Below are 71,757 nucleotides of genomic sequence, written 5' to 3'. Positions count from 1 at the left end.
AATATTTTCTTTTGTTTGGTCAATGCTACTCAGTTGAATGGGTATACCAAAGTTTGTTTATCCACTTCCTGACTTCTGGACCTTAAAGTTGTTTTTAACGTCTCAACTAGGATGGAAGGTGTTGTCATGAACAACCATTTAGCAGTTGCTATGTGGACATATGTTCCCATCTTTGGGGGTAAATACCCTTGGGCCGGACATGTGATAGTTCTATATTTAACTTTCTGACAAACTGTTGTTTTGCCATCATGACATTCCTATCTACATGGAAAGGAGTGGTGGGGTTTAGGGCTGGTCAAGGGGGTCCTCAGCCAGCAAAGAGATGTTACCGAGGAAGGGGGTCAGGCTTCACTGAGTAGCAGAGGGACCCAGGGCTAGTGGAAGGCAGAACTGGCCTTTCATTTCAGAGCAGAACATGGATGTTGCAAATGTTAGTGTGTTGTTTGTTACTCTCTGAGTTCACCTCATGGTTGTTCATTTAGGAGACCTTGCAGTATTAGATCAATATAGGATGTATTAAATCAATATAGGATGCGAGTTTCCTCCGCCCCTTTCCTCCCTCATCCTATTTCCTCTTCCTGGTTATTCATTGGTGAGCACGCAGCATCTGAGGCTGCTGAACCAGACCAGGCATGCTACTTCATAGCCTGGCTGGAGCGAGGGACAGTCTGTTCTCTGGGGTTAGTCTCCTCTTCCCTCCAAAGTGAGATGGTTGTGAGTGTGCTTTGTGCGCAATAATTTTGTAATAATCACAATTGTAAGCCAAGTTACTTGTTGCTTTTTAAAAAATATTTATTTATTTAAGTACACTGTAGCTGTCTTCAGACACTCCAGAAGAGGGCATCAGATTTCATTACGGATGGTTGTGAGCCACCATGTGGTTGCTGAGATTTGAACTCAGGACCTTAGGAAGAGCAGTCAGAGCTCTTAACCGCTGAGCCATCTCACCAGGCCCCTGCTTGTTGCTTCTTTAAAAGGCACAGATTGGAGGAGTACTAGTGGTGGGAAATACTGGGGCTGGGACACACACTAGAGAGCAGGGATGGATGTGACCTGCTGCTATGAACTTCACTGCAGCCCAGACCCTAGTGACTCTTGTCTACTTGGACTTCTTTCTAAAAGGCCTTTGAGACCCTGCTGCCCTACATCCTTGTTTTACAAGGGAGAAAGCTAAGGCTCAGGAAGGGAGTTATCCAGACCTGTCAAACACCACTGGGGTCTTGTTTTTTTCAACTCTTCGGTGACTTAATGAGGACTAAAGGCCTGTAGGGGGCAGCACAAGGCCAGCACTTCACCCATGAGCACTCACTGGCTTACCGCTTCTCGGGCGGGCTTCGCTTGGAAACCAGAGCTTTCCCAGGCCTAGGGACTGGTGGCTTCAGGAAGGAGCTCGGGATGCTGAGATGCGATGTGGGATGGAGATGCTGGAGAAATGGGGGGATCTTGGACTTCATGGTCTCCTAGCCTCTGTAGACCAGCCAGCCTCTTTCCTCAGCCCCAGGACCACTGCTAAAATCTCCTTCTTCAAAGCCAAGGGTGACCTAAGTGAGATGGAATTCTTAGGTCCCATTTGACTAACACAGGGGGCAAGCTGCTGAGAGGCGGGTGTTTCCACAATTTACAGAAAGGTAATCAAAAGCCAGCCAGGTCAAGTTCTGCAGAAAAGATGCGACATATTAGCTAAAGGCTACCTGAAGGCCCCTGAAGATGCCTAGCTATGTGGACAGGGATGTGGCTCAGCTGGTAGAGTGCTTGCTTAGCATGCATAAAGTCCTGGGTTCAATTCTCAGCGACACATAATCAGGGGTGTGGTGATACACACCTCTGTAATCCCTCCACTTGAAAGAAGGAAGCAAGGTAGACCTTGTTTGCTCCTCATCGAGTTGGAGGCTAGCCGGGGATACATGAGATCCTGGCTCAAAATAAGTAAGTGGATAAATAAACGAATGAATAAGAAGCCTGCAAAGGAGAGGACCCTGGTTGCCATAGCACCCCATAGAATGGAGAATTGATTAGCCTGATGGTGAGAGGCAGAGAGCCTGAGGCAGCTCAGGGACTTCAGCCATAGTCCCTGACTGTCTTTCTTCCTGTTGCTTGCCTAAGGGAGTCCAAGCCTTAGTGGTCAGATCTTGGTATCTCTCTCAGGCCAAAGACTCAGGTTCCAGGGGGAGGGTGGGGGGCTGCGGTGGAGTAAGGATGGGCATCTTGGATTCCTCAGCGATGTGGGGACTCTAGTACAGATGTGGGGAATCCTTCGAGGTGCTGCCCTGAAGCTCCTGACTCCGCATCCTTTGCCCCTACAGGAAGTGCCCCCTGGTAGCTGCAGGCTCCTCCCAACTCGGGAGCCAGCCAGCAGAGGGAAGGTACTATTTGCATTTTAATAAAGAATGCAAGAGACCAAAGGCCTCTAGGGCCTCAAGCACTGATCATCACCCCTCCCCCAAATGGCAGAAAGCCAGGCGCTGTAGCTGATGGGACACCCGGGCTCGGGCGCCCCTGCTGGTCCCTCGGATCGCCACATCATCTGACGTGCTTCAGGCTTCTGAAGTTCACCTGTTTGGATCCTGCATTCCCCCAGCTCCTTTCCGGGTCCCTCTCCAAGGACTTGGTAATATGTTGTCTAGACGCCGCCGCCGTTGTTTCCCCTCCATTAATCCATTTTAATTGGAAAGTTATCGTAATGCAAACTCTCTTTGGTATTATTTGCGGCTCCGTGTTATTAGAACTTCCCCAACTCGCTTTCCCACCAAATTAAACTTGCAATGGAAGCAGAGAGATCAGCTGCTCACATTAAATCAAGCGCAGGTCGTTAAGTGGGGCTGGGGACCGCTTCCTCAGCTGGGTGGGGCACTGTTGCCCTGGGCACTGGCAGTGAGGCTCTGTCTCTAGGCTGGGGATTGGGCCTCTGGGCTCTGTTCTATTGACGGCTCAGTTGGTAGAGCGATTGCCTAGCTTGCACAAAGACTTAGGTTTCTATCCCTAGCACCACATAAACCAAGCATGGCAGCACTTGCCTGTAATTCCAGCCCCGGAAGGTGGAGGCAGGAGGCTCAGGAGTTCAAGCCATCCTCACCTATATAGATGAGAAAAAACATTAAAACCAGAGCTGGTTCTGTGTCCTGCTGCAACCCCTGCTTACACATTCGTGAGTCCCACTGCGGATTTCTGCTGGCAGATGGTCCCCTGACAATGCCCATCACCATCTGCAGCTCTTGCCCTTTCCCTTTGCCAGCACAGGTGGAGGATGTGGCGCCTGCAGAAAACGGCCAGAGAGGCTGGGGTTCTCTAGGGGGCTCCCCACCTCAGATATCTGGGGGACTGAGTCACTGGGGGCATTGGGCAAGGGAACCACATTTTCCCATCAGACTTCCGGTTGTCTCTACTAGGTGGCACATTTAAGAGCACTTGGTGGTGAGCCAGCCTAGATGATCTACTTTGGATAGCTAAAAACGCTGAGGCCATCTTTCCACTAGGTGACCTGAAGAAGGATGGAAGCTGGGACTGAATTCCACACTTTCTATTAGCTATTCTGAAGGCTGTTGCCCTTCTAGAAGTGGGGGAGTGGGTGGGGAAGGGGGTGGATGAAAGAAAACCCAGATTTAGGAGGTGCTAGCATTGGGTAGGTGTTAAGTTTTGTTGTTGTTGTTGCTGCTGCTGGTACTGTGATAAAACTGTGGCCAAAAACAACTTGGGAAGAAAAGGCCTTCTTCCAGCTTCCAGTTGTCATCCATCATGAGGGGAAGCCAAGCAAGAACTTAGAGGTAGGAACTGAGGCAGAGACCATGTGTACTGGTTTATTTTCTGTATCTATTTTTTTTTTTTTCCGAGACAGGGTTTCTCTGTGTAGCCCTGGCTGTCCTGGAACTCACTCTGTAGACCAGGCTGGCCTCAAACTCAGAAATTCACCTGCCTCTGTCTCCCAAGGGCTGGGATTAAAGGCATGCGCCACCACTGCCTGGCTATTTTCTATATCTTGCTAAGCCTGTTTTCTTACTGGACCTAGAACCACTGCCCAGGTGTGGCACCACCCATAATGGGCTGGGCCCTCCCATATCAAACATCAATCAAGTGTTTGCCTATGGGACAGTCTGATGGAGGTAGTTCATTAGTTGAGAGTCTCTCTTCCCAGGTATATCTAGGTTTCTGTCAGGTTGATAAAAATTGACTATGATGGTAGGCACAGCCGCCTAGCCATCCTAAGTCTCTAGTTGGGTCCCTGTCAACTTTACTTCAAAATATTTTATTTATTTTTTAAAGTGTGTGTGTGTGCTTGAGGGTATTAGATGGGTGAAGTTGTACATAGATTGTAAACCGCCTAATGTGGTAACTAAACCCTGTGCAAGAGCTCTGTGTATTCTCAACTGCTGAGCTACCCGGTCAGTCTCCAGGTAGGGAGGATGGGGATTTATGTGACACTCTCTGCTGACTTAAGCTCTTACAGCACGCTTAATTAATGCTCAGCCCACAGCACTCAGCTCACTGATAGGCACTGTTGTTATCTCTGGTTTAAAGATGAAGAATTCAAGGCCCCTCCTAGTACCATCTGCCCCTAATGCTGTCCTATGGATGTCCCCAGGGCGCTGCGGGCTCAGTCTTTCATCTTGCAAAGAAAAACAGCCCAAAGGAAGGGTCCTTTGGAGGTACATGGTGTCCTTAGCTGCACTAGGGCCAGGCCCAGGGCTCTGCCTGTTCCCAGGCCTCTCTGCTTCCCTTACAACAGTGCTTCTGGGCTGCAATGGCCACAGGGCTCATTATAGATGCTACAAATTGAAAGAAATAGCTGCTCAGTTACAAATTAATAACAGATTTGTTTGTCATTAAGGCAGCACTATTTAATAAAATTAGTTCAGTGGAGCATAATTACTTTCATATAAAATTCCCCCTTAAAAATTACTTTGATAAATCCAAGCCTATTAGGCGGGTGTAGAGACTCTGGGTGGTGGGGGTGGCTCTGAGCTTTGGTTGGGTCCCTGCTGGGACACCCCTAGGTCAGGAGTCCAGCTCCTGAAGCATTTGATTTACAGACTTGACCACTGGAAGGCCCTGTGGGTAGCAGGAAGCCTAGTTTCTACAGAGAGAAGTATAGAGTCTTGTACTCTGTGGCTAGACTCAGAATCAGGTTCACCCTGGCTAGGCTGTCCCAGCCTCTGATGCGAACACTCTCAGAGCAGGGTTTCCAGTTCATCCCTTTGCTTAGAGACATATGTGGGTGTGTACATGCTTGTGTGTGTGTGTACACGTGTATGTGCTTGTGTATGTTGACATTCATGCCTTTGTTGATAGCGGTCCACCTTACCTTTTGAGATAGATTCTCTCATTGAGCCTGGATCTCACCAGTTCAGCCAGGCTAATGTATTCCAAGGATCTTCTTGTCCCTGCCTCCCCAGGACTGGGATTACAGGCAAGCACCATCATGGCTGACCTTTAATTGTGTGGTTTCTGGGGATGTAAACTCAGGACTTCATGTTTTGGGGACAAGCACGTTGATGACTGACTAAGCCACCTCCCCAGCCCTCGATTATTTGAGACACAGTCTTTCTGGGTGGCTCAGTTACTTTGACATCCTAACGTTCCCGCTTCTGCTTCCTGACTGCTGGAATTACAGGCATGTTCCACCATGCCCAGCTCTCCAGGGCACATCTTAATCTTCTTAGAGCTCAAAGTCCTGCATCTCTAGCCTGTGGTAACTTGGTGAAAGCAGTAACCAAATGGGAAGGGGTGGTGGGGTTAGGCAGATGGTAGGCTCGAGTTAGCCTTAGACCAGCATTCCTGCTTCCCAGTGACCTCCTCACATAGTGGGAGGTGTTTCCTCTTAGGTAGCAGCAAGGCTTCTAGGCCATTCATTGCAAGCGCCACGGAAACCTTGCTTCCGCAGAGTCTGACCGCGCCACAGCCTGTGCCTTTCTGCCTCAGTCTTCCCCGTGCTTCTGGGACCCAGCCCTGGCTGAAACCTCCTTGTTCCTCTCTGCTCAGTGACTTGGTTTAAAGATCCACCCACTTTTCCTCTACTGAACCAGCCTTCCCTGGCAGTTCTGCAGCTAGGAGGTAGACATGGAGAGTGCACCCCCAATAGGGGTGGATAGAATCATGCCCTAGGTGGCTTATTTATAAAGGTTTTTTTTTTTTTTTTTCTAAAAATTAGTGTGTGTGTGTGTGTGTGTGTGTGTGTGTGTGTGTGTGCTCAAGCAGGTCAAAGGGCTGGTACCAAGCATCCTGCGCATCCTGTTTTTCTGTTTGTTTTGTTTTGTTTGTTTTTACAGCTTGACTCTCGCTTTGAGGTGTAGCTTCTTTCCTCTGCTCTTCTGTGCAAAGCCTTCCTAGAAATGGAAGACGTCTGCATAGAGTGATCTGTGGGTACAGGCTCCTCATCTGCAGACGGGAAAGGCGAGGAGGCATGAAATCTCAGAGTTGGACTCCCCCTCTCTTCACCTCTGGGCTAGAGGCTGCCCTGCCCCCAACTCCCAGCCTATGCTTGCCGGGGTTTCTGCTTTGCTGGTCTTCTGGCCTCCCCAGCCTGTCTGTCATTTCCGGAACAGCATTCTGTTACTCGGCTCCTGGAGTTTGGCCCCGAGGATGTGGTTAAGGGGAGTTGTTCAAGCAGAAATGCGCAGGTTGGGCCCATAAATCTTTCCCGGACAACTTTCAGGCCTATGATCCTCAAATGGCCCCACAGGAAGCTAGCAGGGGCAAAGTCTGCTGAGTTGGGCATAGTGCTGCTGCAGGACTTCAGAGACCACATCAGGGTGGGTAGAGGGTACAGCCTGCACCGTGTACAGCCTGCACAGCTGTGCCCTGTGTGCGTTTGGGGGGGGGGTCTGGGTATAAGCAGGAATGTAAGCAAAGGACCCAGCTTAAACTGCAGGAAGTCGCCTGAGACACAGAAGGAGGCAGGGTGGTCATTTAGGCTCGTCTTGGAGAACACCTAGGGCCTGCAGGTTGTTTCATTGGCCCCTTTTCCTCACGTGTAAAGTAGTGAGGGCAACCTGACCTTCAGCAGGCCGTGGTGAGCAGGCAGAGACAGGCTTCCACAGCAGACAGTGTCTCTGGAGTTAGCTAGCACCAGGTCCAGCCCGCGAGAGGACATCAAAACTCCAGGTGGGGGTTGGGACAAGGGCCTTGGGCTTCGCCACCCTTTGATACACTTTAACCTGAAGCCCTTGGCTGATAGCCTGCTAGGAAAAGGTCCCTTTCTAAATGTCACTCCAGTGACTGCTAGGGAGCCAGAGCTTCAAGTTCTGTGGTAGATGGTGCGGCTTCTCTTACCCTGCAGAGGAGGGAGGATATTCGTTTTGCCCCTCAGTTTCCCTGATCTCCTCATTCCCAGACTACCAGGGTGGCCCTCCTGGAGGCCTCCTGGTCACCCAGACAGAGGGCTCAGGAAGGGGGCTGGGGCACTGTGCCTCAGCCCCCTTTGCATCCCTTGGTTCCTCTAAAGCCCCCTCTGAAGGGGACCTCAGAGCTCTAATGAGTTGAGGGCCTTTAGAGCAGCCCAGGCAAACCAATTAGGTTTGCTTAAAAATATTGTATTCATTAGCATGAAAATAAAGCTGAACTTTTTAGAGATAATTGCATCTTTTAAAATGCGGTAGTCTTTGTCTGGGCTTGTCTCATAAATATGCATGCTGCATAATTCTTTTGGAACCGTGGTTGCAATCATGAGTGACACACAAATGCACCCAGGGTGTTAATATTCTGACAAGAGCGGAGCCTCTTGGGCAGGCGGTGCCACTGGCGGGGCCTCCGGAGGCGTCCCTGTGGTCCCCAGCTGCAGTCTGTGCCATTCTCAGGGACAGAGCACAGTCCAGGGTCCCCATACCAGGCATCAGCTCTAGTTCTCAATGGCTTTCTTTTGTGCGACTGCCCCATGGAAAATTCTAGGGCTCTCCTCAAAAGGCAGGCAAGAAGGGAATCAAAGGTTGAGCTCAATTTACAGCCCAGGAATTGAAGCCTGAGGGGTGGGGAAGAGTTGGGGGAGCAGTGGAGGTTGCCAAGGTCACCGGGAGGGAATGGGACCAAGGTGAATTTTGTCTATGACTGATGCTCTTTATCCCTGTAGGGCTAGGGCCCCCATTCTCATGTAGTGGAGAAGGGGTATTTTCCATATTGGATAGTCTGGGTGTCTGGGGGAGGGGCCAGCATGTCTTGCCCCATTCACTCCTGTGTTCCCAATTGCCAAACCCTTACACTGGTTTCTTCTGAGAAACATCTCGGTTGCCGTGGGTTCCTGTCCTGCTGGACAATTTTTTATTTCGTGGGGTGGGGAGGCTTGTGCGTGTCTTAGCACAGGCCTGGAGGTCAGAGGGCAACCCACAGAAATTTGGTTTCTCCTCCCATCAAGGGTGTTCTCAATTGCAAGTTCCATGCCTTTTGGGCTTCTCTCTCTCTGTCTCTACTACCCCCCACCTCAACACTGCTCTAAGATCAATACTGGTCCCTCAGCCCAGTGCCCAGGCAAACCACGGGAGTGCAGGGAAGTTTCTCAAAGCCCTTACTGCAAGTCCTGGTCCTTCCCCTCATCCCCCAGTGTGCCCAGAGTGGGGCTGGTGCCCTGAGGTCAGCAGGAGAGGCAGTTCTTCCTCTGGGACACACTGTCCCCTGGAGAAGGCAAACTGGTTACAGAAATGCAATACAAGAAAGAAGGCTGTGTGGGGTCAAGCACCCCTGCTGCTGTGGGGGCAGGGGAGACAGGGATAGCTTGTCTGGGGGCACTGAGGAGAGACCTGGAGGTGGGGCAGCAGAGTAGCCTGCCTAACCTCGTCTCGATGACCCTTGAGGGCATCTGGCTGTTGCTTTTCCCATGTAGACAGCTGGAAGTCAACTCTCCACCTATTTGTCTGTAGCTACTCTTACCTGCAGATAAAAGATATGTGGCCACCTGTCCCATGTCTCACATAGGCAGGCGTACATCTGGCCATTGTACATCATTGGTACATTTGGTCCGATCCATCTATCCATCTGTCTGATGTGCCTTCTTCCAGGATTAACAATTTTAATTGATGATGTTTATGAACATACTTTGATATTGAGCAGAGCAACTATTAATATTTTTGCTATCTATCTATCTATCTATCTATCTATCTATCTATCTATCCTATTGTCGTTATTGTGATAAAACCCTGACTCAAAACAAACTTGGGAAGGAAAGGGTTTATTTAGTTTACAGTCCATTATTGAAGGAAGCCAAGACAGGAACCTGGAGGCAGGACCTGATGCAGAAGCCATGGAGGGCTGCTACTTACTGGCTTGCTCTCTATGGCTTGCTCAGCCTGCTTCTTTATAGACCCATGGCACCACCCACATAGGGCTGGGTCTCCCCATCAGTCATCAACCAAGAAAATGCCTTACAGGTTTGTCTAAGGGCAATCTGATGGAGGCACTTCATCAACTGAGGCTCTCTCTTCTTGGGGACTCTAGTTTGTGTCAAGTTGACAAAAAAATGAATTAGCATCCTTTGCTTGTTCATTTCATGAATTTACATTTCAAAATTAGGCAGCCTACAAGTTAGAAACTTTTAAAGTTTCATAAAAATATCCCACTGGAATCTGGATAGGAATTTATTTTACTTTTCTATTATATGACGAAACACCATGACTAAGGCAACTTATTAAAGGAAGGATTTACTTGGGAATTTATGGTTTCAGAGGGTTAGAATCCGTGACCATCAGGGCGGGAAGCATTGCAGCAGACAGGCAAGCATGGGGCTGGGGCAATAGCTGAGGACTCACATTTAATCCACAAGCAGGAGAGAGGGAGAGGGAGGGAGGGATGGAAGGAAAGAGGGAGGGGGAGGGGGAGGGGGAGGGGCGGGGAGAGGGAGAGGTGGGAAGGATATGGGGTTTTGAAACCTCATCCCCCCTGCCTGCCACCCAGTGACACACCTCCTATTCCTTCCCAAATAGTTCCACCAAATGTGGACCAGAACATTCAAATACATGAGCCGATGGGGGCGTTCTCATTCAAACCACCACAGACTCACATATATGTAAACGTAGCTGAGTTTCTGTGTTTACATATTGAATCTCTCCCTCTTACTTTTTTCTCATATACAATCACCATTTCATGTTCCCCCTCTTGTCCTGAGACAGGGTTTCTTGTAGCCCAGGATGGCCTCAAACTTACCATATAGACAAGGATGAGCCTGAACTTCTGATCCTCTTGCCTGCCTCGACCTCCGGAGGGATGGGATTACAGGCAGGAGCCACCGGGTTTATATGATGTTGCAGATTGAGCCCAGGGCCTCATGCATGCTAGGCAAACACTCTGTCAGGTGAGGTGTATTTGAGAGTCCTGTTCTTTACCTCCACTATGCCTTTAAAAGGAGTATGTCCCTGAACTCCTCCAACATTCATACATGTGTGTGCCTAACCCTACAGGTAACACTGTACAAGTATAGTAACACTACAGAGACATTTCAGACAGACAAGGGTTAGACAAGACGGGCTGGATAGCCCTCAGGCAGAAGCACCAGGTAGGGGGAGCACAAAGACAGCAGGCACAGAAAAGGCTTCTTAGGGTGAAGAGGAGCCACCAGGTTGCAGGTAGGAAGTTGCTTTTGCCACAGCACACTTGGGGGTGTGACAGGAGAAGAGGACAGAAGGAGAGGATGCTGGGAGCTGGAGTGTGCTGGCTGCCTGGAGTGTCACTGTTACTGTGCTTGCTTTTATCGCAGGGGATTGAATCCCGAACCGGAAGCACGTTCGGCCAGCGCTCTGTGGCTGAGCCTCACCTCTCCCTGTGTGGCTGTCTGGAGTCTGGACACTCTTCTTAGGAAGACTGCTAAAGGCCTCAGTGGAGGTCATCCACACGGTCATGGTGTCACCTGCATTTGAGGCATGGTCTGTCAAGTTAAGTAGGAAGTTATTTTGTGGAGTCATTTAAGATCAGACAACAAGCCAGTCCCAAATGCCTCTCTTTGATGACCATCCTGATGGTCTTGTCTAGCCCTTGTCTTATTTAATAGTGAAGGAAAAAGAGACCGGGGCTGGAGGGAGGGCTCAGTCTGGAAAGTGCCTGCCATGCAGATGAAGACATTGGGTCAGGTCTGCAGCACCCTTGGAAAAGCTGGGTGTAGCAGTGTGTCTGTCACCCCAGTGCTGGGGCAGGGGAAAGAGGAAGACCCCTAGAGCTCACTGGACACACAGCCTAGCAACCAATGAGCTCCAAGTTCAGTGTGAGACTTGCCCCCCCCCCCAAAAAAAAATCAGGCACCAAGTGCTAGAGAAAGACACCAACATTGAACTTTGGTCTTCACATGTACACGTGCATACGTGCACACACATGAACATGGACAAATAGCACCCATGAGGAAAAAAAGGAGTAGAAATAATTGACCTAGCATATGCTGGGGCTTTTGAAAATACTCAAGTTATTGTATGTCTTAAAGTTCATAAACCTTACTGGCCAGGTGTAGTTCCAAGTCACAGGTAAGAAGACACCATTCAGAGCTCAGGTGACATGCAACCCTCTCCACCTCCGCCCCAGGAGCACTGGTTGCAGGAGCTGGGACTGCACTGTGACCCTTGGTTTCCATGTCTGAGCATCCTTCTGCCTCTCTACAGCTGGGTAGCTCTATAAAAACGAGCTAGACCCCAGCCTGGGAAGGAGAGGGAAGGCTTGTTCTTGGCCAAGTTTCATTTAATTTTCCATCAGTAGGTGTCAACTGTGAAGTAGTCAGAAATGCTAAAATAACAGCTTAAAAACATAGGCACCGAAATGGAAATGTAATTTTAGCGCACGCCTCACCAGCCCCTCCTGAAGATAAGTGCAGCTTGCGGGGTATCTGTTACAGACATGTAACACTTAAGGACCGAGCTCGCAGGAGTAGCTGGCGATGTGCAATTTAGCAACTTGGGCTGTGAAAGAAGAAGGGAACGGGGAGGGAAAGAGCACCGTGGGCAGAACACGGGGAAACAAAGGAAAATGGAGGGGGGAGAGAAGGTACAGAGCATCCCTGCCTCTACTTGGAGTTTTCGCTAATAGCCTGGGAAATGGCTTGTTAGATAAAAGAAGCTGGCCCGGGAGACATTATCACAGAGACTCCTGTTAGAGGGGAAAAGAGGAGGGTTAGGCAGTCACACATTGAGGCTCTGCTTTGAAGTCTAGGGAGCCCCCTTGCTCCCTTGCAGTGTGCCCAGACTGCGGCTGGTCCCCTGAGTCAGGGAGAGCATGAGCTCTGCTGTGGCCCTCCTTTGGGACACAGCGGATGATCTGCTTACAGAAATCTGACACAAGAAATGGCGGATTGGGCGCAAGGCACTCAGTCTTCTGTTATGGGAAGGAAGGGACGGCTATTATCTTGGGATGCTACGGAGAGAGATGAAGGGTGAGGACGTGGGCTGTGGTCCAGATGTACTGTGTGAATAGGAATAAGCCATTTTACCTTTCTTGGTCTCAAAGTCTACACAGCAACCAGTGAAAGCTTATTTATTCATTTGTGTACGTAATTGTGTGTATACAGGTACAATGTGTGTGTGTGTGTGTGTGTGTGTAGGTGTGTGTGCACCTGTATTTGTACACATGTAGAGGTAAGAGAACAGCCTTAGCTGCCCTTTGCAGCAAGGTTAATCTTTAAAGAGGACATGTATTTATTTGTGTGTTTTATGGTGAATGTGAAAAAGTCAGAAGACAGCCTACCGGAGTTGATTCTCTCCTTCCGCCACAGGGATCAAACTCAGGTCATCGGGCATACGGCGAGCACCTTCACCTGCTGGATCATCTTGCTGGCCCCACAGACTTTCCCACTGGGGCATTCTGATTTGTCTAGACTGGCTGACCAGCAAACCTCAGAGATCCTCCCGCCTCTGCCTCCCTGTGCTGCAATTGCAGGTGTGTGCCACTATGCTGGATTTCCTAAAGGGCTTATTTATTTTTATCTTACCCTCATCAGTATTTTGCCTGCACCTATGCCTATGTGGCAGTGTTGGGTCTCCTAAAACTGGAGTGACAGACAGTTGTAAGCTGCCATGTGGGTGCTGGGAATTGAACCTGGGTCCTCTGGAATAGCAGCCAGTGCTCTTGTCTGCTGAACCATCTCTCCAGCCCCTGCATGGTTTTTTTAAACATAGGCTTCAATTTGGGTCCTCAAGAGTGTTTGCAAGGCTAACAGTTAGCATTTTTTATATGTATGGATGTTTCATCTGCATGGGTATCAGATGCCTGGTGCCTATGGAGGCCATTGGAAGGCATCAGATGCCCTAGGACTGGAGTTACAGATGATTGCAAGCTGACTAGTGTATCCTGGAAACTGAGCCTGGGTCCTACGGAAGAGCAGCAAGTGCTCTTAACCACTGAGCCATCTCTCCAGTCCTACTGAAGTTTTAATGAAGGTTTCTGAAGTCCCCTCAGGCTCTGAAACCTACATATTCTATGAATCAGAGATGCTATTAGAAATTCAACTCTAGCTAGTAACTAACTGGTTTGGGGAATTGTGAAGCTCAGAGGCAGAAGAGGTTCTGATGTGGCTGGGTCCAGAGGCTCGTGCAGAATTCTTTTGGGGGGGGACTTTCTCCCTCCTTGTCCATGACTGGTCTGCGTTCCTCCTCCTGTGCTGGGGTATCTTTTGTGACATTTCCAACAGACTGGCCATTAGGAGCTCAGTCATACCAAACCACAAATGAGTCTCTTCCAGAAAAATGAAGCTTCAGGCAGCAGCTGAAAGGATCAGTGCAGGCAGCACGCTGATGGTCTCTGTGGGTCTTGAATGGATTTCAGATCCTATGGAGCCAGGAGAGGGGCAGTGTATTCCACAGAAGGTCAGAGTAGTGCCATTAGCCTGGCCGGAACATCTGTGAGGCCCAAGGTGAAAGTGCAAACAGAGGCCACAGATGTCTAAATCCACTAAAGCAGGACTCATGAGCAGTCTGACCTGAGAAATAGGCTTATCCGCTCATCTGAACACTTAGATCTGCCAAATTATCTGGAGGGCGGGCCTCAGTGGAGGATCTTCACAACGACTGGCATCTTGTGTTAGGACGCCACAGACCTATGGCCATTGCTCCTCTTCCCACCATAGCTTTGATCCTCTCTTTGTAAACACTTTAGTGAAGACATCCCTGTCCCCAACACAGCCCCATGTATGCAGCTGGCCTCCCTGTAATATGATCTTTAGTATGCGTCACTTGAGAGAAGGCTGAACAAGTCCCAGATGTGCAGGAATCCCAGGTTTCTAGGTTTTGGAGTCTTCTGGAGGGAGGGAGTCTGGAAGAGGTGTGTGGGCTCTGGTGGGCACACCTCTCTGACTACGTCTGGGCTGCTTGCTACAAGAAGAGGGAGAGGGGCTGGGGAGGGAACATAGTTGGTCAATTGATTTGAGGACCTGGATTCAGTCCCACAAAGAAACATGTGCATACTTGCACATGTACACACACACACACACACACACACACACAGTTGAGAAGGTGGGGGAGGCTGTGGCCAGAGAAAGGACTACAGTGGCAGCTGTTTAAGAGACAGGCTGCCGAGCAGGGTGATTGGCTTAGTTCTGGGGCAGGACATGGATGGAGGCATGATCGAGTTGAGTGAGCGGTGGTGAGAAAAGGTGAACTTAGGAGTAGAGTGGGTGGTTCTACTGCGGTGATATGCTTGGGTGTCGGTGCTCTCAAGGCTTGTCCCAACAGGCAAGGGGAGCCTTAGGTGGCCTGGGTGGGTATGGCAGGACCACATGGGTCAGGGTGTTCTTTACTCTTGCCCTGTAGCGTTTAGCACCGTCTGTCACTCTGCACTCATTGGAATTTAGTTTTGATGTGAGGACAGGTCTTTTGGGATCTGAGTACCGTCCTTGCCTCAGTCTTGTCCTTCCTGATTCTCCCGGGATTCCTGAGTCCAATAGAACATTATGTAGCCTTGCCATGGCTGGCTTGACAATGGGTCCCCAAGGCAGGTCTATTCCCTCATGGGACTTCCACATGGAAGTCCCATATGTTGGTAGGAAGACAGGATAGATACATGTGACTTGAGTGAGGATGCTGGGGTTAGGAGGAAGCGTTCTTTACTGTTACCCTAAGGCATCACTGCCCCTGAGAATTATCTAGAGTGCAGTCATTTTCTATGGTTTCTTGTGTCCAGGCTGGGCCAGCAGCCACTTTTATACTTACCCCTCAGCTGGGTATCCCAGGCATCTCCCTATTGGCCTTTCCCTCAGGCCATGATTGACTGGACAGCCTGTTAAATGCTGGAACATTTCATCTGAGATAGAGGCCCATCTCACTCAGAGAGTTGGGAGATGAAGAGGCTCGGGAGTTGAAGGCTTGGTGCCCAGCTGGTAGCTTTATTGAGAAGTGATCTAGAGTGGGGAGGGACTTGCAAGGTGACTGCAGTCAAAAGCGCTTTCTGCCAAGCCTGATGACCTGAGTTCAAATCCTGAGACTCACACGGTGGAAGGAGAGAAGTGACTCCTGTGAGTTGTCATCTTAGAGCCACGTGTATGCTGTGGCATAAACACACACACACACACACACACAAATGAAGAAGATACACAACTTAAGAAACAACTGGGGTCTGAGATGGCTTATGCTGTGTCTGCTGCTTCATCCCAGGCCAGAATGGATAGGACCAGCTGATCTCGGACTGACACCTCTGAGCCTGTGAGCCCAAACAAATCTTCCCTCTATTCAGTTCTTTCTCTCAGCGATGAAATTCTGGCCAAGTCAAAGTAAAGCCAATCCTTGCCAAAGTGCACAAGATACCCCAGGGATCTAGTGAAGGTGCATATCTGATTCAGGATGCCTGGCCAAGGTCCCAGGAGTCTTCATTTCAGTGAGCTTTCTGGGCCATGAATCTGCAACTGGAGAGTCTCTTGGGGAATGATATGCCAGCTGGGTGCCATCTCTATCCTCTGAATCCATTGTATTAGTCAGGGTTCTCTAGAGTCACAGAACTTATGGGTAGTCTCTATATAGTAAGGGGATTTGTTGATGACTTATAGTCTGTAGTCCACTCCCCAACAATGGTCAGTAGCAGCTGTTAATGGAAGTCCAAAGATCTAGCAGTTGCTCAGTCCCACAGGCAAGCAGGCAAAGAAGAGAGAGTCTTTTTATGTAGGTCTCCAGCAGAAGATGTGACTCAGCTGAAAGGTGTGTACGACCACACCTGGATCTGGGACTTGCTTTGTCCTAGATGACCTTGAACTCTGGGATCTCCTTGCCTTAGTCTCCTGGGATTCATAGCCACTATGCCTTAAGATCTCCATGCCAAGATCCAGGTCAGAAACTTGTATCTCCCAGCCTCAAGATGAGGATCACAGATGAGCCTTCCAATTCTGGATTGTAGTTCATTCCAGATATAGTCAAGTTGACAACTAGAATAGCCACTACATCCATCTACCCACACCCTTTTAGAGTGACCACTGCTCTGGTTTGCCTGGCACTGTCTTGATTTTCAAACTTTAAGTCCCACCTCCCAGAAATTCCCTTAGCTTTGGATAAGCCAGAACCATTGGCTATCTTCTCTCCTTCCCTCTGCCCAGCATCTCCTTCCTCCCCCGGCCTTTTCTCCCCATACCTGCCTCCTGTTCTCTCCTCACTTGCTAGTGGGTTGCTTTTTCCCCTGAGACAGGCTCTTCCTATGAATTCGGGATCTTCCTGCCTCCACCTCTGAAAAGTTAGAGTCACAGATGTATGCCACCATGCTTACGCCCTTAACACTGCTCGATTTCACATTTACTTATTTATTTACTCATTTATGGGAGGAGTGTCAAGAGTAAAACACAGTTTCTATGAGGAGGTCCGAGGACAGTTTGGGGGAGTTGGTTCTCTCCTTCTATTATGTGAGTCCTATCTTTAACATCAATCCCCTTTATCCACTGAATCATCTCACAGGTACCTCCTTTGACTTTATTGGGCTCCCCAAGAACTTGAGTCTGAGCTGGTGTGTGTGTGTGTCGGGGGTCACGTGGGAGCACTTCAGGACTTCTGATAAGCTGGAACCTTCCTCTCCTAAGGAGTGTCCGTGATCCCCGGTGCACCCTCGGTGGTTGCAATAGCACCAGGCAGCTAGTAGACTCCTGCTTCTTAGCCCTTTGTGTGCATTAGGAAAAACTTCAGCTGCAAGTTGGATTACAGAAGTCTGGGGTGGGCCTGAGAGTCTGTGCTCTGAAAGCTTCCGGATGAAATTCTGGGGTTTGGGGGGCAGAGTGAGAGCTTCTTTGTAGAGAAGAGCAGGTGGGAACACCCTGGGCTCTGAGAAGGGTATTCCGCTCTGGGGTGATTGTGTGGACAGCCAGCTGGCCCATCAGACTGATTGACTCCAAGATGACAGTGGCCCAGACCACACTCACTTACCCTGTTCTGTGGCTTGCAGAAAGCCCCCCCCCCACTTTGATACACTGTCTCTACAGCTGGCTCCAATGAGCAGAGGATTTCTCTCCAGAGCTGGGCTCTGTTTGCCTTTGCACCTGCTCCAGCAGCTGTTGCCCACGCTCCGTTAATGGCACAAACGAAGTCTCTAATGGTGGGGCGTAAGTCTTGGTTGGCAGTGGGGCTGGGGATGTGGGATGTGCAGACAGATGGGAACTCCGCCAACTGCTGGGATCCAGGCTGCACTGCCAGCCAGACTGCCAGCCAGCCAGCCAGTGGGTCAGCTGGCAGGATAACCAACTTGGAAGTGTTGACCCTCCCAGGCATCTTTGGGACACTCACAAGATGTGTGGATGGGTTCAGCCTTCTGGAACGCCCGTCCTGGATGACACAGGAAGACCTGGACATTCCAAGGACTTCAAGAATGAGACAGGGTGGGGAAGGCGGTAGGCAAAGTGCTTAGTGTACCAGCGTGAGACCTGAGCTCCAATCTTCAGTATCCACATAAAAGGCAGGTGTGGTGGCATCTCTGTAGTCTCAGGGCTGGGGAGCTCCAGGCTTGATGAAAGACCCTGTCTCAAAAAACTAAGGTGGAGGATAATAGAAGACACAGATGTTGACCTCTGGCCTCTATATGTGCTCGTATACACACACACACACACACACACACACACACACACCAGTAGGACTTTTGGTGGACTGGAACTATTTCTTCCTCTCACAAAGATTCTGATTGGCTTACACAGTGTCTTTAATTTGAGACAGTTGCTCTGGCATCAAACATTGTATTTATTCATTCGGGAGTTGTGAGGTAGGTGGGCATAGTGGCTTATACCTTTGACCCCAGCACATAGGAGGCAGAGACAGGCAGATCTCTGTGAGTTTGAGATGAGTCTGGTCTATAGTGAGTTTGAGGCCAGCCAGAGTTGCACAGTGAGACCTTGTCTTGAAAGCAAAACAAAACTGTGTGTGCACAGACTGCAGGCCCCGCCTTTGATAAGAATTCTTGAGGACTGTCAGGGCTCGCGCTTACCAGAGCTTCTGATGTTTAGAATTTCTAGTTTTTTTTTTTTTTTTTTTTTTTTGGTTTTTCGAGACAGGGTTTCTCTGTATAGCCCTGGCTGTCCTGGAACTCACTTTGCAGACCAGGCTGGCCTCGAACTCAGAAATCCACCTGCCTCTGCCTCCCAAGTGCTGGGATTAAAGGCGTGCGCCACCACCGCCCGGCGAATTTCTAACTTTTAAAGATAAACAATATGTCCTAACCCACCAAGATTACCATTGTTGAGCTGATATCAGCGGTTGGCAGATGCACTGAGCCCTTCTTTAGGTTAGGAATGTCATTTGACTGTGTCCCATGACATGGTTGTGTTTGTCACCGATGGAGCCATTGGGTATCACTTGGTTCTTGTGTTCACTGTTCCCTGATTTCTCTTGTCAGGAGAGCTCCATTTGGACTCACTCTCAGGTATTGTGACTCCACCCCTTGTGCAGAGCTGTGAGGTGGAATTCAGACCCAGCTAATCAGAGATTCCCCTGGCCAAGGTGGTTGGTTCTGGGATGGTCATATGACCCAAAGAGAGTAAGTCATGTCTTGGAACGAGATCACTCCCTCTCTGAAGGATGGGAAGCTGAGGAGGAACTGAACGGATGATGGAACGAATAGATACTACAAAAGACAAAACTGTCTGCCTATTGGCTGCTCAATCTATGAGGCTGCATGTCCCAGCACTCATCTGGCCTGGACTGCCTGGGGGATTCCTGGAGAGCCACTGGTCTTCAGACCATATCAGAAGACCCAATAAGCTGGGTTCTGACATCAGCAATGGGTGGCTTCAGCGAGGACATCGAGGTAGATGCGCTCATCAACAGGAAGCAAGGCAGGCAAATGAGTATCATTGCTCTCCCCTCAACCTCAGCCTCATATCTGGGCGCCACCCACTCTAGGAGTGTCTTTTCTCTCCGCTGTCAATCCTTCTCAGAAATGCTCTCATAGACTTATCTGCTCAAAGACCTTAGTTGATCTCCTGCTCCTACCAAGCTAGCTATTGCAGAGGGTGTAAGACCAGAAGTGACCACTAGAGGACACTGTGTCTAAGAGGTTTGCTGGGCGGTTCCCACCCAAAGTGGGCAGGAGCTGAGCCTGGAATTAGAAACCAGGCTTGCTCGGGCATACAACAGTTTTTTTTATTTCAGTGAGTTTGAGCTGTTTGTGTGCTGTTATGTGCAACTTGAAGTGTCATAGTTGACATAAGAGCAAGTGTCCTTCATATTCCTGCTTGAAACTCAAGAGGGCTTGATCTGTGAAGGAGGTGGCGGCGGCAATTTCAACCAGAGGGCTTTGTAGATCTGCTATTAGATGGCTGAATGCTGGTGGGTTTTCCTGGGGAGATGATCTATTGCAGAAGATCTGGAGAGGAAAGGGATGGGTCTCAGTCTGTGCCATACAGATCTGGATCTGGAGAGAGACAGAGACAGAGACAGACAGAGAGAGGGAGAACAAGAGAGACACACAGGGAGAGAGATACAGAGACAGACAGAGAGGAGAGACACAGAAACAAACAAAGAGACATGAGAGACACACACACAGAGAGAACAAGAGAGAGAGAAAGAGAGAGAGAGAGAGAGATCTGGATACAAAATAAAACCAAGCACCAGCCACCAGTACCTACAAACCAGTCACCTTGAAGGAAGCTTCCCTCAAAAGCTGTAGTGTGGTAGGTGATATCACCCCAAGTGACCCAGGTGGAAGAGAGGGCCGCTTCCTGTCACTTCCGGTGTAGAGGGTTGAGTTAATTTCCTGCCCGAGGCTCCACTGCGGCTGGTTTCTACAAGTCCCTGTGTTTATTAATTCATTTACGCGGTTAACCCCCCTCTTTCCATTCCCCCCTCACGTCTCCAGCAGCCATTCCAACAAGCTTCCTTACTAACCTGTTCACACACAAAATGATCCTACCTTGAGTCTTAAATGGCTTATCAATCATAGTCCTAGGTCTGAGTGTTTCCTTCCCCTGTGGCTTTAAGATCCATCAGGTCACTGCGTGCACGTTTGACCCCTTCCTTCCCTTTGCCTAGCACGCACACTTCAGAACAGGCTTTCCCTACATCCTCTTCTGTGCTCTGAGCCTCTGAGCTCTGTTGTGTCCAACTGCCTCACGCAGGTCAGCTGGAGATTGGAAGAATTCCTGTGGCTTCAGCTTGTAGGCATCACCAAGGTGGCCCACGGGTCGCCCCTGTGGAAGGGGCTGGCCTACGAGGACAGCAAGACAAGGCTGCCTGTCAGTTGATGACAACCCACAGAATTGAACCGTATGGGGCGTGAATTTGAAGCTATAAATTATGAGTGACTTTCTTAGGTGGCCATGGGTGACTACACAGTCCACAGAGAGGGGTTGTCAGGTTGTACAGTGTTCCAGTGCCATTGGTGTTTGGGTAGAGTTTGGCAATCTGTGCTTGCACGTGTGCAAATACACACACACATGGATGTATGTGTTCATAGGAGAGCCTCAGTTGACATTAGGTGATGTGCACCTTTTTAAAAAAAATGTATTTATTTTTATTTTACCTTCATGAGTGTTTTGTGTGCATATATGTATGTATACTGTGTGTGTGCCTGCCACCCATGGAGGACAGAAAGGGGTGCTGGATCCTTTGAAACTGGAGTTACAGATGGTTGTGAGTTGCCTGATGTGGGCACTGGGAACTGAACTCTTGTTTTCTGTATGAGCAACAGATGCTGTTAACCACTGAGCCACCTCTCAAACCTTGCATGCCGTTTTTTGAGACAGAGTCTATCACTGCATGCATGGTTCTGCCTGCAGTCGTCTCCCCTGCCCCTTCCGCAGATCTGGGCTTCTGAGGAAGCTCCTATGCTGTGCAGGACAAGGTGGGTAGCTTCATAACCCACAATGATCCCTGTTTAGTGAGGGCTGCCAAACAGAGCTGAGCCTCCTCCCTGGCGCCATTTCGCAGGGGCCTTCTGTTTCTCCGAGGCCCCACATTTCGAGATATTTTTGATCGTGGTCCATGATGGCCCCAGAGCTTTAGCGGAGAGACAGCACTCTTAAACCCAGAAGATGTGTTAGTGGCCTAGCCTCCCCAGGCAGGGACATCCAAAGACTGGGATGTGCTCAGTCTCGCTGGCTGCAGCTGCGGGCAGGAGTGTGTAGGGCCTGTGGTCAGACCTGAGTGGGGCTGAGAGGGGCCAGGCAGAGACCCCAGGGCTGCTCTTGGTCTATACCTACCCCTTCCTCAGGTGGTGAATCGAAGTGTTGCCAAGACCTCGCTCCAGAATGATCTGGGCAAATCGGCAGGGAAACCTGAAAGTTCAAGACCAGTTAGTTCAAGAGGGAAATAACCCACCAGCACTCATAAGTGGCTGCCGCTGACGTGAGGTCACTACGTCATTAAATCGCATCTCTTGCCTTTTGCCTTCTGTGGCTTCTGGCTGGCTTTAAGCTTCACCACTATGTGTATGTGTGTGTGTGTGTGTATGTGTTTCCTTTTTCTCTTTTTGGGGTGTGGGGGCAGGATCCAGGCCTAGGTTCTCCTCTAGCTCAGGCTGGACTCCAACTTAGTATGTAGCCAAGGCTGACCTTGAACTTCTGACCATCCTTTATCTACCCTTTGAGTGCTGGGATTACTGCTCCGTGCCATCATCCCTAGTTTGATACTGTGCTGGGGACAGACCTGGGGCTTTGTCCATGTTAGGAGAGCATAACTGAGCTACATCCGTAGCCAGCCTCTGCTAGGTGTTCCCCCCCTCCCCCATGGAGCTAGAAAGATAGGACTGGGTGTCTCAGTCTCTCAGTTATATACGGATTCCTGAGAGATGTTATCTCCTGGTTGGCAATGGTGGGAAACTCCCAAGACAGCTTCGAATTGGTGACACTGGCAGTATCAAGGTCTCCGAATTCATTACCATGTCCCCCTTCAGAGGAGTATTTGAATAAGACAGGGACAGACCTACGTTGTTACCAAGGAAAGTAGGGGTGTGTCCTCATTGACAGCACCTCAAGCCATCAGCAAAGGTTAGGCCCACAAGTCAGGGAGGAGGAGAAGGAAAAGTGTGGTAGGCCCCTGTCTTAGTTAGGGGTTTACTGCTGTGAGCAGACACCATGACCAAGGCAACTCTTATAAGGACAACATTCAATTGGTTCTGGCTTACAGGTTCAGAGGTTCAGTCCATTATCATTAAGGCAGGAGCATTAAGGCAGTGTCCAGGCAGACACAGTACAGGAGGAGCTGAGAGCTCCACATCTTCACCTGAAGGCCACTAGGAGAAGACTGGCTCTCACGTGGTTAGGAGGAGGGTATCATTGTCCACCCTCACAGTGACACACTTCTTCCAACAAGGCCACACCTCCTAATAGTGCCACTCACTCCTAATAGTACCACCGTAGCCCCCAAACAAAGACATTGGGAATTAAAGTCCCTAGCAAGTGCCCAGTGTGTGGGCTCCAGCAGGGCCACTCACTCAGTCTGAGCCTTCAGGTTCCTGTCTTCAACCTGGGATGCTCTCAGGACTGCCGGCTCAAGCTAGGTCCTGGGGACACAGCTCTGGGCCCAGAGCCACATCCTTCTTTGTGAGGGCTCACAGGGAGCTCTTCTGGCTTGGCTCTCAGGCCCGGTCTTAGCCATCTCAGCAGTTGGAGACCGTTGTTTCAGGGGCTGCTTCTGCTGGGGTGGATTTGTGGGTTGAGCACAGAAGCATCTTGGCTGGAATGAAGATCTTCTAAAGAGATACCTGTGTCCCCCTCATTTTGGAAATCAGACTATTGAAAAAATTGGAATTACTTCAGGAGTCTCACACCAGGAAAAGGAAAAGGCTGAAGGCTGTTGCCAACCAGAGGGGGACCTTGTCTCTAGGAAGAGATTTCACATAGCTCCCACACCTTGCCACACCACCTCGCAGGACAGACCGGAGCCCGGATGATGGACAACATCACCCCTTGACCAGGACTGCTTAGCTACGCACACCTCTTGCCTCATTGAAACCTGGCCTCACTGAATCAACCTTTTTTTCCTCTGCTTTTTACTGTGTCTTGACTTGGTCTATTGAGGGTGGCCTGAGCCCAGGCTTTTATGGCTGCAGGGGCTAGGGTATGACAATGACAACTTCAGTGACAGGTCCACCCAGGGTGTGCTGAGTAGTCTTGGAAGAACTTAGTCCCCTCTATTCGCTGCCAGCTCCTGCCCCTCCTCAACTTCTCATCCCCTACAAAGTGCATAGAACCCCCAGAGACGTCCAGTCTGGGAAAGATGTATGTGACCTGGAATTAGCATGCCACAGGCAAGTGATCCCGTGACTGAGAACTCAAATGGACTCTCTTACGAAGTCTCAGCTTCAGAAGGAGGTGACAATACAGGACCCTGACACTTTGTCTCCAAGCCCCAGCCCTTCTCTGGCCAGCTTTGGGAGTCATCAGAGCTCAAGCCAAACTCTCAGACTGGGAACAAAAATGCAGATTCCCCTCTCCGTCTCTCTGCTTCCCCTCCCCAAAAGAGGGAGTCTGTGAGGACAGATGGCCCTGTGTCAGAGTCCCTGTGTGATATTGATGTGAACAGCGAGGGAAGGCGACACGTCTCGTGGCTGTAAAAATAGACACGCATGAAGTCGGCCTCCCCCTCCGGCCAGGCGCTATTCTAAACCCGGCGCTCATGGCTTTGGTATCCAACCACCCGGCAAGGCAGAGAACTGGGCTGGAACTTGACATTTAAAGAGTTTGAAAGAAATAGAATAAAGCACAGAGATTTCTTTTTTTAAGTTAGTCTGGTTATTTCTGAATGGGACATGCCAACCCAGCACGAGATCAAATTCACAGCATTTCTGAACCGTGGCGTCTGAAACACCATGGGGGCTATGGGAGCTGTTCTGTCTAGTGTCCTTCTCAACACAGGGTCCCTTGATAGCTGGTTTCTTCTCGGATGCCTCTCTAGATGGAGTGCTCTCTACTTCCAGTGATGGATCTATGATTAGGCAACCCAGGATGCCTTAGATAACTACAGCTAAATGCTTTTGGAGAAATACTGAGTTAGTAGCTATCTCTCCAGAACAATCTTTCACAGATTGTTGGGGGGGGGGTAGGGTCATTTTATATTCTTGAAATTTATAGCTATTGGTTTTTTTTTTTTTTTACTGGGCTCCTGCTACGAACTCAGTCCTGTTCGAGAAAAGTTGTGGGAGCTAAAAGAGAAGATGGTTTCAAAAGGCAGCTAACACGCAATCTGGGCAGATAATGAACACGTGTGGCATAATGAGATGGCGCACGGAGGCAGGGTATTATCCGACATTGTGTGATGCAGCCTGTTTCCTCCCCGCTCAAAGTCAGCCGCCATTTTTTACCATCTCTACGTTAGTTAAGGACACCTGCATTGTAGAAACCTCTCTGGCTTCCGGGCTCAGGATGACCCTGGCTGTCTCGTCTGCCTCTTTCGCTCATCCCCCCCCCCGCCCCCCAAGTCTCTGGTCTTGTGAGGGAGATGCTTGCTGTCCCATCCCTCTCTACCACATCCCTTTCCGTTTGGAATGGGAAGCTTTAACCTGGAGCTCATCACTTGGGCCGATTGGCCAGGGAGCACCAAGGTCTTCACGCTTTTTTTTTTTTTTTCTTTTGGTTTTTTTTCGAGACAGGGTTTCTCTGGGTAGCCCTGGCTGTCCTGGAACTCACTCTGTAGACCAGGCTGGCCTCGAACTCAGAAATCCGCCTGCGTCTGCTTCCCGAGTGCTGGGATTAAAGGCGTGCACCACCACGGCCGGCCGGAACTCATGCTTTTGCGCAATCTCCTGACTGAGCTCTCTCCCCAGCCCTCCCTCTTACTCACATGTCCTCTCTGTTCTGGGAAGGCTTCACCCCATCACCCCACTCCCAGTCTAGAATCCAGAGCCCCTTCCCTTTTACCTGCTCTCTGGCTGGCTTTGAACTGTGTTTCTTGATTTTCCCATGGGTCCAAGCCCCACCTTTCTCCAAGGTCTGGGCCAGCTTGCCTCTGCTGTGGCCCGGTAGCTAGAGCAAGTGTGCATTTCCTGTTGGCAACAGTTATTTCCTGACTACCCTAGGGACCCTTACCTTGGCTCTGAAGCCTTCTCGCCACCCCATGTGACAGAAAAAAAATCATGGGTTTGGGTTCAAATCATGACTCTGACATTTATTAGCCACGTTCTCAGGCAAACCACAGGCTCTCACCGGCCTTTACTCTACACCTGCGCTGTGGTTTCCTTGGCTACAGGTAGAGACAATGATTGCAGCCAGACTTTGCCAAATATAAAATGCCTTCCAGGCATTCACTATTATTATGGTTGTATCTTCTTGGAAAAGAGAGGAAGTGAGGCTTAGATCCGTTTGATGCCTTTGCAGTGTTCAGCGCAGGTAGTTGTTAGGTACCTGTGGCTTGTCTCGCCATGTGGAATGCATCGAGGGGTTAAAAGTGAAGGCCTGGTTTCCAGCCAAGCGAGCTCCCACTTGGAAGACATAATGAACACATGTAGGATAATGAGCCTGTGGGAGGAGGCAGGGTATCATTAAATGTGGTGTTGTCTGAGCCTGCCTGGAAGGAGGAGAAATGTTCTGAGCCTGGGATAAGGAGAGCCAGGATGATGGGAAAAGCCTGGAGCCAGAGCAACCTCTAGAGAGGTAAGTGGATGCAGTCCAGTAGGGAGCAACCCCGCACCCCAGCTGCTGATCCCTACCTCCTGGGGTTGGATGAGAGAGCTCACCTTCAGTGGATGCTGAAGACAGTTTGCTCCCTACCACAACCTAGGGCTCCAAGCTGGAGGCTGATCACAGCCATTTTTCATTTGTAGGGGAGAAAATGGGAGCTTGGGGACTTACTCAAGGGACCTCAACCCAAAAGAGGCAGCAGGGAGATTTTTCTCAGCAAGCCAGCGAGGCTGGTAAGGGAAAGGACTTTCCCAGGGCTTTCTCAGCCAGCCCATGCCTGAGCTCGCCCTGGAACCCCAGTGAGCTAAGACAGGCAGAGAACCTGACCCATGGGCATCAACTCCCAGTGGGCCAGTGACCTGGCATGTGGCCTGGAATGAAAGGTGGTGTTGGGGTGGGCAAGTAGAGTCAGCTTGGATGAATCAGGATAAGAGGGTCAGGGTGGATGAAGCTGGAGGCTCAGAATCCAAAGTAGTACCTCAGGGGAGGGGCAAAGCTGGGGTCAGCTTGTACAGGGACCATAAAACAGCAGAAGGAGCTCTTTGACCTTGGGGAAAGGACTTGAGGTCGGAGACAGTGTGGGAGACCATGAAAGGAAGTACTGTGCTTGAGAGTCTTCCCAGTCAAATCCCATGAGGATCTCGATCATGAATGGGCTTTTCCTAGTCCCTTCCTCCCAGGCTATTCTTCGTGCCCAACAGTCGAACAGTCAGACATTCTTGTTCTGTGTTAGGAGAAGGGATAGAGACTCAGAAAGGCTGGTGTAATAGGAGGAGGGAAGAGCATTGAAGATTATGATGGTTAATCAGCCTGGTCAGTTTGATTGGATTTAGAGTCACCATGGAACCATACTTCTGGGTGTGTCTATGAAGGTGTTTTCAGAAGGGTTTGCTTGAGGAGGGAAGACCCGCCTTGAATGTGGATGCCACCACCACGGGCTAGGGTCCAAGACTGAATAAAGAAGAGAAACTAAGGGCTGTTGGTGTGGCTCAGTGGTTACGAGTGAGGGCTGGCTGCTCTTCCAGAGGACCGGGTTCCATTCTTAGCACCCACACAGTGGTTTACAGCTGCCTGTAACTCTCATTCCTGAGGATCTAGCGCCCTCTCTTGGCCTCTGTGAGAACCAGGCACAGGTGTGGTTCATAGATGAAGGCAAACCACCTACACACAGAAATTAAACTAGAAACAATAATTTTTTTTCAGAAAGCTAGTTTTATTTCTAGGATGGTGTTATAAACTTTTAGTGGGTGCTAATAGTCACCTGCAACACTCACACAAGGTTGTCTGTGTACTATCAGCAAACAGTCAGACCTTCAACAGACCACAGCAGAGGGGTACAGTGGGGTGGCTCTGCCTTACTGCTGGTGCTGGTAACCTCTTGCTTTAGTCTATCTATTGTGGTTTTGCCCTCTAAGTCCTGGATCTTGATACTGGGGCCAGTGGCAGCACAGAGCCAGTGGAGGTTGGGGCTGAATCACAAGGCATAGATGATGTCCCCGCGAACTGGTAATGTATAAAGATGCTTGCCTTCATTGAGATCCCACAGCATCGCCTGGCCATCCTTGCCTCCAGAAACACAGCGGCACCCATCTGGAGAGACCATCATTGTCTTTAGATAGTCATGAGGCCAATGTGGTTGGTGTTCAGCTTGCAGTGGGCCAACCTGACTAGCTTGTCCCATCCATAGGAGGTGATGATAGGGTGGCCGATGTTCTCGGAGAAGTGGATACAAGACGCTCATTTCGAACGACTCTCATTCTAGACAGCGTACTTGCAGGAACCCAGAGTGTTCTGTAATTTTATGGTCTTGTCTCAGGATCCAGAGACAATCTGCCAGTTGTCAGAAGAGGAGGCTGCATCCTTGGTATGGCCTACAAATTGTCTTGTGGCGGTGACTATTTTGAGATCCAAGAAGCACAGCATTCCATTCCAGGAGCCTGAGAGAGCAAACTGACCATCAGAGGAGGCATCACTAACAAACTGAGAGGGACCTTGCAGAGCATAGTGTGGTGTACGGTACTTGGTCTTATCTCTGGGAGGCTTCCCCGTGATGATGGCCTCGTTTTGAGACATGAACAGGATCATATCTGGGAACTGTGGGGTGGCGTCCATCTGTGCTATCCAACTGTTATGGTCCTTGAGGATCCCATAAAGGGTCATCTGCTCCATCATGCCTGCAGCTGATGTGAGTGTCAGCAATGAGGATGACACTGGGTAGCCCAAAATGCCAAGCACTGCAGCTGCTGCTGCAATCCTGTGGAGAAGAAGTGTATGATAATATTTTTAAAAGAGAAAGTGAGCTGGGGACCGGCATCCATCTGTCTCTACTTCCTTACTGTGGGTACAGTGTGACCAGCTGCCATACCTTCCTGCCATGGTGGCTGTGTTCCCTTGAACTGTAGGATGACACAGACTCTTCCTCCTGGAAGGTCTGTCTCTTCATGTATTTTTATCACCCAAATGTCCCAGAAGACTAAGCTAGCTCCCTCAGGACTCCCTAACCTCTGAGCATCTCCGACTTCACTAAACACACCCTTTTCAGCTTTCTGAGGTGACAGTGGCCAGGGTGTGGGCTTTAGGCCACACTCATTCTGACCTCTAGCTTGGCGATTTGTTTTCAAGATGGCCTGGTGTGGTGGTTGAATGAGATGTCCTTGGACATTTGAATGCTCTGTGCCCAGTTGGTGGCTATTTGGGGAAGCTTAGGAGGCATGATCTTGCTGGAGGAAGTGTGTCACTGGGGGATGGTCTTTAAGGTTTCAAGTATGATCTACTTCCTGTTCGCAGATGCAGATGCGGACTGTCAGCTGCTGCTCCAGATGCCGTGTCTACCTGTTCCCTCTGCTCTGCCATCATCGACCATTATACCTCTGAAACCACAAGTCCCAACTCAACTCTTCTGTGAATTGCCTTGGTCATGTGCTTTATCAGAGCAACAGAAAGGTAATCAATACACCTAGTGAGAGTATTTCCTCTCTGCAGACAAGATAGCCCCATCGTTAAGGAGTATGGGCAGTGAAGGTAACGGGCCTGACACAGAAGGAGCTGGGTCCCAGGAGCCTCTGCCAAAGAGCATGCCACCAACTGCATCAGTAGCAGGAATACCTGTGTTCTGGCTTCCTCTCACCTCAGCTGCGGGCTCCAAAGGATCTCTATGAAGAGGTCAGATGGATGCCAATCTTGGGCTTTTAAGCCTTCTTGGATAAGAAGCCAGCCCAGGAACTGCCCACACCAGCAGCCTCAAACTCTGCCTCTATGCTTGTCCTTCTTCCTCTGGTGTCTGATGGCTGTAGTCTGCCCCACCCATAACTCAGTGCCTCTTGAAAGGAAGCTCTCAAGGGCTGCAGAGTTAGCTCAGTGGTTAAGTGTTTGTCTCACAAGTGTGAGGACCTAAGTTTGATCCACAGATCTCAGGTAAAAATCTGCCACAGTGACATGTATTTACAATCCCAGTCATGGAGGCACAGGAACAGATACAAGTGTCTTCTGGGACTTCAATAGACATTTGCTGACTATCCTACTTGAAAGACACTGTTCTAGACAGGAGGTGGAAGATGGCTGAGGAATAGCACCTGAAGGCTGTCTTCTGACTCCACATGCAAGTTCGCAAACACACATGAACATATACATTCACTTATCCACAATCTCTTCTTTGTAGACAGCCTTCTGGGTGTTGGGACTCTCAGCTTGAAAGCTTCCTCTGGTGGCTGGCAGTGAAGTATCTTCTGCCTTTTCTCCCACTGAGCCATCTTGCTGGCCTTCAGTTGGGTTCTTATGTCAACCTTATTTGACAGGATTCTGACTTCTTCCAATCTGGTTCTGGGGGCGAGGCCATGGCACCACACACAATTCACCTGGTCCTTGTGAGGGATACTGAAGACACCAGGCCTTAGATCCCTTAGCATCTGAAGAAGAGGAGTAGGTCAGAAAAGCCATGATAGAACCACGAGGAGCTGGCCAAGAGGCTGTGCCTGCACGCATTTATATCCCAAGTACTGTGCTGCACTGGGCATCACGGACTTGTCTATTCTGATCCAGCATTGCGTTAACTCTTCCCTGACTCCACCTGTGCAGCTTCTGCCTTCCACAGTAATTCTTTATGTCTGCCTCGTGAGAGCAGGGTCCAGCCAACGGTGGCCCAAGTAGTTTATATCAGTATTTTTAAAAAATATATATTTAATGTGTGTGTGTCTGTCTGTCTGTCTGTGTCTGTGTGTGTGTGTCTGTGTGTGTGTGTCTCTGTGTGGTGTGTCTATGTGTATGTGTGTGTGTGTGTGTGTGTATGTGTGGTGTGTGTGTGTGTGTGTCTGTGTGTATGTGTGTATGTGTGTGTATGTCTGTGTCTCTGTGTGTGTATGTGTATGTCTGTATGTGTGTCTGTGTGTGTGTATGTCTGTATGTGTGTGTGTGTGTATATGTATGTCTGTGTGTGTGTGTGTGTGCAGGCACACATAGGTGAGAGGACTGGCAGAAGTCAGTTCTCTCTTCTCACCATGAATCCTGAAGCTCAAACTCAGGCTGTTAGGTTTTGCAATAGATGCCTTTAGCCATGGAGCCATCTCATTGTTGGTTCGTTTGGTTTTTTGATACAGGGTCTCACGGATTTCAGGCTGGCCTGGAACTCCCTATATAGCTGAGGATGACTTTGAACTCCTGTTGAGTCCTAAGGTTTGTCTTCATACCTGGGGGTTGAACCTAGGACCTCATGCACACTAGGCACGCACTTGACCTTCTGAGTCACGACCACAGCCCCGATGACAAGGTTCCATCATGATCTGGCCACCCTTGGTGGCTTGTACATGGTCTGGAACGGTTTTGTGCTCAGATGGCCGGAGCTGTGGCATCCAAGATGCTAAGTTGGAAGTAGAGATCTGGTCTTTTGCTTGCTGGTCCCTGGTTAGAAGATAGGCAGGCAGAGGTCAGGGACTGGTTCTTGTTCACACCTCAATCCCTGGGCAGAGTCCTTTGCAGAAGAGAAGCTGGACTTCCGTAAATGCTTAATTACGAGGGAAGTGTCCAAGCTGGAGAGAATCAATGAAGAGCATCCAGAGGAGACAGTTAAATTACTCAAGAGCAAAAACAGGTTTCAAGGACTTTAAAAGCCTTCATTTACATACACAGAGTTGATAAGCTAATTACACAACAATCTTGTCCTAACCAGTAAAGCTGCCCCCTAAGGTCTTGTTAGATAACACCTTGTTAACCTGGCTGTCTTGACAATAATCAAAGTTCAATTTTCTGTAATCCGCACTTGACTCTCCCACCTCTCTGGTCTCTCTCTCTCTCTCTCTCTCTCTCTCTCTCTCTCTCTCATCTGAACTAGACTTTAAATAGACAGTCCTGCTGAATTGGAAGGGCTGTGCGAATAGTTGTCCTGCACTGTGAGGGTGACCTTTCTTGGAGCAGGGCCTGGCTGAGGGCAGCCCATGTTCACCTGGCAAGCACTACAGATTCACTACCTGAGAACCACAGATTCTCCAGGGCCCAGAAAAAGGGTTGTGGCTTGGAAGAAGTTTAAAACACATTGCTTTCAAAATTAACATTCCTTGCAACTCACCATAACCAATGTGAGAGGATGTTTATTTAAAAATCTACTAGGTAAATGGCATTATGCTGATTGCAACCCTGACTCTTAGGGTTATTCATAAATTATATTAAATGAGGGATGTGGTTGCATTGAAAGATGCTTGCCACGGTTTAGGGGCAATCCACTGGAAGAACGGGAAGACTTCTTAACCACTGAGCTATCTCTCCAGCCCCTGAAATCCAGGTTGTTGAGCTGATGACAAATGGCTGCACAAGATGACGTACATTTTGGAGGTAACAAAAGCTCATCTAGATTTAGGGACTTTCTTTAAGAACCAAGACACATCCATGTCTTGTTTTTTGCATGTTTTATACACATCCAGGACATTTTTATTTATTTATTTTGTGTTTGTACCTATGAATGGAGGTTAGAGGACACTTGAGGGACTCAGTTGCTTTAGGGATGGGACCCTAGGTCTGAAGGCTTGGTTGCAGGCGTCTTAGTCTGCTGAGCCATCTTGCTGGCCCACATGAGCCTATGAACTGTGGATGCTTTGATAGGAGCCTTCTAGAGACTTGTAACTATGTGGAGGAAGAGCTCTGAAATTCATATATATATATATATATATATATATATATATATATATATACAATATATATATGTATGTATATATATATATACACACACATACACACACATATATATGATTTATTTGTTTATGTGTTTTATATATATGAGGGTTCTATCTTTGTACATATCATTAATCATTAACAGGGCATCAGATCTCATTGAAAATGGCTGTGGGCCACCATGTGGTTGCTGGGAATTGGACTCAAGACCTCTGGGAAAGCAGCCAGTGCTCTTAACTGCTGAGCCATCTCTCCAGCCCAAAATTTAGTTTTTAAGAAATTAATTTTGATTTATGTACACATGTGTGTATGCTGTACATGTGCCTGTGCCCTTGGAGGCCAGAAGGGGGCATGGGATCCTCTGGAGTTGGTGTTAAAGGTCATCTTGAGTGGCCTGATGTGGGTGCTGGAACTCAAATGAGGGTCTGTCTGGAAGAGCAGAAGTCCTCTTAGCCACTGAGTCATCGCTGTATTCTCTGAAGTCCAATTATCAGCCTCCTAAACAGTGTCAACTGTAGCAGACCAAGCTCCGATAGTGTTGCTGTATGGTTTGGGCCACAGCGTGGTAGTGCTGGAGATGATTTTGATTATATGATGAGGTCATGAGACTTAGGGCCTCCATGATGGCATTAGTCATTGTTGACTGAGCCATTTCTCTAGCCCTCAGAAGAACTTCTAATATAACAACACTCTTTTGTACACACAAGCCAAATTCCACAGACTCAGTTTATCTCAGAATTGTAAAAATGATGCCCATTTTGATGCATAGGAAGCACAGGAGAGATCAAAGCTCGCACCCTTGCTATACAACCCAGCAAGAAGATCCTTGGGCGGCCCCTAAGCAGATAGATGTTGGTATCATGCCTCTGGATATCCCAGTCCCAGAACCATGAGCCAAATACACTGCCATTTACAAATCATCCTGTCTCAGGCATGTTGTTATAGCAACGGAAAATGGGCTATAAGGCATGGTCTTGGTAAACAGTTTTGAGCAACTGAGAAACAGGCAGGGTAAGGCCAACTTAGTTCCTCCTAGGCCCAGACCCTCAACCCCTCTGACTTTACAGCAGAGGAAACCAGTAAGAACTTGGGCTGTCAGGCAAGGGTGGGACTAGCCCCTTACATTGGCTTCTGACTGCAGAGGCAGCAGGTGAGAAGGGTGTTTCCCATCAGAATGTGGCCATGGAAGACAAAGGCTGGCTTGGGGTTATATTTACTCACAAAGTCATGTGTGTGTGTGTGTGTGTGTGTATATGCAGTGCGTGTGCACATGCCTGCAGAAGCCAGAAGTCAACTTCAGGTGTCATTCTTCAGGAAATGCCTACCTTCTCTCCTCTCATTTTTACCTGGAAGCCTAGGATTTGGCTAGGAGTTCTCTCCAGTGAGTCCTGGGATCCATCTGTCTCGGACTCCCCAGTGCTGGGGTTGCAAGCACGCCTGGCTTTTTTATATGGGTGCTGGGGATTGAACTCAGGTCTTCAAACTTGTGCAGCAAGCACTTTGCTGACTGAGCCACCTCCCCAGACTGTCATTAAGACTTCTAATGTAACAAAACCCATTCTCACAAACAAACAAGCCAATTTGCACAGCTCAGAATTCAGTTTGGTTCAGCATTATAAAAACGAATGGCCGTTTTAACCCAAACGAGGGCCAAGGGGACATGGTGCATGAATCCCCATCTTTGTCTCCAACAGCGTCGTCTCATTTTGTCTCTAACGGTTTGGCACAAGACTAATGATGCTGTTGGCAGATCCCTGGGCAAAAGGATAATGTTGGGGCCTCTGTTCAAAAGTTAGTCTGAATTCCAAGAGAACGGCAGGAGAGCATTAGTCCAGGCAGGAGCCCCGAAGCTGCAGACCACACAGGTACAGACTGCGGCCAGCTTGGCTTTTTCAAGGCCATGTCTTGTATGTGCATATGCTTAAAAAACGTAAAAAATGATTGATTTTTATCTTGTGTGTCTGCATTTTGCACTTTGCCACGGTGTGCACACTTGAAGTCCTCAGAGCCGGAAGATCTGTGTCAGATTCCCTAGAACTGGAGGTAAGGATGGTTGTGAGCCACTATGTTGGTTCTGGAAACCAAATCTGCATCCTTTGGAATGGCAGCCAGTGCTCTTAACTGCTGAGCCATCTCTCTAGGCTCATATGCATATTTTTTTTTTTTTTTTGATATAGGGTCTCGTTACATAGCCCAGCGCTGGCCTGAAACTGTTTATGTAGACAACGTTGGTATTGAACTTGAGATCTACATGCATCCACCTTCTGACTGCTGGCATTATAGATATGTGCTACCATGTCTGGGTGGTTTTGAAGATATTAAAGTGAATATGAAGTTCAATGGTTGAAGGATGACTGCAGTTTTCATCATGGGCCAGACCTAGGTAACTGCAGAAAAGTGGTTAGTTTTTTTTAAGAGTTTTTTTTTCCATTTTAAAAGATTTATTCATTTTATATATGTGAGTACACAGTTGCTGTCATCAGACACACCAGAAAAGGGTACCAGATTCCATTACAGATGGTTGTGAGCCACCATGTGGTTGCTGGGAACTGAACTCAGGGCCTCTGGAAGAACTGTCAGTGCTCTTAGCCGCTGAGCCATCTCTCCAGCCCCAGAAAAGCAGTGTTTACAAAAGGAAAATTTTGTTCCTTTTGCTGTGTGTGCTTGTGCATGTGGAAGGCCTAGGGTGATGCCAGAGGTTGCCCTCCTTTGCTCTCCTACCTCGCTCATTGAGGCAGGCTCCCTCAGTTGAGCCCGGAACTCAGTGTGACTGATGGCTAGTCTCTCTAGCCAGCTTACTCTGCGGATTCCCCTGTCCTACCTTCTGAAGTTGAAAGTACAGGCAAGCTTCCAAGTGTGTCCAGCTCTTCTGGATTGCAGGGACTCAAATGTTTGCTCGGCAAACACTTAGCCATTGAGCCACCTCCCCAGTCCCAGGTTGTATTTTGCAGAGTTACTACCGAATTGAGCATTCCGGGGGATCACTCAGTCTCCCCAGTGATCTGTCAGCTTGTATCCACGGATGTGCAGTCCTGATCCTTCTCATGAGCTGGCACATCCCAAGAGAAGGCAGCTCTAACCTGAGTGCTTTAAACCATTGCTGGTTACCATGCATTCAGGTACAGGAGCGTCCCTGTCTTGTAACAATTACCCCCTCCCAGCAGGGCGTGCAGTGACTGTCTCTCCTGTTGGTAACCATGAGGTGACGAGGTCTGAGAATGTAAAAACAAGGGTGGGAACAGCTTGAGGACCTACAGTTTTAGAAGCAGGAGTGTGGTGCATGCTGTGACACAGTAGAGCAGTGGAATCAGGCCTGGCCCTGTTGGGCTACTGAAGCGCGCCCGCGAATGTGTGTGTGTGTGTGTGTGGCACTGCAGGCCTTTGAGAAGGATTTCTGGGATTCGTTGTTCCTCAGGGGTGCTTATTTACTTCTATCTTAGTTTACTCTGAGGCTAAGTGGAGTTGAGCCACTTAGCCTCCCCGGAGTGGACTTGTTCAGTGTAGTTTCCCAGTTGTAAGCTCACTGGGCTTCCAGCTACCAAAACCTAATCCTGCCCCAAACCAGAGATCCCAAATGGGGCCTTTGTGTAACAAAAGGGAGACTGAACTCTAAACTCTGAGGTGAGCAGGGAGGGTCACATGCTGCTGGCAGGCCCTGTATTCATTCATTCATTCATTCATTCATTCATTCATGCATGAATGCATTTATTTCTGCAGCTGGGGGCACCCTTCCTTGGCCTTGAACATAGCAGTGGTTTTATCTTAGTTTTAGGGACTGGAAAAATGGTTCTTCAATTAAGAGCTCTTGCTGTACTAGCAGAGGACTCAGGTTCTGTTCCCAGAACCTACATGGCTGTTCACATGTGGTTTTAACTCCAGTCCCAGAGGCTGATGGCTATCTTGCTGGAGTAAATGGCACGTGGACAGTTGAGCCACTTAGCCTCTCCCCAGTGGATTTGTTCAGTGTAGACAGTACAGTTCTTCCCGTGAACTCTGACTGCTCTGCTGACCTTCACGCTGTCTGCACACAACCCAGACTTGACCGGTTCCAGTGTGTGTGGACAGAACAGTGCCCCTGTGTTTGAGCTCTTGGGCAAGAGGGCAAGACTGATCTTCTCTGAAAGTGAGGCGGTCCATTGATACGCTGTCCACAGCTCCTGCCTGGGTCAGAAGCCACAAAGGGTGAGATGTTGCTGGGCAGCTGCTGCTCCCATGATGCCTGCCTACTTTTTCTGTCTAATCACTATAGATCTTTAGGCATGCTGGAGAGATGGCTCAGTGGTTACAAACACTTGTTATCCTTCCAGAGGACCCACGTTCAGTTGCCAGCACCCACACGGAGTGGTTCACAATCCTAGCTTTGGAGGATCTGACACTCTCTCCTGGCTTCTGCGGGCATTGCGCGCACACACACACACACACACACTCAAATCAATTTAAAAAAAAATCAAAAAGAAAATTCTTAGCTAATAAGGCTTTGATGAGAAGAAATTACTGAATCACCATCAACTCTACTGTGTGTGTGTGTGTGTGTGTGTGTATCTGTGTATCTGTGTGTGTGCCCGTGTGTGTGTGTCCATGTGCACATGCGCTTCTGTGTGTGCCTATGGAAGCTAGAGGACAACCTCAGGTGTTGTTACTCAGGTGTGCTGTCCATTATTTTGAGACAAGGTTCTCTCATTTGCCTGAATCTCTCTGAACAAGCTGGGCTTGACCTCGTGAGCCCTAGGAACATAGCTGTGTCTCCCTCCCCAGGGCTGGGATTTACAAGTAGGCTCCACCACTCTTAGCTTCCTACCTTGCTTCTTGGGGTTGAATTTGGGTCTTTGTGCTTGCAAGGCAGGTACATTATCAATGGAGCCATCTTCTCACCTCTGGGCTCTCACTTCTTAGACAACCTGATGTGCTCTTGCTTTGGGAGGTCCAGGGTCATCACTTCTGTATTGTCACAAATCACTTGTGTAGCTGGTGCCCTTTTCTATGATATTGGAACAGTCTCTCCCTATCTCTGAGCTCTCGATAATCCAGCCTGTCTATGGACCCACACACTAGCCTCTCTGTAACTAGGGAAGTGGTCTAAGAACTGGGAGGGCTGTGGTTCAGGAGGAGGCAGTCTCAGGGTGATCAGGCATGGAGGAAGCTTCTAGGAGACCTGACATGGTGCTTCCTGGCTATGTCCAGTGCTTCTGCCTAGGTAGGGATGTATATGGCCTGGGCTCCAGGATCCTTTGGAGGGACATGCTCTACCTTCCAAACAGAAGCTAAGGCTCAGAGAGGCCAGGTTCAGCTAGCCAGAACCCAGGCTCTCAAAATGTACACAGTTAAGGGGTCGGAGGAAACAACTTTGTAGGGCCGAGAGGATGGCTCGGTGGGTGCTGTCATGCCGAGCAAGCATGACGACATGAGTTCAGATACCCAGAAATCATAGAAAAAGTCAGGCATGGGAGTGCACACCTATAGCCCTGGGCGGCGGACACAGGAGCAGCACTGTGCACAGCTGCTCTGTTGAGTCAGTGAGCAGCAGGTTCAGGGAGAGACCCTGCTTCAAAAAGATAAGGGGTGGGGTGATGGGAGAAGATGCTCAGATGTTGATATCTGGCTTCCATGTGCATGCAGACACACACACACACACACACACACACACACACACACACCACAGAGAAGGGAGAGAGAGAGAGAAACTTACGTTGGAGTTCCTTTCTCCCTTCATGCAGCCTTCTGGGTATTCAGAAATTCCCACCTAAATGTTTCCCACCTGAGGCAGTTGCCTCCAGGAAAAACAGAAAGGCCCAGTGGGCTTCTGAGGAAAGAACTGAGTCCCAAGCCCCCATCTCTCAGAAAAGTTGTTATTAAATTCTATGCTGGGCCCCGACCTGGATTTAAAGATTTGCAAGAAGACAAATGCCAAACAGATGCCCATTAGGGCCCTGACAGCCGAAGCTTAAAGATAACATTTACAGTCTGCCTGGGTCTGTATCTCTCTCTTCCCCACTCGGCCCCTCGCCTGCCTCCAGTGGGATCAATACCTCGGCTGAGGTTACGTGGAGGTGGTCACATTCTTTTAAGCTGTTTGCTCTGCTAACACTCGGGCTACTCCTTCCAACAGGCCTGTTTGCCCAGCATTAGGGCTGTTTGCCGAAACACCTAGTCCAATCCGAGGGGGCTCAGCTTTCTAAACAGTTGGTCCCTGAATCTGTCAATCAATAACACCAATTGGGTTCCTGACATGGACAGTGAGTGTGTCCAAGTCTAATATTTGCCCAGACACCACCGGTCCTCACTTTCCCAGCACCTGACAGTCCCCAGCTTGACAAGAAGGGCATTAGCCAAGAGCACAGGCTGCTAGGAAGACATGGTGTTGTCACATAGGAGCTGATTCCAGGAGAGAAGGGCACATGATAAATATAATGCTCGCTTTCAGAAAGGTAATTTACTGAAACGCACGGCTATTTACCTGCTCATCTGGCCTGGGATCATTAAACATAGCTGGCACAGGCTTTGGCATCTCTTGGGCTGGTAAAGTAGCCAGGGTTTGGCCTCATAAAATTTGAGGTTGGATCTGGGGGCTGGCTTGGTGACCAAGGGGATGGCAAGAATCTACTCGGGCCAAAACCCAAAAGAGCAAGATACGTTTCCTAAAATGAGAATAGTAGAGGTTGGTGAGATGCTTCAGTGGCTAAAGTCGTTTGTTGCCAGACCTGGTCATCTGAGTGTGATGGGACACTCATAGTGGAAGAAGAAAGCCAACTTCCCCTAGTTATCCTCTGATCTCCCATGTGAATGCACGCACACACACACACACACACACACACTAAATAAACATAATAAAAAATTTAAGAGTGACAGTTTAATGGGACCGGCTTTTCCTTGGTCCTTCGGGATGAGAAAATCTTTTGGAATCTGATAAAGGCATTGGCTAGGCAGCATTGCGAATGTACTAAATATTGCTAAATTATTCACCGCAGAGGTTCATTTTATGTTCTGTGCATCTGAGAGGCCCTCATGCCTAGCTCGGGCGTCGGCTCAGAGTACATGCTTAATAAATGTTTATTGAAAGAACGACCTAACATTTACACAGCCCACAAAGCCCTTTGTTATACATTGGCTCATTTTATCCTTAAAGAACCCTCTGCCGTGGGTGGAGGTGAGTGTTAGCATTCTCATGTTGTGAAGCAAAGCTAAGGCTTAGGGAACTGGGTGCACCTCACATCTCCTGCAATGAGGGATGGTGGGTGCTGGGATTCGAACCAGAAAAGCATGTGGTCCCATCTGTGCCTGTAGAGCTCTGCTCTTTCCAGAATGGGAAAGAACTAAAGTCTTACAACTATTTCTGCCTCTTCTTTCAGGATACCTACTTACTTCTAAGCCTTTTAACTGGTGTGTATTGATTATATATCATAATGGGTTTCACGTTTCACGATGGGACTTCCACACGTGTATGTAATGCATTTTGATGGTGTCAAACCCTATTTCTTTCCTGTCTACTTCCCACCTCTGCTGACTCCGTTCCTCACTAGTAGTTCCCATCTCCATCCATGTCTTTGTATGCATGTGCCTGTGAATGCTTCTATGTGTGCATGCATGTACACATGCATGTGTGTATGTATGTGTGCATACATGTGTATATGTTCCCTTTTCCAGTCCCCACTAACTGCCTATAGACTCTCAGAGAGGGGTGGGTGGGGGTGGGATGGGGCTCATGAACCAGTCTCTGGCTCTTGCACTCTTTCTTCTCTTAACATGGTGTTCCCTGAACCTTGCAGATGATGATATGGATGCCTTTTTAGGGTATTTATTATGAAAAAATAATCAAAATGGTTGTTAAGGTGGGTGCTGATGTCTCCCATCCTTAGCTAGATCTTTACTAAATGAGTTACAGGCACAGAGACCTCCCTGCTGAGGAACCCAGGCATCTTGGAGCACCAGGGAAATCTCAAGACTGGTGACACAAGGTCTTCAGAGAGGAGCTAGGTCTGGAATGGAGACTTTGCAGGAGACATAGGGCCCTCCCTGTGGCCTGGGTGTCATGTGAGGGAGTCTGCCTGATGACACCTGAACCATCTTGCCACTGACACCTGTCAGGCTGGGTGTGTCTGCTGTTGTCAAGGATTCTGGACTTCAAAAGCGCCACCATCACTTCTACATCTTGCTTCTTTTTCTGCTTCTTCTGTCTGTGAGGTCTTGAGATATCCCTAAGTGAATATCTCATAGTCTTACAAGATGGAGCAATATTGTCATGTCACAGGACCATGCTGGCGAGGAGACTGAGGGAGTTTGGGAGTGCTCCACACAGTGCTTAGTGCCAGGGAGGAAAGATACCCAGTACTTTCTCTGATGCGATCTTGGCCTCATTTGAGGCACCTGGACTTGTGTGCGAAGGTTGGGCCCTAGGAAAGGTTTTCCCTAGTGCAGGGCATAGTTAGAATCTTTATTTAAAAATAAAACATCTGGGCTGGGGAGATGGCTCAGTGGTTAAGGATGTGTACTGTTCTTGAAGAGGACTGGAGTTCCATTCCCAGCATCCATGTCAAGTGGCTCACAACTGCCTGGAGATCCATTCTAGGGAATCTAACACCTCTGATTTCTTAGGGCACCTTCCCTCATGAGCCCCCAGTCCTACCCCCCAAACTATGGATAATTAAAAGTAATACAAATAAACCTTAAAAAATACGTCCGGCTGAAGTTTGTGTGCTTCCATTGTCAGGGCATCCTTTCGAAAGTTTGAGAGAAAAGGCTTCCCCAAAAGACAATGAGGAAACACACTGTGAGGCTGTGGGGCTTTGCAGGACTCATGAGATGATACTGTCAGCGCGTGAGTCTCAGGCCAGGGCAGGTGTCTGCAGGACTCATGAGATACTGTCAGCGCGTGAGTCTCAGGCCAGGGCAGGTGTCTGCAGACCCTCTGACCCTCTGACCCTCTGGAGTGAATGGCACTCACTCTAGGAACATCTAGTCTATGACACTGTCAACAACAACTGTGTTGGAACCTAACTCTTCAGACAGGACACAAAGGAACAGTCTCCTTCCTTCCTTCCTTCCTTCCTTCCTTCCTTCCTTCCTTCCTTCCTTCCTTCCTTCCTCTGGTCACCACACTTTTGCCTGCACACACACAGCCCTCACATACAGTAATTAAATAGAAATTAAAAAGATAGGTAGAAAAATGATAGAGGAAGACATGTGATGTTGACCTCTGGCCTTTACATATGTACATATGAGTGTACATACTTGCACACACACACACACACACACACACACACACACACACAGAGGATGGAGTAAGACTGAAAGCTCACGACCTGCGCCTGGGCTGCAGAGTCACTTCAAGCCAGTCTGAGATATATAAGGAGACCCTGCCTCAAATTAAAGTGAAAATAAGCCAGACAGTGGTGGCACATGCCTTTAATCCCAGCACTTGGGAGGCAGAGGCAGAGGCAGGGGGATTTCTGAGTTCAAGGCCAGCCTGGTCTACAGAGTGAGTTCCAGGACAGCCAGGGCTACATAGAGAAACCCTGTCTCGAAAAACCAAACACAGAAAGAAAAAAAAAGTGACAATAAAGAAAGGGATTGGGAGTGTAAGTTTTTAGTAGAGAATTTGCACAGTACATCCACAGGCTCAGGTTCAATCCCAGTGCACACACACACAAAAGTAATTTGAAAATGAATCCTGAAAGCAGGGATTATAGAGCAATGCCAGTCACCAGGAGGTTATTTTTGGTACCCGCTGGAGTTTACCTTTGTTTAGAACTTAATAGGCCAGGTATGGTGGCACACACCTTTAGTCTGACACTCAAGAGGTTAAGGCAGGCGGATCCTCATAAGTCCAAGTCCAGCTAGGGTTATATGGTGAGACTCTGTCTCAAAAACTTCGAACTGACCAACCAAACAAGTAAAAATCTTATACCAAACTTGCATGGACTGTTAATTTCATATGTGTATAATTATGATTTAGTTCTTGCTTAAAATGTTTGACTTGCTTAAAAGGTGTCAAGAATGCTTTAAAAATGGAGATTTAATCTATTTTTATTTGTATTTTGTGTGTATGCTGTTTTGCTTGCTTGTATGTGTGCATCACAAGGGTGCCTGGTACCCTCAGAGGCCAGAAGGTATCAGATCCCCTGGAATTGGAGTTACATATGGTTGTGAGCTACCATGTGGATGCCGGGAATCAAATCAAAATCCACTACAAGAACAGCCAGAGCTCTTAACCACTGAGACATGTTTTTAAGGCCCCAGATGGAGACTTTTTGTCTTAAAAATCAGAGAATAAATCCACATGGTGCATTATTCAATAAATTGTACCTTTTGCTGGCATATTGGGTTTGTGAAAATTCTCTTAGTGGTCACTGGATAATTACTAATGTTAAGTGATTATTCTAGTAGTCTGTGACCTGAAGCTCAAAGTTCAACCTGATACATATACAGAAAGGCCACTGTGACACAGTTGCACTGTTCTGTCTTGTCCTTGGAGCAATTTAGTGTTTTGTTCTGCAAAACCAGCCCCATGATCATAATGAATCTCCATTCTAAGGAAGTTTGAGATAGGGGACATGTGCCAGCCTCAGATGACATGAGCTCAGTGGAGCTGGACAACAACCAAGGGGGGAAAAGGGGAAGAGAAAGAAAGAGGCGACCACATAGGGGTTGACATAAAAATACATCATGGTTGTGCTAAGAATATATGTGTGTGTATGAGTGTGTTATCTATCTATCTATCTATCTATCTATCTATCTATCTATCTATCTATCTATCGCTAAATATCTATGAGAACAAAATAAAAATATGTTTTTAGGTATGGTAGCACACAGTTTTTATTCCAGGCTTCTAGGCAGGTAGCTCTCTATGAGTTCAAGGCCAGTGTGACAGTCTACAGAGTGAATTCCAGGTCAGGTATAGTGAGACTGACTACCTACCTACCTACCTTTGTCTGTCTGTCTGTCTGTCTATACATACATACATACATACATACATATACACACACATATACACATGAATGTATGCAACAGCAGGAGGACATGAATTTAAAGAGATTGGGTAGGGGGTACATGGGAGGGTTTAGAGGGAGGAAAGGGAAAAATAATGTAATTATACTATAATCTCAAGAAAAAAAAAAGAAGAAAACCACGTCTCTAGGTATGGTGGTACATACTCTTTATCCCAGGCATCAGGAGGTAGAGATAGGCAGCTCTCTATGAGTTCAAGGCCAATGTGGTCTACCTAGTAAATTCCAGGTCAGGTATAGTGAGACTGTCTGTCTGTCTGTCTGCCTGTTGTCTGTCTGTCTTAGTTAGCGTTCTAGTGCTGTGAAGAGAGACCATGACCACAACAACATTTATAGAGACAAACATTTACTCGGGTCTGGCTTAGAGGTCAGAGCTTTAGTCTGTGGTCAGCATGGCAGGAAGCATGGCTGCCCGCAGGCAGACCTGGTGCTGGAGAGGAAGCTGCGAGTTCTACATCTGGATCTGCAGGCAGCAGGAAGAGACAGTGAGCCACTAGCCTGGCTTGAGTTTCTGAAACCTTAAAGCTCACCCCACAGTGACGCACATCCTCCAACAAGGCCAAATCTACTCCAAAAAGGCCACACCGCCAATAATACCACTCCCTGTGAGTCTATGAGGGCCATTTTCATTCAGACCATCACACTATCTATCTATCTATCTATCTATCTATCTATCTATCTATCTATCCATCTATCATCTATCTATCTATCTATCTATCTATCTATCTATCTATCTATCTATCTATCTATCTACACACACACACACACACACACACACACACACACACACGTCAAAAATCACATGGCATCAGTGGAAACTCTGAGAACTATGCCACAGGGCATAGCTCTCCAATGTACTAAACAATCATTATTCATTTATTTCATGATTTTTATAGAAAACCATTTTGCCAGAGGGGACAGGGTTGGGCTAAACCAAGCACCAAGGAGCTGGTAGATAGGTCTTGGGCAGGGGTGAGCAGTTACCATGGCATCCTTTGCTGAGCCAGTGCCCAGCCCCTGAGGAAGGCGGAAGCAGTCGAAAACAGTACCACAAGTGAAGCACCAGCATCTGTCTGCTTTCCGACTGGATACAATGTAACCAGGCGCTTCAATCCCCTGCGGCTCTTCCTTTCCTCCCATGTTGGGCTCTCAAACTGTGAGCCAAAATAATTCTCTTCCTTATGTGGCTTGGTCGCTGAAAAAGAAAGCAACTTAAACAGCTGGTCCAAGTGAACTCATTCAACTGATGGAGGGCCAGTTTCTCTATCCTCTCTCACCCTTTTTGGAGCAGGCTTCCTGGGGGACTTGACAATGTCACCAATCCTTAGAGCTGTCCCCTTAGAACAGCTCTTCTTCTCCATTTAGGTGGCTGATTAACAGTGAGGTCATCTAGCAGAGGTAAGTGGTTGCCATGTATCTTCCAAGGCCCTGTGGGGGACTCTTCTTCACTCAGTCTATTCTGTGTATTCTGTGCTTTGTTGGGACCAGGGATTGTGGTCTTCATCATATGCAAACTGACTGGACTCTGAGTGGGCTGTGTTGGGAAAGAACATCTCTTAGAGTCTGACACGCTGTGCTTGCCCTAGCTTCATGACCTTGAACAAGTACCCTGCCTCCTGGGACTCAGTTCCCTTCCCTTGGGAACCTGGGATGGGGTATAATAGTAGGGTCCTCTGAGCTGGATGTCCCCAAGATACACACAGGGGATGTCATTCCTGACCAGTGCTAACTGCTCAGTAAGAGATGATTGATGCCAAGGGCTCGGGGGAGGGCTCAGTAGGGAAAGGGCTTGCCACAAAAGCATGAGGACCTGAGCTGGGATCTCCAGCACCACATGGAAGTCTGGGTGCGGTAGCACACACCCGTGACCCCAGCACTTGGGAAGCAGAAACAGGAGGCATCTGGGGCTTGTTGGTCATCTGGTCTTGCTAAATTAGCTGTTCTTAGGAGAGACCTAGTCCTAAACAAGCAAATAAACAACACATAAATTGACACACACACATACACACAAATGTGCTGGAGGACTTCTGATATTGATCTTTGGCCTCTGTATGTAACTGGCATACCCACACACAGGTACACATGAATAGGGCACACCTGAGAACATGAGGGAGAAAGGAAGACAGGGAGAGAAAGAACTGATGTCACATCCTAGACTCCATAGACCCCCAGGATAGCCTCCCTCATAGAGGGGGCTCACTCTCCTCCTCCTCCTCCTCCTCCTCCTCTCTTCTTCTTCTTCTTCTTCTTCTTCTTCTTCTTCTTCTTCCTCCTCCTCCTCTTCCTCTTCCTCTTCCTCCTCTTCCTCCTCCCCCTCCTCCTCCTTCTCTTCCCTTCTTCCCCTTTCTCCCTCCCTCCATCCCCTTTCTCCCTCCCTCCCTTCCTCCCCTTTCTCCCTCCCTCCCCTTTCTCCCTCTCTCCCTCTTTCTCTCTCTGTAATCCAGGATTTACCACAAACCTCGCCCTTTTTCATGGGGCTGTGCTAATTTTAGGCCTGTGCATCCTCTGCAGAGCAAATCACCTTGAACTTGAATACCTGGAGGAAGAGGCAGACTTCCCTGCCCCTCCTCCGCCCCCATGAAAACTTCCTCATATACAAAACCTCAGAGGAGAGGGTGTGAAGGAGTCTGACTGTTCTTGAGAAAAGCAAACTGTTTTCATGGTTAATGACCTGGAAGTAACTTTAGACTGTGTCTTGAAATCACAGTCTATCAGTGGACAACTTTCTTCCCATTGTTCACCCAAGGTCTGGCCCAGCACCCAGAATAATGACTTCACCATTCCTAACCTCATCACTGCGATTAGGAGATTACAGGAGATCACGACCAGGCCTTGCTTTGCAGACTCATGTTTAACTTGGTGCCTGCCCTCTCTCCGCAAGGGCTGCTTGCTGGCCGTGCCAGGGATTTCAGGCACTTTCGACACATCAGTTGTTACAATCCACAGCTACCCAGTGAGGGAGGTTACAGTTAGGTTTCTACTTTACTGTACCTCAGAGAAGGTAAGGGGCTTACCCACACTGGCTGCATCCAGAGCCTCAGGACCTAGCTGTCATTTCTTTATTCTCTGAGGGAAACAGGCCGTGCTCTGGGAGCTACAGGTCAAGGTGACCACATTGCAACAGGCTTCTAAGAGCAAGAACGACCGTGAAGTGGGATCTAACTCAGCAAGGCATCTTAGCGGCACTCTGCTGATTTCAAGAGTCTGATCCGGCCTGCCCTGAAGAGGCCTCGAGTGTTCTCCATGTGAGTGGGAGTGTTTGACTGAGTAAGATGCATTGCAGAGGTGGGCTGGAGAGATGGCTCAGCAGTTAAGAACGCGTGGTTGGTTTGCAGACGAGTGAGTTCGGTTCTCCTGATGTCCTCTTCTGGCCGAATTAGGCACCTGCACACACACAGAACATAAATAAACCTTTAAAGAATCGCATTTATACTATTTATAGGAGAAGCCCTTAACCCACAGAGGGAAACACAGTTTGAATGCATTTTCAAGCGGAGACACCCTTTTCCACACTAATAATTGATAGACTGCCCTCAAATTGCTCTTATTTGTTCGTTAACGTAAGTCCCCCGAGGGCTCACTAGGCAACACTTTATTAGCCTGGATGAAGTAATATATTTTAAAGTAATAAAATGACATTATTTTTAAATTATTTCTTAATGTGGACTTTGCAGCCACTGACTGCCCTCTCTGATAGGTCTGAATTAGTGAGTTTTAATTGTGTGTAAAAAAGCAATAAAATCATCATTATAAAAATGATGGGGTGTCTCCATCATGGCAGGCACCATGCAGCTTGTTCTGCTCTGCCTTGCTGAGTCCACACTGTGGGCACTGCACACCCTTGCCACAGGGCCAGTGGGCTCAGCTGGGCAGTTCTCATCCAGGGCCCTTGCTTGTGAGCGTTGTGGGGGAGGTTAAAGGATAGGCTTAGCATCTCCAAGATCACATTCTGTGATACCCACTGGACCTAGCCAGACATGAACATAATGTGGTGATGAGTGTGATTTTTTTTTCTTTCATGGATAAGTGTGTGTAATATGTACACCAGACTTGTATATATGGGTTTCCCATGTGTGTAGGCACGTGTGCATACGTGTTACATGTACAAGCACATATGTGTGGCTGCTGGAGATTGAAGTGTCTTCCTTGATTGTTTTCTACTTTATTCATTGAGGCAAGGCATGCCAATTGAACCCAGAGCTCTTTGATCGGGTTTGTCGAGCTACCCGGCTTGCTCTGAGATTCCCCTGCCATACAAATTCTAGAGTTACAGGGTGGAGCTGCCATACCTTCCTGGCTTTTACATGGGCATCTGAATGATTTATGCACTGAGCCATCTCTCCAGTCCTGATGGCTTATATTGATTGCCACCTTGCAGAATCTACAGTCGCCTAGGGGACAAGCTTCTATGTGTACCTGAGAGGATCCAGACTAGCTTCTCTGAGATGGAAAGAATCTCCCTAACTTGGGTACACATTTCAGGGACTGGAGGCCTAGGCTGAAGAAAAGGAGGAAGTGAGATAAACAACAGCAGCGCATCACATCTCCTTCCTGAATACCCTGGGTACAACGTGGCCAGCTGCCTCAAGCTCCCATTCCCATGCCTTTTCTGCTGCAACGGGCCACACACTCAAACTGTGAGCTGGAACAAACCCTTTCCCCTTAAGTTGCTTTTGCCAGGCGTCATGGCACAGAAGCAAGATAAGTAGTCAACCAATACATCTGTTAAGGCTGACTCTTTGGACCCGGAAGCCCCAGGTTAACAAAGACTGTGGAAGAATAGAGACGTGTGTTGTACACACAAGATTTCCCATGATCTGGTGCAGAGTCAATACTTTGGGCCAAGTGGTCCCCGGCACATGCTTGGTGGACACACAAAGCCCATGAGGAGTGCGATGGCTGATGTCATGTGTTGGACTTGCATATGCTACGGTGACTGGTGGTTTAGTCAGACACCAGCCAAGGTATCACAAAGTATTTTATGCCCGAGACTAACATTTAAATCAATCAAGCCCACTGCCTGTTTCTGTCTAGGTGACTAGAAATCCTGTGGATTCCAGGCTGATGTTGTGAAGTTGAACTAGAGACCAAGATCTATAGTCGGGGAGCCCCTCTCTTTGGCTTCTCTCGGGGAATATTGGTTGATGAAGAGTTGTCTTGAGCTGCACTTTATTCCAGGGACATCCTACCCATGGCCCAGGCATTGCTAGGCCAGGCCTATGCTTATTTTGAGTGGCAGCAGGCACAATGACATCATCTTCAGAGTTCGTGCTTGAGAATCATGCACTCAAGTTACAAACACTGCAACAGAACCCACTTCATACTATTTTAAGTAAGTTTAAAGTTTTGTCTTGGGCCAAATTCCAATATATTCTGGCCTGCACATGCTGTCAGGTGGGTTAGACACTCCCGGCTATGTCGTCTCGTCCCAAAGGCTTTAGGCACTGGTCAGCTCTGCAGACAGTGGACAGGGGACAGTTCACGACAGTTTCCCCTTCTCCCTTTCGACCCCCTTCTTTCTCTTTATATGTATATCCACTCGCGTGTGCACACACACACACGGGGGGGGGGAGAGGAGAGGAGAGGAGAGGAGAGGAGAGGAGAGGAGAGGAGAGGAGAGGAGAGGAGAGGAGAGGAGAGGAGAGGAGAGAGGAATGTGTCTTTGTGTGTGACTCTCCATACCTAGTCACACATCTCTAGCTATTTTACTTCTGTGTTCTTTGACTCTTGGGGATCCTAAGTAGGGCAGAATTAGGGAGGCTATTGTCCTTGTGAGTAGTGATGACCTTGAACTACAAGCTGGGGACACTGGAAGCAGCCTCTGCAGAGAGACAGTCCATGATGGAGAGGAGTCTGTCTTACTAGCAGCTCTTTTCTGATCAGGGTCTCCCTAGGCATCCCAGATTGGCTGGAACTTGGGATCCTCCTGCCTCAGCCTCTCTGGGCGTGGGATGTTCACTACCATGCTGGCTCACTAGCAAGCCATTCCTCTAGGTGGTCTGTCAACAAGACACACCCTGCTGATCTACCCCTGGCAGCAGTATCATGCTATTTTGGATCCCCTTGGAAAATGGATGGAGGGGCTGTTATAAACTGGGACAACCCAATGGGGACAGGTGCCATTCCCTAGTCTCCCCTGCCAGCCTTGGTGCCATCCTCCAGCTATGGTGCAGGAGTGTCAAACAGTAGAGGGCACCAGAGGCCTGTCTCTGCTGTGACAGCCTGTTTTGGTGGCATCAGGCATATGTGGGCGAAGGTGGTGCGGCTGCTGTAGGAGGTGGTATTCTGTCGTAAACAGGGAGAGCTCCGGATTGCTGCTGTGCCTTTTTAACTGTAGTTTCATATGGCTGTATGAGGCCAACTACATTCAGTGGTCTACAGAGAGCACCTGGGACCAGGACCTGGGGGTGTGGCGTGCCTTGGCTTCTCAGGAGTGGGTCTTACGTGACTAGGTGCCTTTTCTCTCGGTCAGCTCTGCATTTCACTGCTGTGCATCAAACCTGGGAGGGCAAGCTAGGAGCCAGGACAAAGCACAGCGGGGCACAGTGTACCAACAGCCAGGCTGCCTGGCCCAAAGTGATGAGGCTGTCCCCAGACTTCTTTTCTCCAGTACCTTGAGTTTCACCATCACACTTCTGCCCACTGGCTGCCCTACTCCCACCTCTGCACAATGTTCTGGTTTCAGGAAGAAGGGAAGGATGGAGGTTGGGGAGGGCGGCGACTGACAGTAACAGTTTTCACAGACAGATGCGCCTGGGGGTGGGGTGATGCAGGGGTGGTGCCATATGGGATGGAGAGCTTCATCCTTGCTCTGCTTTGAACCGGCGTTCCATTCCAGCAGCTGCGTGTGTGCTCTGCTGAGCCTTTCCTTTCCAGAGCTTCGGTTTTCGTCTCTGTAAAAAAAGGGCTTAGGCTCAGGTGATCTGGGGTTCCCATCTGGTCCTTGTACCTTGAGGTCCATGTGTTAAGGATCAGGCACAGGGAGGCACTTTGGTCTTGGGGAAGGGATGGGAAGGAAACAGACTCTGAGAGTTGTTAGCTGGCTTGTGCTGTTCTGCCAGGAGTTGTTCCAGCCTCTGCCCCTGCTTGATCTCCTTTGGTGTTGGCATGTGGTCATGATTGACACGTCTCCAGATCACACAAGACCAAGGTCAGGTGAAATCTGTCACCTCTAGCCCTGCTTGGCTCTCTAGGAAGAGAGGTTGTTAGTGACACCAATTTTCCCACACTCCCTATCTGTCTTCTGTAGGTCACTGTCCTTTACTTCCTGGCTGTGACCCCTCTCACATGGGCAGATGATCTGTCCTCCAGAATGTCAGGCGTGATCTGTGGGCAGTCACCTAGGGATGGATTGGGGTGAGGCATGAAACTGTTCCTTGGCACTCAGCTGTGGGGTACTTCTTTTTGGAATGACTTTGTTGTCCCTCCTCTAGGATGGCCAACTCCTGAGGCTCCAATCTCTTCATGAGGCTACTCCTGGGTGGGGCTGGCTAGAGATGCAAGTCTTCCTCGGTCCTTCAGTCTGTTTACCTTGGCTCAAGCTCTGGATGCTTGGGGATGGAGTAGGGAGAGAGACCACTTCTTGGATGTCTCCAGCATTCCCAGGATTCCATCCTAGAGCCTTAGAGTTCAGCAGTGGCCACAGAGCTAATCCCTCACTATTGGGCTTCGTGAGCACCCTGGATGGCTCTCAGATGCCTGTCATCTCCTTAGAGCTCCTGAGATAGGGCGCTGGTGTTCTCCTCCTCTTCCTCACTGGAGGCATCTTCAGTCCTTGTGAAGTGTCTTGTTATACCACTAGGCCCACCCTGCATCTGGTTATTTACATAGGCCCAGCAGGATGCAAAGCCACCGGGGATGAGACATATGGAGATGAACTGAAAATGGTCCCCGTGGGGCTGGGAATTAGTGGGCATAAAACTTGTGAGTAAGTGGCCTGAACTGGCTCTAATGGAGCCAGTGGAAAGGGCCTGGCCCTGCCTAGGAGTGGGGCAGGGGTTGGGGGCTGGAGGTTGAAACCTGGCCTCTTTGAGTTAGGGCTGAGACCCTCAGGTGAGAGGCCCGTCCGAGAAGGGTCAGGTTGTGAGAGAGCAGAGAGCATATAACTGGGCAGGTATGGGGAGAGTGGCCTGTCTGCGGCTGGATATGTTTGGGGTTTCTAGAGTGAAGGCACCAGGGTAGAGATGAAGCAGAAGGCTAGGTGGGCTTTGGCCATAGAGCATTTTGTTGTCTGGGCCAAAGCAAGCCTGGAGGAGGTGTGGGGACAGACAAGAGCTGTTGCCTTGGTTCAGGGAAAGAGGAGGTAGTCAGGAAGATGGGAAGACACGGAGATATCCTGGGAGGGTGACAGGGAGGAGGGTGGGAAAAGTGGGGGCCTACACAGGTGAGGGTCCTATGATCCTCTCTACTCATCCCTACGAAGGACTGTCAATAGGGAACGAGCCTAGCCATGATGATCTTCTGCAAGTAGACTCAGCTCAACTCCTATAGTGGGCAGATGGCTGACTCGAAAGATCATGCTAGTTCAAATGGGACTGAAGAAGTCAATTTTTAAAGAAATAACATTTATTTATTGTGTGTATGCATGCACATGTGCACACACAGAGGGCAATGTGTGAGAGTCAGTTTAGCTTCCATTGTGAGAGTTCTGGGGATTGGTCTCAGGTTGTCAGGCTTGGTGGCTGGCCCCTTTGCTCACTGAGCCATTTCCCTGACCTGAAACTTTTGTTTTTAAGGTTGATCGGTGTCTCACCTCTTCCATCTCTCTCTCTACCCGCAGAATGAGTCAAAATGAGAGAAGCAATGGATGGGAGTTTCCAGTTCTTGTGAATCTGGAAATTATGACCCTATCTGGGAAAGATGTGAGACCCATTTGGAGTGGCATGGATCCTCTCTGGCTGGTGGGGATTCTTTTTTCCCTGGAGGCTTTCCTGCAGAGAGTAGGAACCTAAGGGCTCTGTGTTGCTATGCTATGGCAGCAAACACCTCTCTTTCAGGACTGGGCAGATAGGAACTCTAGCTGAAGGCAGTATCGACCAGGCAGGAGAATGGACAGATTATTGCAACTGTCTCTCTGGGCCTCAGTTTCCCTACCTACAGAGCAGGGCTTCCAATATTATAATCACAGAGGTATCCCACGCATCATGTGGGATGATGGATTCAAAGGCAGTGTGAAGACAAGAAAGCAGAAAGTGGGATGTGGAGGAAATTCTCCTTGTCTGTTCATTCACTCCCACATTCCTTTGACAGAGAGTGACAAAGCATCCCCCAGGGGCTGTGGCCACACTGTGCTAAGTGTTCAGAGTAGAGCAGTAGACAGGCTTTATAATAAGAGCTTATCTTTGGCTGTCTTATCCCTACCTCACTTTCGGCAGGGTCAGCAGGTATCAGCACCCTCTTGGGAGGATGCCACCTGAACTGAGGTTAGCCTCTGGGATGCTTGGGATTTCCCCTTCTGTTTTGAGGGGGAGGGGTGCAGAGGCAGCCTCCCCTGTTATCTGGCAGTAATGATGCATGAGCTAATGTCACTCTCGGTCCTCAGAAGTGCAGTTAGGGGCATAGAGCAACTGTGGCAGACTGTCAACAGAACAGACCCTGTTTATGGATATGGAGGACCTGGGTTAATCACAGTGGATGAACTAACTCTTGATGAGATCCAGCTTTCCTCATCTGTGACATAAGACTCACTGCTTGCCAGTGTGCCCAGAGAAGACAAAGTGGGTATGATGTGTGGGCATTTCTTCCCGTTGTCCCTACAGCTTCAGGCTGGGTCTGACTGAGCTGGTGAGGTCCAGTAGGTGAGCTAGCTGCCTTAGCCCTCCACCTCCCTCTGTGACTGGCTTCTAGGCTAGACCCTAAGGCTTCCAGTGTTTCCAAACAGTGCCACGAGCTGGAACCAGGAAGGGTGTCTTGTTCTAGGCTTAGCTGTAGGGCAGCACCAGTGGGAAAAGGGTGGAGCCTAGGAGCCAGCTGGTGTTTTTATTCCTTTTGGGAATTTGGTTAGTTTCCTCACTAACTGCCAATCCCCAGCCCATCATGGTGGCTGTGGTGGGCTCCTGTGGCTCTGAGCAGGTCTGGGGAGAAGAAACTAGCGTTGCTCTAGATACTGCAGGAAGACTAACTCTCCTGCCCTTCTCTCTGGGGGCTTCATCATCAACCAAGGAACACGAACACATCAGGCAGTGACAAACTAAGCAAGCAGAGGGAAGAGGTAAGTTCCAGAAATTTCTGGGCTCTGACCCCTGGGCTCTGACCCTTGGACATTCTCCTGCACGCTGCTTCAGCTGTGCTGTTTTTCATCTGTTCTGCCTTGGCCTCTGTAGTTTTCAGGGGAATTCTGGGAAGGTTAGCTACTTTCCTGAAACATGAGAGCTGACAGAAATAACCCCAGGGAAGAGTTTATTTTGGCTCCAGTTTCCAGAAGTGAGTCCTAGCAGTACCACATAGCTCAGTGGGACAGAAAGCAGAGTGGTCAGGCCAGAACCAGAGTAGACATCACCTTCAAGGCAGCTCTCCAGACAGCTAGTCCCTACCACGAAAGCTTCCACACCTCCTCCACTCAGTGCCACCAACGGGGACCAACTATTTAGATATATGCAACTGTAGGGGACATTTCACATTAAAGCTATGACAATGAGCTGAAAAGTCTCTGACTTACCCTGGGCCCTTTGTCCCTTCATAGTCACCTGGTTGTTTACCTATCTGCTGGACTGTGGGCTCTCTGAAGGGAGGGAGGACTGTGTGTCTCTGCTGCCTGTGACCTCAAAGCTACTTTAAGCCCAGCTCAGAGGAGGGGCACAGAGAGCCTTAGCTGCAGGCTTGAGGACTGTCCTTAATTGTCACTGGCTCTCAGCTCTCTGGTCTCAGCATCTCCCACATTGTATTTGTGGTGTCCATTGGTCATCCAGAGGCATATATATATAATCTCCCTAGCTCATTCTCTTTCAGATTGGAATGAGGATGCTTAGCCTAGGAAGATGGGCAGATTCTCTTTTTCTGTCATAGTACATGGAAGTAGAACCCAGAGAATTCTGGATCTCTGACTTGCAAGCATTGGGGGGAGTGGGGTAGACAGGGGAGGAAGCCTGGTGACTGGTTCTAGTCTGATAGAGCATGGTGGGGGGCGGTCAATGATCATTCCATTGGAGGCCCTGCTGAGTGATCTCAATAGCTCTGGGCACTATAGTGATCTGGAGAAGCAGGGTGGGTACTGTTCAAGTGCAGGGTCCCCACACAGATGTACCCCACTGTCTCCCAGCCGGCATCTCTGTAGAGGTTCAGATTTGTGAAACAAAGGATCTAGGCCAGTGGTTCTCAACCTGTGGGTCTTGACTCCTTAGGGGTAGAATGACCCTTTGACAGGAGTCACTTAAGACTCAGAAAATACAGATATTTACAATTCATAACAGGAGCAACAAAAGTTACTGTTATGAAGTAGCAACAAAAGTCGTTTTATGGCTGGGGTCCCCACAGCGTGAAGAACTGTGTTAAAGGGGCAGGGCATTAGGAAGGTTGAGAGCCACTGCTCAGGAGTCACTAGTTTCACAGATTGAACTTGGCAAGTTTAACGGCTCATAAATGATTTCAGGGTCCATTTCCTGCTGCCGTTTGTAAATTGGCTGAGGTCATACAATTCTCGAAGCTTAAGGTTTCTGGTGTGTGTGTGTGTGTGTGTGTGTGTGCGTGCGTGTGTGTTCATGTGCATGTGTGAATGAGGAGAATGGCTAACCTGAAAATAGAAACTCGGAGTTGCTTAAAGCGATTAGCTGTATTTGGTTATATTGGATGGAAAAACTTGTCTGCGGCATTAGCAAACTGAGGGATCCACAAACTCTTGAGACCAATTCTTTGGAAATATTTTAGGGAACTATATACATAATACACGACCCCTCAAAACAACTAAAATATCCTTTAATAGGAATATGTATACCATAGACACCATAATGATGCTATATATTAAAAATAATTACTAATGATTATATGTGTTAATGTATTGTGTTTTGTTATAGCTGTTGGAAAAGCATAATTTAATAAGTAAAAAATACAGAGTGCAGAGGTGTTTCAGTGTAAATTCATTTATGTAGGATTTTTGAAATGCCTGGGCTATAGCTCAGTTGGTGCAGTGCTTGCCCAGCAGAACAAAGCCTTGGGTTCCATCGTTGCTTCAAAAACTGTGCTTGGTGGCACATGTCTGTCAACCCAGTATTCAGGAAGTGGAGTCAGGAAGATCAGAAGTCAAAGTCATATTTGAACTGTATAGTTAGTTTAAGGCTGTTCCAAGCTACATGAGCCTCTGGGTGTAGGAGAAGTTGAGGGCCTCAAGGGTGGGCCATGCATGACCTGTTGACTCTACTTGTCAGATGGGGTAGGAGGAGAGTGGTCTTTCATTTCTAAGCCTCAGCTTTTCACACATGTTTGCAGCGATGGAGACCCCAGCATAGCCCCTGATTAGAGCTCCTGATGTTACACTGTAGGACTCTGATAGCTGATTGGAGGTGGGCAGGAGCCTTCAGGGGCCAAGGTACCATCTCTAGACCTCTCAGGCTTCCTGGCCTCTGCTCCTGCTGCTTCAGTCCAGAGATCTTTTGAGGGAGGCAGCAGGAGAGGCCTGCTTCCCTGGAGCGCCCCTGTCTTCCAGGCTCTGCACACTCTATTGACTGCCGAATTGCCTTCCAGTAGTGAGGCCTAGACACCCCAAATCAATTTGCTAAAAGCCAATTTCCCAAATGATCAATTCGTTGAATGACTAATTTGCCATGGGTTGAGGGTTCGGGTTTTTTTTTTTTTTCCATTGCAGTTTCCCGGCGACTGTGCACAGAAGTTCTGGCAGCCGGATTCTACATGAGTGCCGTTCTACATTCCGTATTTCACAGTGCAAGGGCAAGTGCGCCCCACCCCCAGTGCACCGCACCCCCCAGGCTGCCTGGCTCTGCCTTGCTTGACTTGTGAGGAGAGGTTCCCTTCAAGCACTTTCTGTCTTCTGTGTTTCCTTACAGCTTTGACCCCATGTTGGCCTTTGGATATCAACAATGATTGTAGGTTCATGATTGGGTGGAGGCACAGGCCCATCAAGACCATGCATGGGGTCAATAGAAGGAATGAAAAAGATACATCTTGAATAGCTGAGTTTATGATCTAGGCCATATACATGTATGTCTGTGTATATATATATATATATATATATATATATATATATATACACATATATATAATTGTTTGAGATAAGCTATGTATATATATGCATATGTGCATGTGTATGTATATGATACATGTATATTTTGCATACATGCATGTGTATAGGTATAAGTATAGTATAGGTATAGATGTGGTGGTTTGAATGAAAATGGCCCCCAAAGGCTCATATACTTGAATGCTTGGTCTACCCTTGGTGGAATTGTTTGGGAAGGATTAGAAGGCATGGCCTTCCTTGTTGAAGGATGTGTGTCACTGGAGTTGGGCTTTGAGGTTCAAAAACTTGTGCCATTCCCAGTTAGTTCTCTCTCTTTGCTCTTGCTTGTGGATTGGCTGTAACTCTCAGTTACTGCTCCATTGTCATACCTACCTGTTGCCATGGTGATCATGGACTTTAGCTTTCTGGAACCATGAACCTTCAAATTAAATGGTTTCCTTCATGAGTTGCCTCCATCATAGTTTTGTCACATAAATAGAAAAGTAACTAGGATAATACATATATGGTTTCATTTGCGTATATATAAATATGCATGCATATACCTTTTTTGAGATAAGGTCTAATGTCTCTCAGGCTAGCCTCAAACTTAATACATAGCTAAGATGTTCTTGAAGTTCTGATCCTCATGCCTCTATCTCCTGAGTGCTGGGATTACAGGTATATATTACCATGCCTATCTGTTTTTATATGGTACAGGGAGGGGATAGTTTCTATCCCAGGGCTTTGTGTGTTCTAGGCAATCACTCTAGAACTGAACTACATCTCCAATCCTTCCTAGTCATATTCTTATTTATCACCATGTAAACTTAAGTTGTAATGGACACTGAAATACTGAACATTTCTAGTGAGAAATCTGTGTTAGCTAGCAGTCTGTTACTGTAACACAATACCCAGCACAGTCAACTTATTAGGAGAAAACATTTCTTTGACTCATGGTTTCATAGGTTTCTTTGTACATTGGTAGGTTGGGTTGCATTGAGCCTGTGTTGAAATAGGATGTCATGTGAAGAGCACATGGCAGAGCTTTCTGTTCACCTCACGCCATCCAGGAAAGAAAGAGGAGGAGACCAAGGTTTCACAACTCTCTTAGACTGTACTTATCCAGCGGCCACTTTCCTTCTACTAGGTCTCACTCTCAAAGACTCTGCCACTTCCCAGTAGAGTGATAGACTGGGACCAAACCTTTGCCACAGGGGCCTTTGGAGGACATTTACACAAAGCACAGCAAGAGAAAACCTTTTGTTCAATTACCTACTAGGGTTTAGACTCTGAGGTTAGTTAGAGCCACCTGTAATGACTCATGGCCAGCTGAAGCCTTGCACTATGGAAAAAGATCAATTATTCTAGCCATTGATTTCCCTTTGTCTATTGTTTGTCGCTCTCTCTATGCCTTCATCTATAGCAGGCTGTTCAGGGAAGGCAGACACAGTCCACATGGTTTGGTGACGACATGCTGTTTGTCATTAGCTTTTCCATTCTTAGTTATTCCCAACTATGCTTGTAGCTATCCTTCTGAGGTCACTTCAGCACTGTCCTTGTCTCTTCATGGGGCCACTGTGGAATCTTGAACAGAAAACTGTGCAGATGAGTTTTGGGTAAGTTGGGTGTTTTTGTGTATGTACATGTGTGTGTGTGTGTACTTACGTTTGGGTACACATGGAAAGGCTAGCCAGCTGTCTTCCTCTATTGCTCCCCACCTTATTTTTTGAGGCAGGGTCTCTCACTGAACCTAGAGCTTAGTGATTGAGCTAGGCTGGCTGCCTAGCAAGCCCCAGGGTCCTCTTGACTCTGCTTCCACAGTGCTGAGATTACAGGAATGTGTTTCTGCCTGTTGGCTGGCTTGTTTGTTTAACGTGGGTTCTGAGGATTGAACCCAGGTCCCTCACACTTGTGTCATGAGCACTTTGCTGACTGAGCCATCTCCCCAAGTTATATAATTTTACTGAGCCTCAGTATCATCCTGTGCAGGGTGTGGCTAAGGGACACCTACCCAATGTGCCTTCCATGGATGTGAAAGGAGACTCTGAGAGGGAGGATGTTGTAGTTCCTCAAATATGACTTGACTCTGCTCTAGGGGCTTGCAAGAACACGTTTCAATGTGCTTCTTTCTTTCCAAGAGCGGGCCTAAGCCGAGTTCTGGAGCAGGGACCTCCTTTGCGGAGGCAGAGACTCCCCTCAGGTTCTCTACCTGCTAGTTCTTCCTGGCTGGAAGCCCTGCTTCTCCTCCAACCTCACTCCAGCCTCCTCTAACCTGTAGGACTCTAAGCTCTGACCACATGATTTCCAGACTTCTGGAATGTTCCACACTATCTACTGTCTCAGGACAAGCTGGTCCTACTTTTCTATCTCTTTGCTACAGACTATTTCTGGTCTTCACTAAAATATCATCTCCCCCCACCCCCGCAAGCTTCCATGTCCTTCCCACAGGCCACCCCAACTCAAATCTGCAGAGATAATTCTATCCTTTTTTTTTTTATTTTTAATATTTTTATTACATATTATTCTATCCTTAAACTTACGTTTTTATCAATTTTGCTCACATGCACATAGGCATGCTCATGTCACGCCCTGTGCGTGTGGAGGTCAATGAGTCGAGTCAATTCTCCTGGGGATCGAACTCAGGTTGTCTGACTTAGGGTGAAGTGTCTTCATGTGCTGAGCTATCATGCCAGCCCCCCCACCCCCAAGTCAATTATAACAGCAATTAGCTTGTACTTGGTCAAGGTCTGCCCCTTTTCTGTCGTGGGATGATTCTGATGCAGAGGCTGTGGCTTGTCCTGTTTACTTTGGCACATCAGCATTTAGCATCACACCCAGCACACAGTGGGTTCCCAGCATTTAGCATCACTCCCAGCACACAGTGGGTTCTCAGGAGCCACCTGTGAGTGAGTGAGGAATGGCTGATGGGAGCTGAGGGTCCATTTTGGTGCAGCAGTTACCTCTTTCCTTGGCTCATTGGTTCATCCCTCAGTTCTGGTCTCTGCCTCTGCTCAAGGGGCCGCACTCAGTCAATCTGTAAACATTCTGCTAGGCTTACAGAGAGCAGCCTAAGTGAGAGAGTATAAGGTCTGTAAGTTCTTGAGTAAGAAGACAGCTCTAAAGCTGGGTAACTGATTGGGGGGACAGCAGAGGAAGGCCAGGCCTGTTCCGCCATTCATCTGCACTCAGGGTTAGGGGTGGCTTAGGACCTGGCACCTTGGGTGAGCAAGGCCCTTTCTCTAGAGGTCTGCTCAGTCCTAGGCCAACTCTAGTTAACTTCGGCCAGGGTGCCTTAGGGTTGGACTTGGGCCCCTCCTGCCTGATGAGGCAACGGAGTGAGGGCAAACTGGGCTGGCATGGGCTCAAGCTCTGATGCCTCAGCTTCTCACAGGATGCTGCTCTCTTTAAATCTCACCCAAGCTCCTGCAGGAGGCAGCTGGCCATACTGCCTTGCCCTGCAGGCATGGGAGGCAGTTTTGGTCCCTTTCCCCCAGGTTTCTGCTGGACTGAATGGCCAGCGTATACACTAGCTGTTTGCCTCTCCCTTGGAAGTTGATTACAGGCCTGGTGAATGCTGGGAATAGCAGCAAGCTGGTTCAGTGTGACCTTTGTAAGACAAGGGGCTGAGGCCAGAGGTAAACATGGATACCCTGACCTACCTGCCATACTCCTCAAGACTGGGCTTCAGTCTAGAATGTTGAACACCAGTGTCTTAAGCCATATCCATTCATCCATGTAGGAGTCTGTGTCAAACAGCTGACATCTGGGCCCCAAGGGTCTAGGAAGCAGGACAGAAGCCTGAGGCAAGAATGACAGAGAAAGTTATTCCCTCCTACCACACTGGCTGTGGCTTCTGATGAGCTGTGTGCATCTCAGGCTCTCTGTGGAATTCTAGCTCTGTTCTTGGATGCTACTGGCCAGGAGATCTGTGAGAACTCTACCAACAGTCAGTGGGTGGGGAAGTCATGTGGTCCTCGAAGTCATAGGTCACAGTCTTCCGGCTCACTACGACAGAATTTGTAGGTGGGGATGCTAAAGAAGTAATTAAATCAAGTGATAGCATCAAGACAGGGCCTGATCTGATGGGATTATAAGAGAGACATCAGCGATCAACCAATTCACCAATTCCTAATCTCTCAACCAATCTGCTTCTCTCTCTCTCTCTCATTCTTTATTGTGTGTGTTCAAGTATGATTGAGTTGTGCATATGTGTACAGAGGTCAGTGGCCAGTTTCCAGTGTAATTCCTCGGATGCCATCTTTCCTGTAGTTTTGAGACAAAGTCTCTCACTGGCCTGGAGCTCACTACTGCAATAGGCTGGCTGCCCAGTGAACCCAGGAGATCCGCCTCTCTTTGCCTCCCCAGGGATGAGATTGGAAGTGCATGCCAAGAAGCCTGTGTTTATGTGCATGTATGTGTGTACATGCGCGTTTTCTGAGGATTGTACTCAGATCCTTGTCTTGATTCCACCTCATGTTCCAGCTCTCTCCATGTTTTCTTGCACAGAAGAACCTGAGGATGGAGAAAGAAGGCGGCCCTCTCTCTACAAGCCATCAACACAATGTGCTGGGACTTTGATCTTGGACTTTCAACCTCCGGAACTGTGAAGAAGTCAACTTCTTTTGCTTAATCCACCCAACCTATGGTATTTTCTTGTAGCTGTTTGTGCTGTTTAAAGCTGAAAGCCTGGTTTATAAAGTCACGCTGTAATTGTAAGGGTATGTGCTGGCTTTGGTCAACTTGACACAAGCTGGAGTCTTTTGTGAAGAAGGAATCTCAATTAGGAAAATGCCCCCATCACATTGGCTCCTGGGCCAGACAGTGGGGCTTGTTCTTGATTAGTGATTGATGTGAGTGGGCCCAGCTCACTGTGGACGATACCACCCCTAGAAAGTGGTCCTGGGAGCTATAAGAAAGCAGGCTGAGCAGCTCAGGAGAAATAAGTCAACAAGAAGAGTCCTCCGTGCCCTCTGCTTTAGTTCCTGCCTCCAGGTTCCTTCCATGATTTACCTAAGTGATGGAGTTTGACCTGGGAGTTGTAAGCTTAATGACCACTTTTCTCCTGGGGTTGCTTTTGGGCATGGTGTTTTATCACAGCAGTAGAAACCCTGACTAAGAAAGGGGGCCTGTCTTGGAGGTTGTCTTGGAGCAGGAGGCTCTTTACCAGGCAAAACTAGGAAGGAAGGCTACAGGGAGATTTGCTATGGTCACCTCCTGTGACCCTGGCTTCTCTTGGTCTCTTCCTGAGGGCTACCAGTCCCTAGCCTCCCTAGAACAGTCTGTCTGCTGGTGGGCCCATCTTAGTCCCGTCCTATATGAATGGCACCATTTCTAGATTCCTGATTCAAAGCTCACTGGAAAGAAATACACTGAGCAGAAATACTCTGTAAGATAGAAAGCCTGACATTTCCTCTCATATTTTATGGGGAGCTAATTGCTGACCTCAGCACCTTGGGGTCCAGTGTCTTCCCCTTCTGCATCCTAGAAATCTCATCTTTGTCAGGCTAACCAGTGGCCTTTGACAGGAGAGCAGTGTCCTAGCTTGACATTGCTGAGACAGTCACTATATCCCAGGTACCAGCCTTAGGTGCATTGCCTATGCACCTAAGAAGGCATGACCTTCTGACCCAGCTCAGTTCTTTCCATTGAATGGACCTGGCTCCCTTTTCCTCCCTGATGAAGAATGATGGGCTATCCTGTCCCCCACTGTTCAATAGTCCTTCCTTTTCTCTCCTCTGACCTACATGCAAGTGAAACTATTAGTATATAGAGAGGAATGGGATGGGATGGTGGGAGAGGTGACAGGCTGGGACAGGCAGGGTGTCCCTCCTGGAGAAGGAGACATTCCCAGGTTGGGGCGTAAGGAAGGTAGGAGTCTTTGGACAAAGCCCGAGAGGACAGGAGAAGCTGTGGAGCTGGGAATGGGTGTGGGGACTCAGATGAAGCCCTGCACAGGCTGTTTGGTGGGGTGGATGTATGCCTGTGAAACCAGTTGGGAGGCCAAGGCCCAGGCATCCCCCTCCCTGAAGAATGTGGTGGTCTCTTAGGCTGTGGTTGTCTTAGCTAAATAAAGCAGTCACTGTGATTTTGAAACCACGATGGGCTTGTTCCTCTGTGATGGCAACTAATTATGGACTGTAATTGTCTAAACACAGGGAAGTGCTTTGACCTGAATAGTAATAATGAGACCAGGCTTCTCTGCTGCCTTCCCACAGCCAGCCACCAGCCATGGACACGTCTCCACACACCACGCCCTGTTCCACAGGCCTGGCATGGACAGAGGTGAAGCCAAGGGCACTGTCCACTCCAGAACAGACTGGTCTTGTCTGCATGGGGATGGGCAGAACCACAGAGAAACCTGGGTCAGGATCTCATCTGTGAGGCAGAGTTTTCCTCCCGCAGGGCAGTTGTGGGAAACACACCTGCACATGAAGGGCATCGGATGCAGGACAGCTGTTCTCCCTGTGGCTGAGCGGCTCAGCGATGGGGACTTCATCTTACCCACGGAGATACGGAATCCCACTGAACCATAGGTGGACACAACTTCAGAGTCTGCCACTGGCACCCATTCATCCACATCCACATGGTATGTCACCCCACCTCTGTATCTGTGACACCAGAATGACAAGCGCTCACTGATGTGGTAATACTGAGGGCTAGGGTGAAGGCTGGGTCTCTGAGCTGGGCAATCTCTGAACCTATCCTGTGTCTCAGAACTGGCCATTCTCTCCTTTTCTCCACCACCATCCAGCCCCATGGGGCTCGACTGAAGTCCCGAAGAAGCCTTTGGGGCTGCTCCCTGCCGCTGCCTCTGCCCCTGTAGAGAGACCTGTTGGCCCAGAAGTGGGATGAACCGGGGTCACCAGGAGGCCAGGACTGGTGCCTGCTGCTGGCTGCATCTCACCCTACAGATGTGACCTTTGACCCCTCCAGGAGGCTTGCTTTCAGGGCCTGACCCCTTCTTACCTTACAGTTTTCAAACGGTGTGCGTTTCCTGCCCATCTTGTCCACCAGCCATGGAAGAACAGGGCTGTGGAAAAGCTACTCTGGCCTTCCTGTGCCCCAACCTCACCTGGCAGAGGCTCTCATGCATATTTTACGGGGTCTGAGTGCACAGTGCTCACTTTACAGCCAGAGGCTCCAAGAGGGTCCATCTTTCTGGAGTCAAGACCGGAAGACAGGTTTCCATCTCCTCCAGGTGTCTGCAGTCCCATTGAGCTGGCGCTGAATTTGTCCTCTGTCCCTCCAAGTCTTCCCTGCCTCTCCACTGAGGTACAGCCTGCAGGTCCTTTGGCCTTTGTCCCGTTCAGTGATGCTCCAAGCTGAGCCTGACTGCCACCTCTACCTAGTTGAATTCCCATGGGGATTGCTGTCACATATCATCTGGAATGGAAACCGCACATTCCTTCCTGCCACTGTGATCCACAATTCTCTCCCTCCCTCCCTCCCTCCCTCCCTCCCTCCCTCCCTCCCTCCCTCCCTCCCTCCCTCCCTCCCTCCCTCCCTCCCTCCCTCCCTTCTTTCCTCCCTCCCTCCCTCCCTCCCTCCCTTCCATCCCTCCCCTCCTCCTTCTTCTTTTTCCTTCTTTCTTTCCCTCCTTCCTTTCCTTCCATTTCTTGTTTTCTTTTTCTCTTTACAAAATCTGATTTAACAGAGATGCTATAGGTAGCATTGAAAAAATGTCTCAGCAGCTAGGAGGTTGCTGGTGGACATTATAAAGGAGTCTTTTTTCCTGTTTGCAGTATGTTTGTATATATGTATGTATGTATATATGTATGTATGTACAAGGGTTTTTGTCTCACTTCAAGCAGACTGTGATGGCTGGTGCACTAGCACCCACTTTGGGGTCCTAGGTTAAGGATATGCAGCAGAAGGTACAGCAAGCCTGGGTTTTGAGGGACTCAGTGGCTCTAATTCTAGTCCTGGGTTGTCTACTTCCAGACTCGATTTCTGTCAGAGCTCAGCAGTCTTACTGCTGACCGCAGCCAGGCTCAGGCATTCCATGCCTCCTAGCATACTGTGTGGCGATTAGATGCAGGGCTGTTCAGTATCTGTTTACTAGGGGCCCTTACGGGGTCATTCAAGGAAAGAGAGGCTGTGATGGTGGCTTCAAATGACTGTATGAAACACTTTAGTGGCCAGGGTGCTTGGGACGACTTTCTATTCCCAGGGATAGAGCTCCTTAACATTATCATCTAAAAATAGAATTTTAATTTTTCCAGTCTGCAAGTCTGATTGAACCCCTACCTGTAATCGTTCTACCTAGAACTGCTCCTTAGAATACACTAGGAACAGCACGCAAGAGGCCCATGCTTTGCTCTCCTCTACCCACCCTCCAAGCACCGGCGCCTGGACTCATTCTCTCCCCCAGGGTGGCTGAGCATCTGCTGTGTGCTCTGTTTTATGTCCTTGAGAAGGCCAGAGTGCTGTGGGAACGCTGGTACCTGGGAAAGCAGTGGGAGGTGACTGGGGGCGTGGGCGATGGGTGGGTGGTGGCTGCACATCCTATCTGGCTCCTTGGGGCACCTGTGAGGTATCACCATGCAGCCATATGTGGCAGCCTCTAAAGGGATGCTGGGGAGAGTATGGAAGAACAAACAAAGGCTCCTCTGGGCAGTCGTGTGTGTGTGTGTGTGTGTGTGTGTGCGTGTGCGTGCGTGCGTGTGCATGCATATGCATGTGTACTCACGGATGTGTGTGCACACATGTTTGTACAGGCCAGAGGGCAACCTGGGTGTCATTTCTCAGGTGCTTGCCACCTTGGTTTTTTGTTTTTTGTTTTTTGTTTTTTGTTTTTTGTTTTTTGTTTTTTGTTTTTTGTTTTTTGTTTTTTTGAGGAAGGGTCTCACTGGCCTGGCTTTTGCAGGCTGAGCTAGGCTTATGGGCCCTTGAGCCCCTGGGATTTACCTGTTTCCATATTCCCAGCCCTGGATTTGCAAGGTGAACCACCATACCCACTTTTGGGGTTCTGGGGACTGAGCTCAGGTTCTTGTGTGACAGTTTACTAACTAATCTATCTCCCCAATCCCTCCATTAGACTTAACTGGGTAGAGCTTTGTATGGCATTAGAGGCAATATGAGCACGGGAGTTGTTGTTTATATATGAGACATTAGCAAGAAAGATCAAACAGCCAATTCTAACCTCACGTGTATGCTGGGGTCAAGTCTATATGATAATACCACTTGTGACAGGTAACACGGGGTGGGTGCAGAAGAGGATGGTGAGGATTAGAGGGTGTATAATTTGTTTGTGATGTAAAAACTTTCATCTCATCATATATAGTTACACAGTCCCATCATTTCAGCAATAATTGTGCAGATGGAGATGGATGATCTCTCTGGAGAATTCCATTTGGATAGCCAGAGTGCAGGTGGGAAGCTTAGTGCTAACTGTCAACTTAACACAATCTAGAATCATCTGAGAACACAGTCATAATGAGGGATTATCTAGACCTAGTTTGTCTGTTGGAGTCTAGTTTGTCTGTCTCTTGATGTTGATTGAGATGAGCCCCTCCCACTGTTGGGTGGCACCATTCCCTAGGAAGGGGCAGTGTAGATCCTAGGTTGTATTAAAGTGGAGAAAGCACGCGGAGCACTGGCTTGCATGCATTCATTATCTGTTCTCTGTCTGTGGATGTAATTGTCTAGCTGCGTCATGTTCCTGCTTCCTTGAGTTCCCCGCATGATGGACTATAACCTGAAACTAACTGTAAGTCAAATAAGACCTTTCTCCCTTAAATTGATTTTGTCATAGCAACAGGAAACAAAACAAAACTAAGAAACAAAACAGGACATGACTGATCCCTGTAGGCCTTCCTTGCCCAGGCCAGCAGCCAGACTCTTCCTCACTTCTTTTGGGAACTGGCTAGAAAATCACCCCCCTTTAATGGGACCGATTTTCGGATAATGCACCCCACCCCAAGATGGAAATTGGGTTTGTGTTGATGCCTTTTATTTTACCTCTCGAAAGAGACAGGATTTCCTGTTATCTAGGCTGGCCTTGTACCTGCTATGTAGCTGAGGCTAACTTTGAACTTCTGATCTTCTGGCTAGCACTAGGGTTAGGGTTACATGTATGCACCATCATGCCAGATGTTGGGGATTGAACTCAGAGTTTCCCACATGCTAGGACAGCACTCTATCCACTGAGCCACATCTCTGCTGGCTGTGACACCTCCCTCACAGAGTGGGTTGCTGTAGAGGTGACATCTGGCTGCATTTGGGCTGAGGGCATATCAGAATTACTCCTTGATGCTGCCAGAAAAAAAAAAGAAAAGGATGCTCACGTTTGCTCGGAAGTCTCCCAAAGCCTCCTTTTCCTTCCTTTACAAATGTTAAAAAGATTTATTTTCATTTTATTTATAATGTGCATGTGCTCACTTGTATTTACGTGTGTGTGTGTGTGTGTGTGCGTGTGAGCGCGTGTGCACGCAGAGGCCAAAAAGGGTCTTGGGATTCCCTGGAGTTAGAGTTACAGATGGGTGTGGGCCACCTGATACGGGTATAGGAAACCAAACTCGGATAGTCTCCAAAAGCAATATGTGGTTTTAAATGCTGAGCCACCTCTCCAGTGCCCCAGAGCTTTATTTTCTTAATGTATCTATGCTGGGGTTGGGTTATAGTTTAATGAATGTTTGTGGAATGACTAATTATTGACTGATAGGCTAACAGCCCTCACTGAAGTAGGCTGAGCAAATAAACTGCTAAGTGGAACACAGTGTCTAGGTTACACAGTGCATTTACTAATGGACGGCCTCAGCTACTATTGTGTGAGACACCACAGCAAAGACAGCTTACTTGCTGGGCGGTGGTGGTGCACGCCTTTAATCCCAGCACTTGGGAGGCATAGGCAGAGGCAGGCAGATTTCTGAGTTCGAGGCCAGCCTGGTCTACAAAGTGAGTTCCAGGACAGCCAGGGTGTCTCGAAAAAAACCAAACAAACAAAAAGACAGCTGACCTATGGAAGGGTGCTGACAGGGGACGAAGGCCCCAAATGAGATCCCAGCTATGTAAGAAGAGTGTGCAACACAGTATTGCTAAGCAAAATCTGGAAATAGGTGAAGTCCCACTAGATGTGTTGCTCCAAAACCATTAGTTTTTAAGAAACAGAATTGGAATAAACTTTGCTCAGCTTCTAATCCCTTCCTAGACAGGTCTTATGTAGCCTCGAAGCTACTATGTAGCTGAGGATGACCTTGCACTTCTGATCTTCCTGCTTCTACGTCCCGAGTCCTGGATTATAGGTGTATACCATCACTCCAGGTTTATGTGGTGCTGGGGATAAAATTCAGGACTTTAAGCATGCTACGCAAGTTTGCTACCAACTGAGCCATATTCCCAGCCTCTCTCTAAACTTAGCTTTAGATGATTGTGACTTTGTTAGTTTAGGGAATCTCATTGCACTTAGAGGTGGGATGACAGCCAGTCCTGGAGAGATGCCCCATTAGAAGCCCTCACGGACACCAGGCCTGTCCCCTGACTCTCCTCTGGATCTCTAGCTAAGCTCATTTTGGTATGTTTGGCTTTTTTCCTTTGCAGATTGGCTTTCTTTGTTCCACCTTTCCTAGGTCTAAAAGTATTCAGTTCAATCAGGACATGACACTTGGATGATGCATTCGAGTTCCTAGAAAAAAGAATCTGACTGGTCCCTGATTAACCAATGAGGTGCCTTTCCTCAGTTCAGGTCTGTGTCAGTCAATTTCTGTTGCTGTATTAATACCACAGGCCGCTGGCTTATGAAGAAGAGAGGTTGGCTTCCACTCTCAGCTTTGGAGGCTTCAATTCTGCTTCCTGCTTATCCTCTAAGCTTTGGGAGCTGTGCTGAGGTAGCATGCCATGGTAGGCAGGGCAGAGGACATCAGAACTATTTGTCACATGGTCAGGATGCTGGGACGGGCAAGTGGAAGGGGCACAGCTCCACAATTCCCTTCAAGAGCCTGTACCCAAAGGACCTAAAGACCCCCAGGTAGGCTGCACTTGTAAGAGATTGGCTCAGGACCCACAAGACCAAGTTCTCAGCACAAAGGAGATTTATTTGCCCCCAGGGAGACAGAGGGCAGGGATAAGGGACAGTAGCCAGGGGATGAGGGAGAAGAGGAAGGGAACAGGGGCAAGAGGACAGGGCTATTTGTCCCAGATTGCCTCTGGGTAGAGAGGAGACAGGTGTGACACACAGGCATGTGGTGGTTTATAAAGGTAAAAGGGGAAACCCTGTGTTAGGATGAGGCATTTAAGTTTGATTGGGCATGCTAAGTAGGTGAGCCAAAGGGGCTTTTGATTGCTGCATCTCAATACTTTGAGAGTTGGACCTTGGTAAACAGCCATAGAAGGAGGAAGAAGCCAAATAAGGGAATAGACCACGGTGGCTAGCTTTAGGATTGTAATCTAATGTGAGTTTTTTTTTTTTTTTTAAAGCAAGGCAGAGAGAATAAGGGAGAAGGGCAAGGCCTGCCAGAGTCATGTTTGCCAGACTGAGCTGTCCAGAGTCCCTTCAGCATTTCCTGAAGGTCCCACAACCTCTTCACATATAACCCCAGGAGTAATCCCTTACCACATTGGCTTTGGCAGAATTCTTAAGGCTGAGTCAGAGCAGCATCTCTCTTTCATCAGTTATAGCCAAGAATGGGTCGTGGCCAAAGGGACGATGTAGACGAGAGGGTGTTCCTCAGAGAAGAGAGCACTGACAAAGTGGGCATGTTTGCTCCAGTGTCAGAAGATAGGGAACCCAGATGGCTCTGCTATTGGATGAAATAGTCACAGGCTCGCAGAAGATGCCCTCTCTGTATTTTTAACAAAAAAACTTCCCAAGCTTGGAGTCCAGGTTGTCACAGGGGCCTACGTAACAGCTGATTTGCAGTCCAGGTTATCACAGGGGCCTACATAACAGCTGATTTGTGAGGCATTTCTCCCTCATTTACCAAGTCTTCAGAGAGAATAGTTAGTAAAATATGCTAATGGCCAATTTTTGCAAATGACCATTTTGGTGCTCCCAGACCACTGGGGCAGGCTGAAGCTAATTTCTAGAATGTCCCCTTGATGATGCTGGCAACCGCTTTAATACTGACCTAGAGATAGGCCATGGATCCTGTTCCAAAAGTGCTAAGTCTGAATTTGCTTTACTTGTGGGCAATGAAAAGCCACCCTATGTGGGTGCCTTGCCCCTGGATATCCTGTGGCTGTCTAGTCTCAGGAGTGGCTGGTTGTGGTGTGGGAAGTTGGGCACAGCTTATGTGAGGTAGTCATCTTTAAGCACTTATTAACACCCCCCTTGAGCCTTCATTCCATACTGGCTTCATGAGCTTCTTCTAGGCTCTCCATTGAGATTGGAAGCTATGTATGTGACACTGAATGTGTCCCCCCCACCCCCATCTTTTTTCTGAGACAGGGTCTCATGTGTCCCACATTGGCCTTGAACTCACCATGTATGTAGTCAAAGATGACCTTGAACTCCTGATTTTCTTGCCTGCATCTCTGGAGTGCCAGGATTACAGGCGGTCTCCATCATATTAGTTTATGTGGTGTTGAACCCAGCTGAGCCACATTTTCAGCTGATATGCATCCTTCCTCTATATCACCCAGGGCACCCCCAAAGGCTGACGACCACCCCTGCTTTGAGTAGGCCCTCAGAATGATCCCGACACCTATCCCTATACCCAAATATGAATGGAGGTCACCATGGCTCGTCTCCTGGGATGACCATCGAGAACATCTAATGGTGGCATATCATTAGGGCTGCCAAAACCATTCTTTCCAGAGGAGAGAGTTACTCTTAAATATGAACTCATAGCAGCATCAAAGCAAGCCCACAAAAGCTCACAGCGAGGGATTTTTTTTTTTTCTAAATCTATGTCATTAAAACATGGTAGCTGCAAGGGCTTGTCTGCAGGCCCCTCCCACTAAGCTACAGTGATTGACGTCCAGTAGGCCTTCATCTGTCATGCTTGGCTGATGAGTGGATCCATCGATTCTCTGCTTAGTCACCCGGGGCCCGTGAGTACCAGTCCCCACAGGCCTTTCCCATAGATGCCAACTACAGGGTTTGGCTAATAGTCCCAGTCTTCTTTACCTTCCCTTTTTACTGACCCCACCCCCAAAGGGCAACCTCCGCTAGTAACCTTTGCAGTCTCTGTGACTCCTCTGGAGTGTTGACTGAGCCAGAGAGCATGCTTCCTCTTTCCCCTTTTGTGTTTGCTCAGTGGAGGAGCCAGCCTTAGGTTCCTCTGTCTTTACAGGAGCCTCTCACAGGGAGGGGTTGTGTGTGTGTGTGTGTGTGGGGGGGTGTTGGGGAGCAAGGGCGGGGGAGGCACAGCCGCTTCCTGCCCTGCTGTTGGTTATCACAGGCTCTGCTAATGCTGCTCAAACAATATCGAGAAGAACCCAGCTCAATAGCACCAGTGTTAGGCTGCAGAGTCAATATTGGCTAAGCAAACACCAGAAAAGAAGGAGTTGCTATTTGTGTAGCTAGGAGTGCTTGTGTGCTGTGGCTGCCTTGTCAGGGGCCCTTGGAAAGGAAGGGAGGAAGGAGGTGGGGTTGTAGGTGGAGGGCCCAGGAGAGAAGGGCTAACAGGGACTCCTACCTAGCGGGTGCCAACAGTCGGCTTCAGGATTCCTTGTGGTACATCGGAGCACATCTAGCAACCTGCCTTCACCCCTCTGCGCTTTCTACCCAGAATGTTAGAGTGGTTGCCAGATGTCCACTGGAGAAGCAGGGAGGGAAAGCCTCCCCGTGCTGAGATCCAACTGGCAGATTGTTTTGTTAGACTGAGGAACTCAGGGTCAGAGTTGGGAGAAGGCTTCCCTTCCATGTTTCTTGGGCCTCCAGCTCCCCCTTTCTCCTCTGTGTCCACACTGGCAGCCCCCTTGAGAAGAAAACGCAAGTGTGCAAGTATTTCTGCAGCCCGAAGGCTATTCAGCAGCTGACCAGCCAGCTGTGGCCACCGCCCGACCTGGCCTCAAGAAGCGAGGTGGCTGGGTCTCAGCTCATGTCCCATGTTTGTCTCTAGAGAATTTCGGGTTCTCGTGGCTCTGAGTGGTGACCTTCCCAGAAAGATGTAACTATTTATAGAAGTCTGTCCTTGGTTTTGCTTTCTTCTTCTGTGCCACCAAGGATGGGCCTGGGTGAGCTTGACCCCTGTACATGGACAAGGCTGGGTTTGTGAGAGGGCATGTGGCAGGTTGGTGGGGGAGCAGGCTGTGTCTTGGTTCTTCATGGAACACTGTAGAGTCCAACTTTGTACTTGGTGGGGTGTGTGGTACACAGACTATTTGTAGACTGGGGAAGGCACAAGGCTTGGGCTTCCGGTGCCACAATCACCAGTCCTAGGCACCAGATTTGAGCTGGGACACCGGAGCCAGTACCCAATGACTTTAGCCATGTCCTAACGTCCTAACCCTTGAGTCTTTGCCACTCAAGGCTCCTGCCACTCCCAGACAGAGGTGAGTTCAGGAATTCAGAGAATGAGGTACCATGCAGGTTTTAGATA

General features: G+C 48.7%; 1 pseudogene; it reads right to left on the bottom strand.

Moving 5' to 3' along the window:
- Positions 1-27,191: 27,191 nt before the first annotated feature.
- On the bottom strand, positions 27,192-28,126 carry LOC110302119 (small ribosomal subunit protein RACK1 pseudogene; annotated as a pseudogene).
- Positions 28,127-71,757: the final 43,631 nt, after the last annotated feature.

This window comes from Mus caroli, unplaced genomic scaffold (genome assembly GCF_978045245.1).
Source record: "Mus caroli unplaced genomic scaffold, Mus_caroli_1 scaffold_11, whole genome shotgun sequence".
In the NCBI taxonomy this organism is placed as follows: Eukaryota; Metazoa; Chordata; class Mammalia; order Rodentia; family Muridae; genus Mus; species Mus caroli.
This window is presented reverse-complemented; position numbering and strand designations above follow the sequence as displayed.